This window comes from Varanus komodoensis, unplaced genomic scaffold (assembly GCF_004798865.1).
Source record: "Varanus komodoensis strain SLA01 unplaced genomic scaffold, ASM479886v1 scaffold5, whole genome shotgun sequence".
Classification (NCBI taxonomy): Eukaryota; Metazoa; Chordata; class Lepidosauria; order Squamata; family Varanidae; genus Varanus; species Varanus komodoensis.
In genome coordinates, this window is record NW_025336087.1 from 20,884,792 (window position 1) to 20,956,880 (window position 72,089).

Below are 72,089 nucleotides of genomic sequence, written 5' to 3' on the forward strand. Positions count from 1 at the left end.
GGCTTAATTCTGTTTTGTTGTTGAATCCCTCTTCACTGGGAACAGTGAACTTGGGAACAGATTACATTCCCACATGATAGTAAAACACAGTTGTAAATGTACTTGTGTCTAAATAAATAGCACTGCGCTGTCATGTTGCTTGTGGAGGTTCTTGTGCATTTTCCCCTAAAAATATCCCTCTGTATTTTTGTATGTATTTCAAAGCCCTTTGCATTGTTTAGGACACATGAGGTGGAAGTGTCATAATTTATTCCACAACAACTATTATTACTTTTTTCAGGGGCTCTATCTTTATCATGTATAAAATGTCTTTCACTATGCAAACACTTGACTATCTCAGGCACAGATCAATATTACTTCTATTTTATAAACTAAAGTAAGATATTAGCTTATTTAAGCTGAGACCCTATTATCCACACTCTGGTGATCTCCTGGTTAGATTAGTGAAATGTGTTGTATTTTGTGTTGTGTCAGCTATGATGGCTCAGAAACTAGCAGCTTCCTTTAAATACACTTAATTGGGACCGGTCAATATGATGTCACTGCTTCATCACCTGTACTAGATTTCAGTAATTTCAGAGGTCAATTCAAAGTGTTGATACTGAATTGGAATGAGATAAGATGCCCTCCAATATGTCCTTGCTCAGACCCTTAGGTCATCTTCCGGTTCCTTCCTCAACAGAGGAATGTAGACAGGTGGCTACAAGAAGAAAGGCTTTCATAGTCTTGGCACACCATTTATGGAATGACCTACACAAGAAGGCTCACCTGGCACCTACTTCTTTTCAGTGTCAGATAAAGCCTTTTCTACCAGCATTTCAGAGCATAATTTTTAGTTTTTGAGGCTTTTAAAAATATATTTTAGCTGTATGCTATGCTGCATTGGTATACTGGTATTTTATTTTTTCAATACCTTTTTTAATCTGTCCAACTTTAGTCATTGGTGAATTAAAAATGCAATCAGTCAATAGGACATATGGCATGATAGTATACTGATTTTTTTTTTCTTTTTTAGGTACCAAGGTAGTAATTCAGTATACTTGAAGTACTGGTGCCTGAACTGAGATCACAATCATTCCCTGCAAGTTTGATTTAAGGGGCCTATAGCAGGACCAGCATTGTTGGTGCTCTCCACAGGGACCAAATCAAGAGAAGAAAAATGGCTCAAATCAGAAATTCCCAGCCATTTTTTCAGCATCCCTGGTTTTTCCATCCCAACTTGGATGGGTCCCATCTAACTGCCTCTTTTCTTCAGTTTAGCCCTAAGCTTATTTATGTATATATGTATATCCCCCATTGTTGTTCTAAAGAATTCAAATCAACATGTAGAATTCGTCCTTCCCCATTTTATTCCTATAAGGTGAGTTCAGCTAAGAGAAAATGACCAGCCAAAGGACACTAGTCAGCTTCATGGCTGACTGGAGATTTGAGCCAGGGTCTTCCAGTATAATCCAGAAAGTTATTTAATAACAGCTTTTAAAATTTACTGGATATGTAGTCTATGATGTAATTTTGTGTTGTATATATTGTGAAATATATACAGCACATAACATCCATTTTGTCTTTTTGAAATTAATATTCACCTGTGAGTATTTTTGGGGCAAAAATTATGCTTCCAAAAGCAGAACCGGAAACCCCTTCCCCCATCCCTCATTTTCACAATAATTCTTTTTTACCCCACCACTCCTTCACAGGTTCAGTCTGGTGAGGCTTCAGTGCCAAGTTTTAGAGAAGATGTGGAGAACCTCAAGCCCAGAGTCCACTTAAATATGGCCCCTGAGAATTTCTCCATAATGAAATTTGGTTCACATCACAGGCTGGAAGAGGTTCAACACCCCTGTTGTTGGGTAATGATCTCATGGCAACGCACACAGCAGTTTTTATTATGTCACAGTATCAGTGGAGATCAATGAAGACAATGTCATCCCCCTGAAGGGGATGGAAGGAATACAATCCTGTTGCCAAGGCAACTGGGCTAATCCGTTCTGTTTGCCAAAGTGCAGTATGGCACTTTCATTGCTATACCACAATATTGCAAAATTCAGAGTGTTGCGGGTACAGCTAATCAGTGAGGCCTTGCACCCATACTTGGGTAAGCAGTGTAAACATCACCTTTTGCTTGCAAAATGTTATTGAAAACTAGTCACTTTTCAACTCAGCCACTGGCTCAGATGTCAAAACACAGCTCTGTTATGCACACAGTAGATTGACAGATAATGTTCCTTTTTTCTGTGTTCATTGTTTCTTTCATTGCTCATGGTAGGTGTGTCAGGTTATTGCTTTTAACTTGTAGATATCCCTATAGAAATTAAATCCCAGAAATAGGAAGCAATTGTCCTTTTAGACATGAACTGGGATATGTATTGCAACTGTGTCCTCAGATTTAAAAGTGACATGGTGATAGGGAAACATCTAAAGTCCTTGATCAATATCCTAATAAAGTCCTAGATGAATATATTTTAGTTCACCAGTTCTGGCAAGCTGGTGCTATCACCTTGTGAAAGCCACCATGAGTATGAAACAATGAGCTAAAGGTTTATTTTTAGGCACATGATAATCACACATTCCTTGTGTCCCATGAATTGATGGTTCACAGCTGATCATGTCAGAAAGGTCTTTTAATTGTTATTGTGTGCAAAATCATAAGTGGTGATGTGGAGGTTCTGCCTTCTGAGTTCATGATTGCCCCATGATATACACAGACCACATGTTGCGCAATCATTAAGCAAAGATATGTATGAACTTAACCTAATGAACAGCTCTTTGTGGGACCTAGGACAGCACTCACCTAAAGCAGCTGAGATGGAGTCTCCTGAAAGGGCAGCAACTAGTACTTATTTAATTTATCACTGTTGTATTTTAACTGCTAGGGCAGAAAAGCGACACTTGATAGATGGAATTTTCTGCCTTAGGCACAAAACAACTTGTCTGGCCTTAAGTGTTACAGACAGGAAGGCAGGGGGAGCATTCTGCATCACCTCAGGCAACAAAATATTTTAGGCCACCCTTAGGCCACCCTGCTGGAGCCACTCAAGACCCTTCACAGTATAACTAGAAAATGCTAGAGTGTAGAAGCACAGTACATCCCTTCTGCACTGAAAATGGAGTTGGGTGCAGCTCCAGGAGTCCAATATCACATCCCTTCCCAAGGTACTACTATTAATTTGTTTGTGCATTCATTAACAGCATTTATATGCTGCTTCTTAATAAAATCACCAAGCAATTCACACACACCATTAAAAATGCAATTGAAATATGATATTAAAGAAATACTGGATGCAAATTCAGTCAAAACAGCAAAGTAAATATATGTTATATATTTAAAATAACACATGTTAAAAACAACAATAACTATACAAAATCATGCAAGTAGCAATAAAGTGGAGCAGTATATTATCAACTGTAGTTATTTAGATGCCAGAGAAGGCTTCAGTGAACAAATATATTTGCAGGAGGAGTTTGAAATATACCATATTTTCTACCTCCCAAATTGCACAGGGGAGATTTTCCAGAGAGTAAGCCCCATGAATAAGAAGGCCCACCTCCGGCATATTATGTATTGAGATTCTGTTGGTCATGGAACAACCAGCAAGGCTGGTTGGTACTGTTAAATGTTACCTAAGGACAGCAATCAAGTACAAGGTCTCTAAGTCTCCAACAGTTGTCCTTACCTTACTAGGCAGTTTGCCTTCTAGATAAAAAAGGTAGGGGATTTTTTTACAGGTGGTTTATTATTTCCTTTACAGAGAAGGAAAGCAGCTGGTAAGACAAGGATTCAAGGAATTTATTTGCCACTGTGCATTTGTACCATTAAACTGTTACAATATAAATAGAGCAAGAGCTGTGCTTTATCTTTTCAAAGTGGCTGGAAAGTGGCATATCTCTTTCTTACTCATCTGAGAAATAATGTGATGAGGAGTGAACACTAGAGGGGGAGCTTAGCCATTCAGGAGAGCAAAATCTCTGGACCCTCTGGAAAAGCAGCAGAGTGACATTGTTGCTACCGACTTAAGTAAGCAAAGTTAAGGCTTGGGCAGCCTGGGTTCAGAAGTCAAGAGGTCAAGAATGGTAGAGAGCCAATTTATTGTCTTTTTCCAGGCAAATCATAAGTGGAAGCAAGAAATTTAGGGCTTTGCTCCTGACTCAGATGAGGAGTATTTTAAAAGCCTCTCTGGAGGCAGTTTAACATGAAGAGTAGGATTACAGGGATTCTTTTTTTCCCTCACAAGAACTGCCTGTCATGTAAATGTCTGAGGAGTGATGGAATGAATTATCATAAAATTTTGACAAATTTGATGGCTCAACCAAAGGGGGAAAACAGACATTCCACATATTGGGTTCTAATAAGACATGACATTTCAAATGAGTTTACATGGCAGTTAGACCTTTGCATTTTTTTCCTCTGATTCTGAAGTACTTCTATATGGAGAGCACTTATTTACATATCTGACATTTATAGAAGGTAGGAAAATATTGTCCCCATTCACCAGTTCCTTGGTTTTAATGAAATTGTGCCTATCCCATAATATGTGTACACATGAACCGTATCATCTAGTTGTCTACACACTCACAATAAGCAAATCTGTCAGTTTTGCTTTTCCATGCATTTACTTTTTAATGAGTTCTTTATCTTCCTAATATTAAGGACTTGGTGAATTATGGTAAGTTTTAATCAGAAGAAAACAACAATTAAATTTTTATTCATCTGCATTAGCCACCTTCTAAAGGTACAGTTATTCCCTGCATGGTGTGAACCTTATTCACCTGCTTGCCATATAGCTGTTAAAGATGAGGAGTCTGCCAGAAAAAGAGGTGGCCATCCTAAACAACATCAACATGTTTGATTAGGATAGCCATCAATTTTTAATATGGTTTCATTGGCTCTCCACCATTCTTGACCCATTAGCTCAAGCTACAGTTTGAAAACCCATATCTGATCATGATTTACAGCTAATAATGGTTTAGGAAAGTATAGATAAAGATCATAAATTCCTGAAAACTGAAAGGAATCTGAAAGCTGAAAGAAGCTGGTATTACTATACAAACAGGAAGAGGGAGCATTGTAGAAAGAGAAGTATTTTGTAATTATGTCAAGTCATTTAGGCAGCATTTAGCTTACACAGGAATTCAGACCCAGACTTTTAAGAACAAATCACCCAAAGCCCTGAGACTAGATTAACAAAGCTGTTAGTTTTGTTTTTTCCCACATTCAACTTGTTGAAATCCCAAGTTCTTTTTTTGTCCCAAATAGCGAGACCTTTGCAAATTTTGGTAAATTCTTATCAAAACCAAATGAAAACAAAAGGCTCACCCATCCCTAAAACGTACACACAGAGAAAGTGGGAGTCTGAAGTTCATAGTGTAAATATAATCCTGACCAAAATCCGAATCTTCCTGGTTAAGAGATCAGGACTATCCCGCACATATGTCCTTTCCCCTCTTCTTCCTACTACTTCCCTCTTTTTTCACCTCTACCCAACTAAAGTTTGAAAGATAGTTAAGATTAACATACAAAACAACAAAGGAGAGGACGGTGGAAAGGAATGAATCTTGTAACTATGGAGAGAAATTTGGGCACCATTTGGTTTACATGCTTAATTCAAAAGTTTGATCAAAAGTTTAATTCAAAGTTCTGCACATAGTGCAGAAATTTAGATACATATTTACAGTATAATCATCTTCTGTTGTTCAGTTTAACCTGTACATACAAACCACACTATATCAATTTTTATTTTGTTTGTACAGGAAACAGCTTCAGCAAACAGCTTCTTTGCAACATGTGTTACTTATCAAAATGCTCAAATGCTGCAGGAAATTATAACCTTCTGGTATTAGAATATTCTGTTTGTCAAATGGCATGAAAACAGGAGTTTAGAGCCAACAGTTTCCTGCTCATTTAACCACCTGCCCCACTCTAATACATATATAAAATTACATGAGCAGAATGATGACAGTGGGCCTAACTGTAGGTCCACAGTAGATCACCTAACACAAAGTTCTGGGCAGAAACAATAGCAATCCTCTAGTAGATACTGTTATTTGAACAGCTCAGATATGTCTGAGAAATGCCCCACCCTTTTCCATTGAATGTACCATATACAGCAATCATTAAGCTTGGGATGAAAACCATTGTTATCAGCAGGTTTTAAAGGTGCTTAGACTAAGCAACCTCAATGGGTCTCTCCCGCAATGAGCCAGCCTTCTCAATGTCAGTGTTATGAACTCCTATTTCTCTTCTTCCTTTTCTATCACTGCTAGCACTTGCTTGCTGCATAAACAAAGACAGCCAGTAAACAACTAGCCATGACATCTTCTCCTCACCAGCATGGTTGTCTGGCCCAAAATGAGAAGCAAGGGGGCCAGCAGCTTGCAATGCTATCAAGAGAACCAGATTAGTGTGGTGGTTAGACTGTTGCTCTGGAACAGCAGAGATCCACCTTCAAGTCCCCACTTGGCTTAAGATCTCACGAGGAGCCTTTGGGCTAATCATTTATGTACAGGGTGTTGTGAAAGGAGGAACAGAACTCTGCTAGACAACTTGGATTTCTTTCCAGAGGGGGGAAAAATGGGATGATGTAAGGATCAGGCATACTTCTCCCAAAATATAACATTCCAAACTATTAAGCTCAGCCTCTGAATGTGAGCTAGACAAAGAAGAGGAGCAGTTGGAATGCATTACTAAAATACCAATGTTAGCGACTAAGATTAGCAAAGCAGCTGGTGAGAACCAAACTGCCTCTGGGTCAGGGGGATACATGGTAGAACAAGGATGGACAGAGGGAGAGGACCAAAAGCTTCATCAACCCAGTCATTCATCATCAAGCCAGACAAGCAGACCAATGTTCAGCATTCCTGCCATGAGGCCCACAAGTAGCACAACCCTCCCTGAGGGTGAAGACATACACTTTGGGGGGACGTGAGGAGGGGACACTATTTGGAAACAATTCCTGACATGCTCAAAAGCCGATTCCACCAATCAGACAGGACACTGCTTTGACAGAAGCTACTTGGTCATTGCTTTATTATTATTCTGCATTGCAAAGCCAGCCTAGCTCAATAAAGGACTGGTTTTAGAACCCTTTCACACTGATCTGAAAAGGTAAGCAGGTGGGATTTTTATTCTACTTATTTATTGTAAGCTGTCCTGAGATGTTCTGTATTAATTTTAATTAATTAATTAATGTGCTCACAACAGATATGAAACTGATCATCATCAAAAGGAGGAACAATTGGTGAGGGGGGTCTTTTCCAAGGACCCCTGTGAGTGGCAGGGTGACCAACCAGGCAGCTCTGATGAAAACTTGCTTGAGGCATATCAATTACTTTAATAAACAGTAATTGAGCAGTTTCTGTACTTCCCATGCCCACGTTTATGAGAAAATATATTAATGGGAGAAGGCTGCTAAGTCAGTCATACATTAGCTATGAAGTTTGCAGAATGCATTACAATGGAAGAACCATGTTTTTGCAGGACTCAAGCAGGCTGGGACTTGGTATTTTTTTATGGTTTCATTAGAATCCTACCTCAAAGAAGCTAAGCATTATACATCAGGTGTTCATTTTATTCTACACCTGCAGTATAAATTGTTTAGATTAAAAGATAGTAACATTTGCAAAACCATTCCCCAGTCTCTCTGCTTTTGTTCCCTTTTCCAGCCATTTTTTGCTTTTGCTTAAGATCTCTTTTTCCTCCATTTCTTGGGTTCCACTCTTTTCTTTACATTCTCAATATAAAGAATGTACATTGATTCCCTAACTTCTGTGTCTTCCTTCTAGCCACCAGAAACTTTCTCTGACCACCAAGTGTACTAAATGTGCGTGCGTGCGTGTGTGCATTTACATTCAAAGGGGCTTTTCACATCCTTAAAGAACTTGCACCCCATGCTAAAATGTAGCTGCTGGCACTTTCCCCCTCTGCTGCTTGAATGGCCCAGATGGTTCAGAAAGGCCACTTGTGAATAAGGCAGGATCCCTCATAAAGGAGTAACCAAAGCCAATCAATTCATTTTCTAGATTAGTTCTGTCCCCAGGGTTGGAGGGAGACAGGACTAATCTAGGATGCAGGGGTTGGAGGGAATATTAATCTGCAAAATATTTTACTCCTCTCCTTCCCTTACTCTTCTTGCACTTTGTTTTCATGGTACCTTTCCCCCATGGCACACGGTTCATCTGTGGTGAGTCTCCTAGTCCTGCTTTAATATCTCCCACACTTTGTCCCATGTAACTTCCACAGTGTGTGGCATTTCCATACCAGCAAAAAACCTCCAGGAATATGGCAGCTGCTGCCTGAATGATATATTCACAACGTGAAACTCACTTGTGCTTCACTTTAGACATTATGGAAAACTAAACATGCATTTTGCTTCCCAGAGATTGTCTCCATGTAAGAAAGCAAATAACGTCAAGTGGCCTTATGTGAGAGCTTTTTACAGGTACCTTTGAAGTGTCTAGTATAATACTCCATTGCCCTGGTTTCATATTTTTCTGTGTCTATCCAGAACTAGAGCATAGTATTATGCATGACAGAAACACATAGGACGTAATTCACAGATCACAAAAAGTTATGCTTATATGATTATTTTTTTCCTAGTAAACCCCATCACTAGCTGACTGTTCTGGATGTTCTTGAAAAAGAAAATAGAAAAGGAAAGTGAAAGCATTTACTCCATGCTACACATAACACAGAAAGCATGTAGGACCATAAGCATATGTTCTATCTTTGTCACATATTTTGAAGGGGTCATCAAACATAGGATATAGCCTTACATTGCCTTCTGGAATTAGATTCTGGATGTTTGCATATTTCATAACAGAGAGAAATAGTCTCCATTATTTCAAGTTCTGCTGTTCAGTTTAAAGAAATGTAAGGAACTGTACAATTGCAGAAGGGCTAATCTAAGGCATTTTAGTGTTTGAAGGCTTCAAATATAAGATGAGGCCCACACCTCAACATTAGCTCTTTGCATCCTTAAATAACTTATTTGGGTTGTTGACAGACTACTTTGTCATTTGGATGCCTTTCGTAACTGCCAAGGTTACCAAAGGCGCCCCCCTCCACTGAAAATAATAGTTGTTGTTGTTGTTGTTGTTGTTGTTGTTGTTGTTGATGATGATGATGATGATACAGTTCCTTACCAGCAGCTGGGATTGTTGTGAAGGTTTGGCTTTTCTGTCAGTGCTAAAAAATAGCTTCAAAGGATATCATGGAACTCAGGCTGCACCTCTCTGCCTTTGCCTCAGTCTTTGTCTTGTCTTTTGCCATGCCTCTCATAGCAGTCATGTTGTTGTGGTATGGGGCAGTTTCCACAATTGCCTAATGCATCCAGGGCCACAAAGGTTGCTTGTGCCCGAACTAGATGATCCTTTGAGTCCCCCTGTTGCAAGCCTCACCTTTGCAAATCTGCCACTTTCCTATAAGGTATGAGCTTTTCACTTTTTTGACTCAGTTCTGTCAATATGAAATGCATTTTCCTGTGGAAAGGGAACCCACATTTAGTGAGCCTGCTTTATTAGATGAAAATGGCATCAAAAATGAAATGGGAAAACAGCATAGCAAAAGGCTTAAGCATCATTGGTTAAAACGGATGGTTTATAATGTGTAAAATGTGTTTATTTGCAAATCCAAAGTTCAGATTTCCTCATACATTTTCATACTGATGGAGATAAAATGCTAAAGTCTTAAATCCCTCTATGCCATGCTGAGTTGCTAAGGGCTGTTGAGTTTTTGTTATTTCTCCTCTTGAGTTGGCTCTGATTAAGCCTGCTGAGTGAAAAATTTGTATTTGCCGACAGAAATAGGAACTGCACCACGTGTGTTTGCAGCCAGCAAATGCTCCGATACATCACAAAGATTTGCTCAACCCACCTTCAGAGGGCAAATCGAGCATGTTATTTTCTGTTTAGATCTGATGTTGAAGCCTATCAGTCCTGAGTGTTACCCAATCTTTGATTAAAGGAAGGCCTACAAAGCTGCAGAGTGTTCACGTGCTGCCTCATTAGAGGGCTGGATAGAGTGACCCAGGCATTCTTGCACACAACTGTGAGTGAACTTCAAATAGGAGAGTGCATCTATCAAATCTGAGAGAGGCTTTTATGTCATTTTTCCTACTTTGCCTCTAAAGTCCTTTAGAATGCCCTTTCCCAGAGTTATGTGGAGGACCAGCAAAGAGAAAGAAAAAACAACAGCAACAACCACTAGGCAAATGTGTGGAAAACTGCATCAAAATGACTAATTGCCCCACTCCCTTTTCTTGAAATAAAAAAATAGGATGCTTTATGTGTCAACTGTATATGAAATGCCATGGACGTGCCTGTCATTGGATAGCAGGTTAGTACAGAGACAGGCTTTTTATATTGCAGCTACCCCTGGAGTTGGCTACTTCTGGAGGGTTGGACCACCTTGCATCAACTGAGGATAGCTGGTTTGCCCTCATACCCATCATAGCAGTAAATGGAAATCAAGAAAGTAATTAACTGCACATAGGACATTATTGAGTTGAATGTCTCAGCCACTAAGGAACATACCTGTTCCCATCTTTGTAGCTTCATTATAGGTTGTCTACAACAGGTCCAGACAGGTTCTTAGTGGGCCTGGGATTAGAGAATGGGACCAGTGCAAGTTCTTTGGTTCTTCCAATGCCACTATATTCTCAAGTGGGTCACTGATCCTGGTGGTAATCTCAGAAGGGCTAGTAACACTTGCAATCTGCCCCTGAACCTCACAAGCACCATGAACAGTGACAAGGTCTTCCTATAAGGTTTCAAGATTGTTCTGTCAGGTAGTTTGCAGGATATGACCCCCACCCCCAATACACCACACTTAAATGCAAGTGTGGCTGAAAAAAATGAACTTTTTGGGGTGAGTACTGCTGAAATTGATATACACAGGGGAAGACAGCTAGCTAAGTTTCCTGGACCTGGCTTGTTTAGAGCTTTGAATGTCAGTAACAAAATATTGAACCTTGTTTAGTCATTAAATGGTAGAATCACTTAAGTGTGGTAATAGAGGTCCTATGATGGGATCATGCAAAACTCACTCCACAAATTGCCCCATCTGTGTGCTGATTTTCAAGCCAATATCAATGGCTGCCATTGCATTCTCATGATGATATTGATTTACAGCAGCCGTGTAGAGCTTCAGTCATGAAGAACACATTCCAGGACCTGTCACGTGACTCTATGATTTTAACTGGCTCTCAGATGTCCTGAATATTCAATATGCTGCACCAGAGGTGCAGAACTTCAGGCCCGGGGGCCAAATCCAATCTGTCTGGGAGCCCATTCTGGCCCTATCATGGCCCCTTTGCTTTCCCATTCACTACAATGTTTTCCCATTCAATCTGAATATTTCTGCAGATGCATAATTATTTGCACTGTTTGCAGTTTTTTCCCCATTCTAAAAGGTTGAAATGCCTCTCCTAAACGTGAGTTACTACTCAGAAGTGGTTAAGGCTAAAATATCTAGACATTTTTGGTATTTTGGCCCATCTTCATTGACTTTTCCCCTCATCAGTTTTTCCTTTAGCCCTGACCACAAATGTGATGTGGTCCTGTGAGTTTCTCTGAAACAGATGTTGGCCCTTAGGTTCAAACAGGTTCAACAACCCTGTGCTATATAAAGCCATGCTAACCTTGCCGTGATAGATGCTTGAGTAGTCTCTGCAGCCCAAAGAGGAATTATGGGATAGGTAGTAAAGTCCATGTGGGAGAAAGATGCACATAGTACCATATACCATGATATCATTAAGGCTAGTAATTATCATCATCATCCAGTGCTGGCTTCAGTTGTGACACACAAAGCCATCCCCACCACTAGAGAAGTACATTCTGGTGGGGCTATTCCTACATCAGGAAGGCCCTACATCCACGTTGTAATTTGTGCCTAGTAGTTGTGGTCAACTTGCCATTTCAACTACCCACAATGTCTATGGCATGCCTTCTTTCTGGAGCATTGAAGAAAAGTAAAAATGAAAGGGACCTCAAATCTGGTCACTCAGCACTGAGGAAAGCCAGGGATAAACATCAATGATGGACCCTTCTAGGGTGCTAGCACTGTGGCCTCCATCTAAGAATACTGAGAGCTGAATCTAACCCTATTAGTCCTGATGTGCATTCACAGATTGATTTTAATGCTTCTGCAGATGCTAGAATTAATCCCATGTTGAGAGAATTGGATAAATATATAATAGTCTAATGGGCTCGTAGAAAGCCAAAAGCCAAGAAGCTAGCTCCTCTACAGTTTACGGTCTGCAAGATTTGTGTATTCACTAGGCTGAGCACAAAAATGATACCCACGTCTATCAAAATATCATGTCTTACTAAGCAGCATTACTTGGGCTGCAGTAGAATAAACAGCTTCAGAATAAACTGGAAAGCAGAGTTATGAGTGAGAACTTATTTCACAATTTTAGGTATTTTACCAAAATAACTTATTAAAGGAAAGACCAGTGCTTGCTTGAATAACACCAGCTGTGTTTTCTTTTGCTTCTCTCTCTTTATATATTTTTATTTTCATGCAAACAACTTTACTAAGGCTAGTAGAGATATTTAGTTAGCTTCTGACACTGATGGCACCATATTTGGCATTAATTCTGTTGAATGTCAAACTGGAAGAACCCCCTGAATACTAGGATGTTTCCCCTCATTAAATCAAGTTTATTTTTAGAGAGGGAGTTGTTTATGCTTGACTCAGGCTGGAAGGATATCTACTGAAGCCCTGTGATTCTGTCTTGGTGCACAGTATTTGACAGTTTGATCAGCTAAATCAAACAAGTGACCAGGGCTATGCTGTAATTACAGTTGTCAGCTCTTAACTAAGACATTTATTTTGGCTTTTGCTTTATACTGCAAAAATAGGGTACATAAGGTGTTGTCCATGGCTGTGGGTAGCTTACCTTCACATCTCTTCTCAACTCATAATGATCACTGTGATGGTGCTGAAGCCTGTAATTACTCAGTTCATAATTCTTGGCTGCATGGAGAATCAAGCACCATTTCACTCACAAAATCTTTTTAGCTAGGAATGATCAACAAGGTTCTGTGTATAGTCAATGTTTATAAAATCAGACTACCAAAAGTCAGTTGCATTGTAATGTCATCTTTCCTAATTTTGCTCTTTTGAACCACTGTGAGAATCGAAACACAAGCTTTCATTCAAAATTTGTAGTGAGATTTGCCTATTTAAAAAGACAAGTATAGGTATGCATTAGGGGAACTGATGTTAAACATGGATTATAATAGGAAAAATGCTTGCAAAAAGTGCATATATGACAAAATGCATGCAAATATATATGTGCTATGAAAAATGTGTGCAAAGTGCGTATAAATATTCAGGCAAATTGTAAACAAATCAGAAATTCTAGATGACCCAAATTTAACTAAAATTGCAGAGATTTTCCAACTATGAGATAAGCCAAAATTAAGGCTGAAAAAATAAAAACTGGAAAACTGAAATGTGCAAATCCATGTATCTTTACTGCAGAGTATCTTTAATTTTGATTATTAACTATGTATTCTCAGGCAAATTATTGTTGATTCTTGTGAGGTAATAAAGTCAGATGGTTTGTAATACCATGATGCACATAAGGGTTTTTTTTAACTTGAATTGCTATGAATGACATGAGCATATTTCCTGAGCAAAGAGCCGCTTTTTGAATTGGGAGAGTATCTCCTGTATTCAGGTTAATTATCTTGATTGCTTTCTTCAGACCTAAACGGGGGCCTCTGGCAGCAGGCCTAGCTGCCTCAGTCCCTGAATGATCGGAACAGTTCAAAAAGGGAGTTACTAGCCTTGTGTTTGCTGAGAGAGTGTACTCTGCAAACACAGAGGGGCAGAGAGTGTACCGTGTACTGCACCACATTGGCTTAGCTAGACCCTGTGACTTAAAAAAAAAACAGTTGAGACTGTCTGGTCCTATATAAGTAGTATTCCATATCTATCTTCTATTTGAATCTAAATTCCCCTCTTCCCTTCCAGGTTTGTTTGGTGGCTTTCTGTGGCAGAGATGCAGGAGAGAGTAGAGACATGTAAATTTCTAACTCATGTGCTATGAGGTTCATGCAGGGCAGGTGAATCCAGACTACAACTGTCTACTTAAATATTTACGTAGCAAAGAACCTACCATAGAACTGTATACAATCACTCAATTTCTTCTTATATGGAGTAGGAAAATCAAGTGGGACCTACAAAAATAAGTGTTGTGTGGGTGTTTTTTAATCATTCAGGATTCCAGCATCTCCATTCCATTCACTTCCTCTTTAATCTTCTGTTTTCCCCTCCATACAGACACTTACCATTCTGTGGCCATCGTTTACACTCAGTCCTTATTAGGTTCTTTGGTGGGGATTCCCTCCTACATAGATTTTTTTTTACATATAGAATCAACAATTCTGGGAGCCATATATAGCTATGGAATGGTTAAAAGAGATAGACAGACAGACAGATGGACAATAGAATCATTGCATTTGCTGAATCATAGTACTGAAAGGGGCCAGAAGGCCATCGGGTCCAACCCCCTGCTCAGTGCAGGACACCAAGTTAAATGATCCCTCTCACATACTTGTCCAGTTGCATCATGAATGCCTCTTAATGTGGGAGAGCCCACAACCTCCCTAGGTAATTGGTTCCATGGTTCTACTGCTCTAACAGTCAGGAAACTTGAGCCTGTTATTCCATGTCCTGCTGGGATGATTGCAAAGAGTTCCTGTCTTTCCCCTTTGAGACAGTCTTTTAAGTGTCTGTGGAGTGCTATCATATCTTCCCACAGTTTTCTCTTCTCAAGGCTAAATATGCTCAGTTCTTTCCATCTCTCTTCATAGGGCTTTGTTTCAAGTCCCTGGATCATCCCTGTTGCCCTTCTCTGACCCCTTCCAGCTTGTCTGCATCGCTCTTCAATCCAGTGCCCAGAACTGGATGTAGTACTCCAGATAAGGCCTAACCAGTGCTGAGTAAAGGGAAATTAGTACTTCATATGATTTGGAAGTGATACTTCTATTAATATAGCCTAAAATAGCATTGCCCGTTTTGCATTCACATTGCATTGTTGTCTCATAGTCCACTTGTGATCTCCAACAGTTCCACAATCCTTATCACTAGTGATATTGTTCAGCCAAGTATTCTCCTTGTATCTCTGCAAGGTGGTACCTGCCCTTTTTTTTTTTTTTTTTTGGATGGTACCATTTTAGCTTCATAAGCAATGGCACTCCCAGCTTGGACACTGGTAGTGATGCCTCACTTTACATATGAAAACATTGCCTTTGAAGAAGAGCAGTGAAGGCTGATGGATCCAATGTCAGCAAGTGTTCCTTATCCTCTCTGGATTGTACTCCAAACTTTAAAGGAGTTATCCATGCTTCTAAATCCTCCATATTTTGGGATTCAGAAGCATTGCTAGCTTCATTAAAATTACAAGTAAAATCTGGAGTGAATAAGAAGCCCTTACTGGCCTAGCAGCCACTAGCCCCACTGATAGCTCATCTTTGTTTCTGCCTTGCCCAGTCATCTGTTGCTTGCAGGATGTATTTTGTTTCTACTTTTTGAGAAGGCTGGGAATTAATGAGACTGAAATCTGTCAGATAGCAAAGTAATTAGGTAGAATGTGCTCCTGGAGGTAGCAAACAGACTGTCAATCTCTCTTTCTCCTCCCCCCGCAGCAAAAGGCTAGAGACAGGCTAATAACAATGAGAAGAATTTCCCTGAAGATGTCAAGAACTGTTGTATTTGGTTGTCGTCTTATTTGTTGATGTGAATGCTCCTGCAGACAGCTTTTTGCCAGGATGGGAAATGCCTTGATAGATGGCAAGGTTGCATTTGGGATAAAAGTAATTAAGGAAGCACTCCTGTGCATGGTTAGACCAAAGGAAATCTGCAGCTCCCAGCATTCCCCATGCACAGGAGTGTGCATCCACAGCCTTGGCAAACATGTGCTGAGTAATGTTCTGCTGGCTGAACACAATCACAAAAATAATCCTCTGAGATTCCTGCAAAGCTGCCTAACATTGGGGAAGGATATCTGCATGATGTGTAGGTGATAAAGAAAAGCAAAGCTCCAGTATAAAAAAATCAGCGACCATCACACTCTGCTCATGTTTGTGCTTGTTAAGCTACAGCAACAAAATGTTGGTAAGAAGAAATAGAATGAAACATTTTCTTGCTGTCAGTCAAAATGTGAGCATATTAGTTATATCTCATATTCAGTGGGCCAGTTAGAGTCTTTCTGAGCAAAACTAGAGGTGAGCCAGGGCATTTACACAGAAGAATGCAGCTGTCTGTGTTGATTCCACTTTTGCCTTGCTGGCCACTTTGGAATGACTCGCATGAGCCCATAGATGTAGAAAATGTTATGCTGAGCTTGGCTATCATCACCATGGATTCTTCAGGAAGAATCCCTGGATACAACAAGAGCTTATTCCTGTAGGTCCAGCACACATACCATATAATGGTCCTTATCTGGCTCTCCAACTGCTCCTGCTTTCTCTTAGCCAAAAAACTCTTTAATACAGTTATTTCAATTGGGGAACAGAGAAGACAACAAGGGAATACATCAGGCCTTGACATCAGTGGTACAGCCACATAATTTAAGATCCTGGGCTTCATGCTTCTGTGGGGGCCCTTTGGATGGTCTTGTGAATAACTTCCGTTGTGAAGCACATGCAAAATTTTTCTCCCTGCCTGCACTCCACCACCATTCCAAGCTTTGCTTTAAAACATCATCCAAATTCCTGATGTGTTGGCAGAACACAAACCTGTTTGCAAGCATTGATTTTATAAACTCAGAGCATGTGCAGTTTTGGATGTGAAATGTCACTTAAACTATAGCATGACTACCAGAATAAAATGGAATTTGCTTCAGCTGCCTAGATGCCCTTGCTAGTCTCTGGTGGTTATTCCCACAGTACCCCCAGGCTCTAGGGCCCCAGCCTTCATCCCAAGAGCCAATTCTAGCTTCACCACTGCTCAGCAATGTTGCAAGAGGATTCCCATGCCTAACCCTATGAATGGCTAGGCTCTTTCAGCAGCTCAGAGAAACCGATCATCCCATAATTGTTGGGATCCTTCCCTTTTTCTAGAATCAATAAAAGAGGTGTTTTAGCCACTCATAGCTACAAAGATTGGACATTTACTCCACAATTAGTACATTTGATCTGTGTACCTACACTAGAAAAAGAATGTTCTGTGTATCTAACATGAGAAGGACTCACTGTTTGCATCACCTTTTTGCTATGCAAGATGCAAGGGGGCATGCACGAAAGCAAGTAAAAGGACTTTAAGATTATCCTAGGACACTCTGAGTTGTCTCAGGCACTTGGAGCATCTGAAGCTACTTAGGGAGCTGCATCTACTAAGTCAGAGCATTGGTCCACCTAGCCCACTATTGCCAATGATGGCTTGCAGTGGCTCTCCTCAGGCTAGTTCCTTACCTGGACTTGCCAGGGATTGAACCTGGGGCCTCCTGCATTCAAAGCGAGTGCTCTGCCACAGAAAAATGGGCCCTCTGCATTACAGCAGCTCCACCATGGTTGCTCCAAGTAGGACATGCACAATGATGACCTCTCAATCTCTCCAGGCATCCCTGGAGTGAACGTCTACTTCAGAGTTTTAGCTCTGTTGGAATGGCTGTGTTTTGCTACCTGTCAAAACATTGGAGAAAGAAACCACAGGGTTCCACTCAAATTTTCAGCCAGAGGATTGACAATTGCCATTGCCATGCTTCACAATTCCAGGCAGGCAGAAATATAGGAGCTTTATCAAGTCTGAGTAGCATCTACACAGAGCCAGAGGGCTCTGTTGAACTTGGATAATCTCTAGTCGTTCATGCCTGGTGTAAGAAATAAAAAGAGCTGTAAGAAGTGATCTCAACAGGAAGGTGGCAGACTCCGTTATTGATTTCTTAACCTCAGAGAAGAATTTAACTCTTGCCATCTAATCCTGTGCAGATTTATTCAAAAGCAGGGATAGGTGAAAATTTTGTCATTCATTTTTATTTCTTCATAAATTGAGTGGAAAGAACTTGGGATTTTTTAAAAATACCTGAATATGGGAGAAACCAAACCCACAGATCCATCCATCTGAGCGCAGGACTTTCAGACCTTGCAGTCTGTGTATTCTTTGTGTGTGTGTTGAATCATGTTTGTGGTGAAGAATAAGGATTACCATTTCTTTTTTCTCACAGGCTTCTAACCTTTAACAGCCAACTGTCCGATAGGGACAACCTACCCAAACTAACTGTGCATACTGAATTTGTCTGCTCTGGAGTCAGAGATGAAATCTCATTTCAGCTTGTTTTTGATAAGCATTTACCCAAATCTAATATTTCTTCATATATGAAACAGTAAGAACTTGTGATATTAAAATTTGAATGTAGGAGAAAGCAAAATTGACATTTTTTCAATTTCTACTAAGAAGGAAGTCCCAGTGTGTTGTAGTATGTACAGAATAACCTCAGCTGCATATAGGACTGAGGTATGAATGATAATAAAAATTGGGAGAAAATTCAGATTAGGTAGGGAAAGAATTTAACTTAACATATGACTGCAGTAAACTCTAATGCTACCTGTAACCTGGGAATTGCAGAAGTATTCGTGTTTATTTTTCAGATGCTCATTAAATAAAGTGAGCTGTAGATTATGACAAATCTTGTGTTGCCCTTCAGAGATACATCATCTACTGCTTGAGGCCAAGAAATGAGTAGTTTCCATAATTAGTAAGGGAAATTGAATAATTGGGCTGTGGTTTATGAGGGTTCTTACACTAAGAAGAGAAGTTCCCAGTCAAGTGGGTTAACTTGATTTATTTCTTAGCACACAATTAACTACTTCCATTTAGCATAAATTGTAACTTGCATATTTATTTTGTACTTTTTTTCTTTTGCCAGCAAAACCTCAGGATGAACATTTTCTATACACGTTTTCTGAATGAAGATGTGCCCACACAGTACTTAACAAGATTTCTGGCAGGCATTATACTGTAATGTAGTTTTCCCATAGACAGTAACAAAAAAAAATAAGTAGCTTTCCTTCAATAATAGTTGTATTTCAGTGAAAACCCCACCTATTGGAAGCAATTTAATGCATTTATTTGGATTATGCTGAAGAAATGCTACAGCTGGAATAAAGCTGCTGCAATCCTAAACTTACTTATTGTAATATAAGCTTCATTAAGGTCAGTTGGAGCAACATCCAAGAATGCATTTTTAGAATGGCCTTTGAAAAAATACCACCACCACCTATCCCTGCCAAGGTGAATTTAGCTATATCCTAACAAATTTACTGTGGGTGAGAGAGACTGGCTATATTTACATGGCTTTCCCTAGCATTATTTATTAACTTTTTACAATAAACGTTAATATATTTAGTATTAAACAATAAAGCCATCAAGGCAGTGTACAACAATTTGAAACAATTGACTTTGATAATTACAAACAATTGTATTAAAAACAGAAAAACATTAAAACAACTACACTATTTTGAAGGCTAAATTGAAAAAAATGCAGGAAAGTGAGGGCTGCACCTCAGCAATTAATAGGGTCCTTAAGAAAACCTCACCTACAGATCTTGATAACTGGGCTGGTCCAAAGCAGACCAGGCATTCCCTATGCTTGCCCACCACTTTCAGGTCTGAAGCTAATATGCCCAAGCTAATATGACTCAGAGTATTATTCTCAGGCTTGCTCTCAGACTATCCACGTCAACTGCAGCTTTTATACACATAAACCTGCAGAGGTTTATATATTAACGTACAGTGGGCTGCCTTAAAACTATGAATGCTTGGTGGTCTGTGTGCATTGAGTCTCACCTCAGGATGATCTTGAACTAAAGATATCTGCAAATGGGATATGCAGGATTAATCAAATGTCTTCATACTTCTTTTCTTCCCACTTTTAATAGAAATTAATCAGGGGACTTTGTGATCACACACACCAGTCTTGCATACTATTATGTGAAAACTCACAAAGAGAAAACTCTCATTAGACTCAATGAAGGGAAAAAACCTCTTAAGAATAAAGGCTATATGCTTAGAGTGTGTTTTATTGAAGTTGAAATGTGTAAATGTCTCACCTACCTTTATACTATTCCTCTTCTGTATGGAAAGCTACTGGCATTTTTTAAATGCCATGCTTGTATTGCACAGAAAATATATACTTTTATTATTTTGCAGGTAAACTTTCTGATTGGCTGTAACATAGCAATTGCTCTTAATTACTTGAAATAGTCAACAGCAATGGCCAGTTCAATCTTTTTAAAGTGTTTTTATTTCAGAAAATAAGATTGTATTATCACATAAATAACAGTCAACTTACACAGTCTAAATCAAGCAGAAAGCTAACATTTAATGATAAAACAAAACAAAATGGAGAGAGAAACCTTAAAAATTGATTGTATTCTTTTAATTAGAAATAAGATCTATTCAGATATGCACAGAAGGAGAGAACAGAATTCTGCATTACAAATAGACTGCCCTAAGTATGACCGGTGGGCATGTGCTTTTATCCAGGTGCCACATGCATCACCTTTATCATGTAATTTGCTTTTATATTATGAAGGAGGTTGCCGGTCCAAATCCCACTGAAGTAAATGCTAAATCACCCATTGCTTTTAATGTCTGAGCAGTGATTATGCATGAATAAGTCACAGGTTGTACACCTGGTACCTTCTTTACAATATTTCGGCATGTGTACTACAGGATATGCAATATTCCTAAAACAACAATCTGGCTTTTACAAACAGATGCTCCAGTAACTATTTTGTTAGAAAAGAAAACTATATATCTGTATTCACCATTCTCTCCATAGCTTAACTGAAGTGTTGTTCATGAGAGTCTCTCTCTCACACACAGAAGGCAAAGAATGAAGCAGGAAGGGACGGGGGAAATTATGCCGCCTAGCTACAAGCTGCAGAGGGAAATTAATATTCAAAAGGTTAAGGTGTCTGTGAAATGTATGTAATGAGTAACACTCATAGTTTGTTACTATAGGTTCATTGCCTCTAATGTTGAGGACGGCACATGGATAATTTACGATTCCCATTGTCCCCTCTGCAGGGATTAATTCTGAATTATTTATGTACCTATATACGCACAGAACTGAAACATTTTAGTTAAAGTCAGCCACTCACTCATAGTCTTGAAATTATGCAGCCCTTGTTGCTAAAAATGATGTTAGCCTCTTGTGATTTAAGTCATAACATTTTATTTTCAGTCCCACTGAGAGAGAAAGCATACAGAGGGTGGGAAAGATATATTTTCCTCAAGAAATCACTGAATGCATTTTAAAAAAAAGATGTAAAGAGATAATGGTAATTTTGTGGAGTCAGATTATCATTGTAACATGCATGTAAATAAAACTTTCTTTTATTCATGATTTCACTATGAGCTTATGGGAAGGTTTTTTCAGATGGCTATCTTAAATACAATACTGTGCAGCACAATAAAACGGATCCCATCTACTTATATTTAATTTTAATATAGGGATGTTCATTTTAAGAAATTGACCTTAGTGTTTAAGAATTTTCACCAAAATGGGATATTGTGGTATCCAAGAAACTCTAAATTTGCAACTTCCCTTTTTACCACCAATATCTCACTGCAAGTTCTTAACTGTGATACTTTTGTCCATATCAACAAATTTTGATCCTGGGAAACCCACAGAACTAAATATTTCTTAGTAAAATATTATATGCTAGCAAATCAGCACAACTTATTTAGGGATAGCTATAGAACTCTGTCTTGAACATGTACATTTCAAACCATTAGAAGAGATGTAATTTAGCATATTGAACATGTTTTAACAATTCTTTCTCTTTTCCTCAGCAAAATTTTTTCTTCATGACTGGAACTGCAAGCGGGTTGAGACCTAGCCTAATTCCTGTAATGAGGCAAAAGAAAGAGGAAAAAAAAAACCCACAATGAGAATGAGGCTAATTAACACGAGAGAGAAAAGAACTAAAGCCTTCACTAGACCAAACCCAAGCCTTTGGGGTTTCAGACAAACTGGCCTGTTCGCCTTTCAAGAATTATGCCCCTAATAATTATGATGTACTGCAAGCAGACAGCTTCGTACACGATTGGGGTATTTAGTATACAACAGATAAAGATTTAGAAGTGTCTGATGTGTAAAAGAAAAAAAAATGTATAAAAGATCAATCCGTCCTCTTTTTTCCCTCTCTCTCCTCTCTGTACAACTCAACAATTGCTAATAAATTAGAAGGAGGGGCATATTGATGTACTGCTTGACTGTAACACAAAGAAGTGTAGTTAGCAAAAAGCTGCGGTGGGGAATGAACAGTATTTTAACTCGGCAGTTTAACCTCAGAGTCTGTCAGCTGTGACCTTTTACCAACCCCAATGAGAGCCTGATTTCTCACTTTGGCTACTCACTGTTGGATGAGTGAATGTAGAATTTGACAGCAAGAGGTTTTACATGAAAAGGGAAGGTACTTAAAAAGCATGTTTTGTGATGATAGGCTACATTTATTCACTGTTCATTATTACGCTTGGTGCCGCAACAGCTTTTGGGTGGATTGATTGGGTGTGAGCAGCTTGTCTTCTGTGGAAGTGAAGAGGCATTATTGACCTGCTTGGGAGCTGCAGTGACCTCTAGATGACCCCCCTTTCACCTGAAATTGACCTTGAAAACAACCTAGGCTTCACCTCCATTTTGAATTTAAAAATAAAAACTGTCTTAGAAGCATGTGGATTATTAGAGTTGACACATTACACATTTTGCCTTTATTCCAACTTTTATAGAAGCCCACAAGCGTGGGGGTGAGGGAGAGAATTGCTTTCTAAATATCCTGGCCCTGCAGCTGCGTGGCTCGGTATTGGTACAGATTTATGGACGGAGGGCAAGTAGACGTTCTACTGCTTGATGGCAAATTTTGCTATTCATCATTATTGATTAGAGCCTATGCTGTATGACAGAGCCCAAACCCTACGATGACAATTGCTGTTTCAGTTGTTATGGGCCATAATGGGCCATAGGGATGATTTAAAAGAACACAATAGCTATCTGTAATTACACATGAATAATCCATGAATGCTCTACTACTGTGCTCCTAATCAGACCCCCACAATCGAGGCCAAGACATGCGTACTTGTTTCTGCCTTTGCCGAGTAGTCCTGAAGAGATCCCGGCATAAAATGTAATCCACCACAGTGGGCAAGTAACAGTTCTAGCTCTTCACTGGATCTCACTGGTTCAAATGAATCACTTAATAGGGGACAAATGGAGTTTCATATGATCGGTGACGGTACAGACACCCAATGAACTTGACTTCTTTGGGTAAAAGGTGGCCATGGCTGTGTTAGCACTTGCCGTTGAAGCAGCAGAGTTTGTCCATGATTAATTTTTGTGTGTCCTGTTTTTAACCCTAATGGCATCTGCCACTTTGGTCATTTCTCTTTGCAGTTTACAGCAAAAGAATAGTGGGAGACCCTTCTAAAAGAAACCGTGTTGTAATTTGTTTCATGGCTTAATCAATACCTGGTGTTATCAGAATCATTGCCTGACAGAACTGTCTCCCCAGATAGGAGGAATCAATACTCACTGTCCCCACCATCTCATAGTCTGAAGCAATCATGTCTGTGCCTGGATGGGGAACAGTGGCAACCAAGCCAGCAGACGGTGGCCTTGGTGGACCACATTTACCTCTGCCAGGCATGCCTTTGTCCCTCCTGTTCCATTTGTTGCTAATGCTAGCTGGCAAGGCAGACAACAGGAGGGGGAAAATCACACACAGTTGTGCTACAGCATCCTCACAGGAGGAACCTACTAATCTGATTTTTTGCCCAGCTTGTGACCTGCTTACACCTGTGATTGTTCCAGTGCGCCACAGTGCCCCAACTTAAGTGAAGCATGTTATCTGTTACAATTCATCTATCTCCTATGTCTTTACACTGATGAATAACTACAAGGGTCCTCAGCAGGTTTCAGGACCTGCAAATTACAATCATTCTAATTTAGCATTATATTTTGTGTGTGTGTGTGTGTGTGTGTGTGTTTTCCTTTTGGTTCTTTGTGGTAGCAGAGGCTGGGACGATGGGGGCTGTCATATTTTTCTCCTCTTCAGATATTGTTAGTACAGTATGGGGGTTTAAACATTCTGCTATGTGGGCCTTAAATCTTTAAAAAGTATCTATTGTTGAATGAAGGCTGTGCAATTTTATTCCAACTGTGTTGGGCAAATGATTTTTTCAAATATTATTTCTTTCTCTCTGCTGACATTTATCTGTATGTCAAGTAAACACAAAGCGGCAATGTGCTTTCTTTAACAGCTAAGTCTCTACAGAAGGGGGGATTTGTAATTGGTATGACATTAGAAACCTATGTAGTAGCTCAGTCAGCTTCTATCTCATCTTTGTTTCTACCTCTCTATAAAGGAAAAGGCAGTTTTGCCCAGAGGAAGAAAATAAAAGGAATTCATCGTTAAAAGGTACATTAACACAAAAAAGAGAGGGAGAGGAAGCCAAGCTTTATTGGGGATATGTGGAGAAAGGATGTTTGAGTAGTCAATGATCAGTTACTTTTGAGGTATATTAAAAAGGTTTAATCTTACCGATCATGAGTTAAACTGGATGTTTTAATCAGTTAGCGAGTGCCAGAAATAATTATGCAGGAGTGCTTCGTCTGCAGAATGTCTGTATAAAGCATATAAATCCTTCTGTTCCCTAAGGATATCACCAAATAACACACAACAAAAAGACAAAAGCAATATCAAACTCATATAAATTAAAATCGCAAATGATGTGAAAAATACAATAAATAACATGACCCTTTTGCTCTGGGTATACTATACAGGGAAGAGTGTCCAACACAAACACGTTCATTAATCTTCTATATCCTCTCTCTCAACTTTTTCAGGAAACTTTCCTTATATTTACTTTCTATAGTTCAATCAAAGGTCATCCCATGCATTTAGAAAGTGGGGCTGATTACAAAGTAAAAAAATATGCCTGTTTGCCCACTTTAAAACAACAACAACAACAACAATATATTATGTGATATCTTATTTCTTAAACAAGCTACACATTTGCCAGGATTCAGAATCCACTTTAAAATAAAGCAAAAGTAATCAAGAGCATCACTAAATCCAGTCTTCTCTCTCTTTCTTCACATGTAGTTATAAAATTTCATTTGTACAGGAACTTGGTTCATTCAGTGACAAATTCTGGATTGCATTTGCATATATTTTTTGGTAATTACAGGTGATGGGATGCAAATTATAACTGGATGGAAGCTGTGTAGGTGAAATGATCTTTAATCCTTACAGCTTTTGCAAAATGGGTTTGGAGCTGAATTATTTGTATAATCCTTTTACTCAGAAAATGGAAGTGGAACATGCCCCCTCTTACCGCACTGTTTGGGAATGCTTAACAGCCAACATTTTAGCTACCAATCGTTTTCATGGGACTGTAAGTTTTCACTCACTTTAATTTCTGCTATACTTCTTCTGGTGGAAGTTCAGTGGAATTATTTCCCCACTGCTCCGCCTGAGATGTCTTAGTCTTCCTGTGGCAATTTCACTGAATGAGCTGAAGAGCTGATTAATTTATCCTGAGTCTCCCCCTTCCCTCAAATGGGACAGCATGCAAGCCCCTCCACTCCCATTTCACTTTCTCAGCAACCCCAGACAGTAAACAGTAAACAGATAGTAACTTGACAAAGGTTATCTAGTAGATCTAGCTAAGGCAGGATTTGAATCTGAGACTCCACTTAGCATAACCACAATGCCATACCATCCTTGAATCAATTTAAAATAGGTAGGACTTGTAACAAAATGTTGTTGTGTACATCCCCTACTAAAACTAGTGTACATGCCTGATATCCTCTCCAATCAGGATATTCTCATGTCCATCTATCCCGCTGCCACCTTTGTTCCATTCCTCTGTTCAAAGTATTACTCAACATTCATTAAAAGTACTACAGAGTAATTCAAAGAACTACGGAGCAGACACAGTCCTCATTGGAAGTGTTATTTGTTGTCTTTAGCCTTGTAGGCTTTTTTCTAAAAAATATTTCATTCAGTAATATCATGGTAAATATTGTAGTGCAAGTACTCATCATGGCAGTTCCCTTAGTCACACCAACAAAGGAAAGTTCAAAAAGGCAGGCATCTGTGTTGGCCAATGGAAATGAGGTTCAGCTCTCCCACTGCATTCTGTCCTCTCCTTGATCTTCTGGAGATACTTGGAACATTACCTAGTCCTCAATGTCTCTGCAAGTCTTCCCTATCTGCAGCAGCATCTCTCTTTAAGCAGTGAGCCCTAAGGCTCTCATAAAGATGCAATAGAGCTATTAATGTCATGGATGACATCAGTTTCACGTAAGGATTTACAGACCTTGTTCAGTCCATTCTATTTGCATTTTGCAGATTGTGAGGTGCCTTTCATCCTACTGTCTGCTCATTGATGGAGCAGATTTTGTACATATGCATCTATATACCTTTGCACAAATTCACATTTCCCAAAATGTACACATTCCCCCAAATATAAATCACCCCCCAAATGTGCATTTTCATGTGCATTTATGGAAACACACATTTCCAGTGTTTTCCCCATGACTAAATTTGCGTAACATTACAGAAAGTTTTTAAAAATCTGCATGCCCATGGAATTTGTGTGCCTCAGGAAAAGCTGTGGAATCTATGGGTCAGATTCATACAGCATAGAAATCCAAAATTATTTGAGTGTACTCTGAATTTCTCTGAAACCCCTAGTCTCATGGCCATTCTCAAACAGAAAGTCTGGCTGTGGCAAGTTCTGAATTGGCGACATTGTTGCATACTTAATTGTTCCTGTGTGTGTCTTATCAAGCATGAGGAAAAGAACTGTTTCCCTGCGCTATAGTAGCATGGAACCTGCCATGCCATCTCTGACCACTGCATAATCAAAGAGGCAAGATTCAAAGTGTTGGCACAATAGTGACAGTAGGAAACACAGGCTACTACATCCTCGCATTGTGCCGTTTTAGGAACTCAGCATGGCGCCTCAAAGTTCCTGCTTCTGTGCCCAGTCATGTTCACAATAGCTTATATGAAGCAGCACCACAGAAACACCCAGATCCCAAAGTGGTTGCAGCCCCGTCTCCAGGAGGTCTGTTACATAAAGCCATTTTTGATGACTTCTGAAAGGGAACAAGAAGAACACACAGACTCAACAAATCTTTTGTACTGATTACAAAAGATTTTGTACTGAGCAGTGATTAAAATATGCTTGCTTTATGTTGAAATCAAAGAAATAATTTGTTGTACTTTAAAGGCTGAACATTTTGCAGGGATGTTTAAAATCAAGCATGGGGAAGCTGCACCCCTCCAGATATTGGACAGCAGCTGTCATCATCCTTGACCATTAGACATGATAGCTAGGGGCAAAACTTGGAGAAGAATGCATTTCAAAAGATAGCTAAGGTTTGGTTCACTGTAGGTAAGTACATGGGAACAAGAGGGCTTCAAATCTCCAGATGTGTTGCCAGTACAGATAGGGAGACTACAAATAATGACCCATAGACCATGGTGGTATCGGATTTAATACAGAGTTAGGTAGAAGACTGCTAAAGATTCCAAAAGAGGAAACTTCTCCAAAATGAGGAAACTGGCAAAGAAGCTGAAGAGAGAACCAAGAAGTTTAAATTGCTTCAAAGCACTTGGAGATTAATCAAAAACATGATAATAGGGGTACAGATACCCACTCAAGAACTCACTTAAAAGGACATTGGGATATTTGCCACCAGTCTAAAATTGTCAAGTTCTTCAGGGTCCAGGAGGGTTTCTTCAGGAGCAGTCTTGCCACCATTTGTTTCTTCTAAAGAAGCAATAATCACCTCCTTGGCCCAGCTGGCTGCCCCCTCTCTACTGGCTTTTATTAGCCACAAGAGGCAAGGATCCAGTACACATATGGTTGCATGAACCTGTCTAAGAACCTTGTCAACATCCCCACTGGAACTCATCCAACTAGATCAGACTGTGCTCTGGACATCTCACCTGATTCCACTGCTTTAACATTGGAGTCCAATTCCTGGTGGATACAAAAGATTTTGTTCTGAAAATGCCTACCAAACATTACAGCAGGTCTCGGAGAGCTCCAAGATCCCTTTGGGACCAAGATCTAATAAGTCCAGGACAATCTTAGAGACTTCTACTGGCTGGCAAATTGAAGATTAAATGGAGGTAGTCAGGTATTGCTTCTTTGCCACTCTCACTGCCTCCAAATATATTCAGTTATAAGCACATACCAGGACTCTACTGTATTCACTAGGAATTTTCCTCCATCTACACTCAAGTGGTCTCCTGATTTGTTTTATTACTCTCATCTCCAGGGTATAGCACAAAGTCATATGAGCTCTACTACCGAGAGGGCACTCAGGAGCAATCATGTCAACATCTCAGGTAATCTCTCTATTCCAGAGATCAATCAGGGATTCAACAGGACCACTAGCAATATGAGCCAAAAAATCACCAGAGCCCTCTGGAAACCATCCAGTTCCATCAGCCTCTGGGGGCGGACAATCTCAATGGGTCCACCACCCCTGCAAATGGGAAAAGTCACCATTAGTCTGAAATTCAGCCAGCAGTGATTTGACCATGACAAGGGGACTGATTCAAATCTCCCACCATCAGATCACTATTTTCTGCACAGTTGAAAAAAACAAATCCAGAGTGTGCCCTGCTCTATGTGTTGGGCCAATAACATGCTGGAACAGCTCCATTGTTGTTACGGAGTCCAAGAAGTCTTAAACTGCCCCAGAAAGTACATCCTTACAATGGATACAGACATCCCCTGGGACCAACACCAAGGGGGAACCTTAACATCACAGTCGAGACAACCTCAGTCAGCTCACATTGGGAGTTGATACACTAACAGAATCCCTCGTCTGTCCCACTCATCCAGCACAAGATGCAAACACTCTAGATTAGAAGTCAGACGGGAGCCTGGAGGAAGAGAAAACTCCTCATACCTTGGCAATCCCCACCCCCATCCCTCCAGTCTATTTTGATGCTGTACCAAGTACCCAGGGAGGCAGAGCTGGGAAAGACTAACCCGTCCCCCTTTGCCCGCCCAGATCTTGGTTATGCATGCCAAATTGGCAGCCTCATCCACTGTTAAATCATGGATGAGGAGGTCTTATTGTGCACTGATCTTGCATTTAAAAGCAACATCCAGAGACCAGAGAGCAGGCTGGTTGGGGTCAATGAGCAGGTCTCATTGCAGGACTGGGGCCACTGGAGCTTCTCTTAGCAGTGCCTCACTCCACCAGCCCCAGTGTCAGCCAGGAGAGGACAAAAGGACTGGGGAAGAGGCTCAGCCAGGTGGGAGGACAGGCTGGCAAGATGGCAAAACCAGCACTTCTGTCCTTGCTGAGAAAGTCCAGAGGTGCTGGTCAAGGCGTAGTCTCCAGAGCATATATCTGTTCCTGAGTTTCTGTATTCTGGAAGGGAGTCTAAGGAATTAGGGCAGAAATAGTGATGACAAAAGAAGAAATTCTCAAACTTACTGACAAACTGAAAGTCAGCAAATCACCTGGTCCAAATGATTTTTGGATATCCCTCCTAGAGCTCTCAAAGAACTCAAACATGAAATTGCTGACCTTCTTACCAAAATATTTACTATGACCATAAAACCAGGCTTTGTACCAGAGGACTGGAGAATGGCCAATGTAATACCCATTTTTAAAAGGGGATCCAAGGGGAATCTGAGAAATTACAAGCCAGTTAGCTTAACGTCTGCTCTGGGTAAAGTGCTTGAAAGCATTATTAAAGAGAGAATCAGTAAGCACATAAAGGGACAAGGCTTGCTGAAAAAGAATCAGCATGGCTTCCGCAAGGGGAAGTCTTGTCTCACTAACCTATTCGAGTTCTTTGAGAGTGTTGATAAGCTGCAGCAGTCATGTAGACATTATTTACTTGGACTCCCAAAAGGCTTTTGACAAAGTTCCTTACCAAAGGCTCCTGAACAAGGTAAACAGCCATGGAATAAAGAGGGCAGGCGGGGGGTGGGGAGGGAGATCCTCTTATGGATCACTAACTGGTTAAAGAACAGAAGACAGAGGGTGGGATAAATGACAAACTCTCCCAAAGGAGAAATGTAACCAGTGGAGTCCCACAGGGTTCTGTCTTATAACCAATGCTTTTCAACCCATTCATAAATTATATGAAATTAGTAGTAAAGTGGGCAAGTTTGCTGTTGACACCAACCTATTTAGGATGATTAAAACCAAAAGGGATTGTGAGGAACTCCAAAGGGATCTTTCCAAGCTGGGAGAGTGGGTATCAAAATTGCAAATGTAGTTCAATGTGAGCAAGTGTAAAGTAATTCACACTTAGGCAAAAAATAATTAAAAAAAATAAAAATCCCAACTTCAAGTACAGGCTGATGGGATCTGAGCTGGCAGTGACAAAGCAAGAAAGGGATTATGGGATAATAATGGACAGCTCAATGAAAATATCAGCTGAGCAGCTGCCATGAAAAAACCAAACTGTATACTAGGCATAATTAGGAAAGGAACAGAAAATAGAACTGCCAAGACCTTACTCCCCTTATACAAATCTTTGGGATGACCACATTTAGAATATAAGTTTCAGTTCCAGTTGCCTAACTTGAAAAAGGACACTGAGTTGTAAAAAGTACAGAGAAGGGCAGTGAAAATGATCATAGGGCTGGAGCAATTCCCTTATGAGGAGCAGCTACAACCACTGGCTCTGTTTAGCTTAGAAAAGAGGAAAGGGGAGACATAATAGAGGTGTTTCAAATAATGCATGGTGTGGAGAAAGAATCCTTTTTCTCCCTATCCCATAACACCCAAACTCAGGGTCATCCCATGAAGCTGATTGGTGGGAGGTTTCAGACAGTTACAAGAAAGTACTTCATCACACAACAGATAGTTAAACTGTAGAATTTGCTGCCATGGAAGATGGTGATGGCCTCCAAATTGAATGACTTCAAAAGGGGATTCGACCAATTTATGAGGGGGGAGGCTAACAGTTCCTGGTCCCTGACTCCAGGCTGAGCACATCAGAGGAAGCTGCCCCAACTGGTTTAAGGAGTCTGGGATGGAAGCAGCCAAGCTGCTAGAGAGCAAACAATCAGAGTGAGCAACAGGTGTTTGGCAGCAGAGTTGTAGTTGAAGAGGAGACAAAGACTGAAGCTTAATCTAGCTAAAGAAGCTCCTTCCTGATCAGTCAAAAAATAGAGCAAGGTATAGGGGTTCAACCTGAGCTGGATGATACTACACTCTCCTTGAAGACTCAGGCTTGCACCTTGGGTGTCTTCATGAATTTGGCCCTTAACCTGGACACCCAGGTCTCAAGGCCCAGGAGTGAATTTGCACAGCTTAGACTAGTGCTCCAACTCCACCCATTCTTAAAGATGTCTGATCTAGCCATGGTCATGCCTTAGTTCTACATGGAGCTGCCTTTGAAAACCTTTCAGAAACTTTAACTGGTCCAAATCCTGTGACCAGACCGTTGACTAGGCCAGAGGACATCACTCCTTGTTCTAACAGCTTCCAACATGTCTCCAGCCTGAATTTAAAGCACTGGTTCTGAAGGATAAAGTGCTATATGGCTTGGGGCCAGGCTATCCGAAAGACCACCTTCTCCCTTACAATCCTGCATGGCCCTTAAGATCTTCTGGAGAGCCCTTTCTTTCAAGACTAGCACCATCAACACTGCATCAAGTGGGGGCTTTTTGGTAGCCACTCCCACTTTTGTTGGGGCTCCCTCCCAAGGGAGGCTAGGTTCATTTTTTCCTCCTGCCCGTCTGCTAGCAGGCAAAGAGTGCTCTATGCAAGAAAGCACTAGGCCTGGAAGTGGGACTGCTGGTTGGATGCTGTTTTTATTCTGCAATTGTTACATAGTTATTGCTTTTAGATGTGTTATATTGTTTTAATATATTTTAATTGTTTTTGTAAGCCTCTTTGGGTGTCATTTTTGGTAGAAATGCAGGGTATGAATCAAGTAAATAAACACACAAAGAAAATCACCTGTCATTCATGGTAACCACCATTATTGAAGAAGATGGCAATGATGAAAGGATCACCCACATACCTTCCATACCACAACTAAACCTATACCTTACAGAACCTATCTCTAAAATAAATTAAACAATTTCTCTACACTTATCTATCCTTAAATATCTTTATATGCCTATACTTATCTATTATACAGAACTGCACTTATCATTGTAGCCCTATGATTTATCCTTTTCTATCTGATGCTACATGCTGTGATTTACTACCATTGTACTTACCGTATTCTATACTTATCTAACCGTTGTGTGATAGAGATCAGCAAATGAGAAGATTGTTTGGTGGACCATAAAAACTTTTGAACAAATTGACAGAGTCCGCTCAGCTTCAAGACAAGTGCAAAGATTTCAGATGCAGACAGTTGAGGCTCGTAGCTCCACTGTCTGTGAGACAGTGTATCCACTCAGGGTTTTAGACTGAACTATACAAAATACCAAATCTACTTTGGGAATATGGTTCAGAACTGTGGGTAGCTCCTTAAAAATTCTGTGTGAAACTTGAAGTAGATGCACTGCCCTACTGATTCTGGAGCCACCAGCCTTCACTGCACACCGGGCTTAATTTTGTTGGTCAAAGCAGGATGGGAAAAATTGGCCAACAGCAAAACAAAACGAAGCTATTCCAGGCAAGCACTAGTTATATGATACCACATGAAGTGCTACTGCAGAGTTCCAGAAGTGCTTTCTAGTGCAGAAAACAAGATTCCTCCAGATGGTGCATTATTTTATTTGATTTCATTTTCCCACCAAAACAAAGCTATTTGCAACACAAATTCTTCTGGTTATAGAAATGGGCTGTTCTATAAAGGGGCTTCTATCCCCTTTGTAGAAGAGTTGTGGCAAAGTGCATTTTGTCTCAAAGTGCAGGAGGGAAAGAGCTCCTGTATGAGCAGGATCTCTACACCATTTAGAATGCTACAGCCCCTCTGCAAGTATGGTGGCAGTGGCACAGTGGCAAAGTCCACAGTCAGTCGCCATCATTTCCAGGTAGGGCTGGAAAAACTCCTGCCTGAAGCCCTGGAGAGCCACTGCCAATCAGTGTCAACAGTCTAGGATAAGATGGGCCAAGGGTCTGACTCAGTATGGGGCAACTTCCTATATTCCTGCATTGATTAGATTCAGTTATAGCATGCCTGAATAGGACTCCTGAAATTCGACAATGAGAACAGGCATTGGGGTCTCCAGATTCTGGAGATGGTGGAGAAGGAAGAGTCTGCCATTGGATGGAAAGTGTCCACTTTAAGTTGTTTTTTACTTGTTTCACAAGTTCTTGCCATTATATACACAGTAAACTCTCTCTGTGTGAGTGCATGCACCAATGCCTTGTTCATATTCCAAAAATGTGTTTTTCCTATTTTCAAAGTCTTTTTCCTATTAAAATCAAAACAACTATGACAAAAATAATATAACGTAATATAGATGCATAATATATAACATAAGAACAACATAAGAGAGATGCTTTCAAGCTTTTGAGTGTATAGATTTATGTTATTCATTCACAGTTTGCAGCCAAGCAACATGCTAAAAACAAACAGGGTCCATGTTATTTCTTCTTTAATAAGTTAGGCAGAGTTGTGAGTAATCTATTTTAATGCATCACCTGATTATGCAAGTCTCTTCTAATATCTTAGATTTGCCAATCCCATATGCAAAATCCCATGTCAGTTCCTGGCAGCCAAAGTAATATCTGTTTCCAAGGAGACGGAACTCTTTCTTTTCTCTGGGAACTTCTCTAAGGAATGAGATTCTAAGAGAAGGTATGAAGTAGTACTTTCCCTGCATTAAATGAAGCACAACATGCAAATACAACCATGGCATGAGTGTAAGGTTTGGACCAAACAATACAGCATTCTGTAGGTTATTTATCTCTAACTATGGTACAGAGTACTATGAATAAAAACATATCCACTAAAAGAAGAATGGGAATATTTTATCTGTGGGCCTATTCATAAGTTTTTCTTAGAAATGAGGTTTGGGCTTTACCCTGCCATGCTCAAACAGGATGCTGAAATTCCTTGCACTTCCTGCTCCTCTGTAATGCTACAACTGAAATACATTCCTTACTTAACAGAGTCTCTTAGGTAGGTCAAGTCTGTTCTGTGAGGACGTAAAGGCAGGTGTTTGCTCAGTGCTGATCCACAGCTGTGCAACTCCCTTCCCTCTGAGACATGCCAAGTCACAGCAGGAACATTTTCCAGCAGACATTTTTATCTGGGTTGGCTTTTAATATCTGGGTTAAGTCTCTATGGGGTAATTTTAATTCTGGTGTTTATCTTAGTGTTTCAATTGGTATTTTGTTTATGGGTCTTGTTGAATTTTTATGTGAGGTTAGTTTTCCACCCTCATCCCTTAGGATGGCACAAACCTAATGTCTAACTAATGCAATATATTTATATCTTTGTTTATTTATTTTAAATTTATGAACTGTTTTTCCACTGATGTATTCAGCATAATGTTCAAAATTTTAAAAGTCACATTTCAAAAGTCACATTTCAAAACAGCACCAAAATGATTAAACTACAAGTAAATCACACAAAGCAACAATATATAGGTAAACAGGAAAACCCGCCAAAACAGAGCCAAGGAAGTGCATCTCTCAAAGCTAATCTCCCCTCAAAAAAAAACAAAAAACAAAAAAACAAAACAAAAAAACCTGTTGCCATAAAAAAAGGCTTGAAGTGGTCACAAGAACCTTTATGAGAAAGGAGTTCTACATTTTTGCAGCTGACAGTGTAAAGTCCTATATCATTGCTGACAAGGACTCAACCATGCATGGGGAAGGAAAGAGAGGAGCACAAGAACCCCAAAGACAATTAGACAAGCCCCTCAAGATCTCCCAAGGTTTTCTTTGCCCAACTTCAGTGATAAACACTTTCAGATTCACTAAGTCTGTCTACAGCTTCTCAAAGAGCTGGTCTCTTACCGGACTGACAGGTCTTAATTCTCATAGATTCTTAAATTCAGTCAGTGAGTCTATGATGGAAGGAAAAATGTCCGACAATCTGTGAAACACAGATGAAGGTAACTAACAAAATTTACACTTCTTTAGAGAGGAGATTCCTTTATCCAGGAACGCTCTGTTGTGATGAACATCACAAGCACCTTAAAATACTTTGCATTACAACAAACATAGCTCACAACATCATCATGTTGATTTTGAGGTATGTTGAATTTTGTTAGACCTTTCTGTCTGTGTTCCATGAATCATCAGGTATCTCTCCCTTCATAATCCACTCATAGATGGAATTGGATTTTTATGGAATGTGTGGAATATTTTGTTCCTCTTTCATTAGAGAACATTAGTGCAAGTGCAAAGTGGTACACCCCAATTTTTAAAAAGTCTTCAAGTTCAAGAAAAGTCCTAAGTTTCATAATCAGGAAAAAAAGTGGCCCAGTGCAAAATTTGTAGGTTGGATTCATAGAAACCTGAACTCATATGTGGATATAAGATGGAGGAGGAGAATGATGTAAGCTGCCTTGAGTCCTTTGTAGGAAAAAGGCAGGATATAAATCGAAAAATTAAATTAAATTAAATCTTAGAAAAAGAGAAAAAGAATGAGAAGAAATCACTCCCTCTTTGCTTTCTCAGATACAAGAATGGGGTGAGGTGCTTATTTACATCTCCATCAGAGTACACTGAATTACACTGTTAGACTGTGATTGGATACTCACTTCCCTGGGAGTGTGCACCATTGAATTTAAAAAAAAATCAAGAGATTTGCTGTTAAGTAAACTTGGATAGAATGGCGCTGCTAATTGCATGGATGCGCTGAAAACAGAGCACTGGACAATAACCATCAATGGTAGCCATTGATAAAAAAATGTAGACACATTATTCAAAATGTTGGAATTTAATTTTTATTTGGATTTTTTTCTTATCCCCCACAGAAATTTGTTATAGAGCTGGTATGCAGATGTTGGTAAATAAAACAAACTAATTAAATAGCATATTTTATTGGATTCATAATACTCTGAATCACTGTTCACATTTCTGCCCACAAAAGCATTTCATTTATGTATAAAATTTTTTTTAAGTGATTGTGGGGTAGAAGATGGGGATAACAAGCATGGGTGTTGTGTCTAGGAAACACAAGCAAGCAAAACAATCTAATCACCACTTGTTTTTCAAGTATTAAATATCTACTTTTCCCTCTCTCTCAGCAGGATGCTGCAAAAGTATATTATTTTTTCCAGTTGATTTCCTCCTTTTGAAGTCATCCTTTGATTGTTTGACAGCTTTATCAGAGCTGTCATAGAAATAGCAGACATTGATGTGTAATATATTGGACAGTGGGTGTGTGTTTTGGGAATGATGAATTAAGATCTAATTTTTATGTTAAAAGACTCTAATGGGCAATTTTATGCAACTGCACTCCTAGGTATTATGGGTAATACGTTCATGACAGTCAAGTTGGTGTATTAAAATACCAATAGATGGCAGTTAGGGTCTTTCCTACTTTGTTTACTGAAACTAAATGACTAGACTGAACTTGAGATGCCTATGCAGCTGCTAATCAGTATGATCACAGAGAGATGGTAATGAAGCCATGGACATCAAACCACATGTATGGGCAAATGTTAAATACAGGTTGACAAATGTGTGTGTGTGTGTGGTTCATCCACACTTCATTTTGAAGCAGATTTTTATTACAATGTTTTCATTTGTTTTCGTGGATGTGGCCTCGTCTATTTGTACAATGGCCCAATAAACACCCCTCTGCAGTATAGTTGGTGCTGCAGTTATTCCCCCATGGTCAGCTCCCACTTTGCATCCTTTCCACAGACTGTAGTGGAAAGGAAAGGAAAGGAAAGGAAAGGAAAGGAAAGGAAAGGAAAGGCTTTTTCTCCTGTTAAAAAATGATGAGCATGCCTCCTATCATGGAAACCAGGCAGGATAGGGACAGAAAAAACTAAACTATTATGCTTGAATTACATTTTTAGAAGTGTGTTGGACTTAACTCAGACCTCATTACACATTCAAGAATTAAACCTCCAAATTCTACTTATGAATGGAATAATTCTGAATTTCGCCTACACTGCTATTAGGAATTAGAAATCTCAGATGAATGCACAAATTTGGGATTGTGTTCATAGGCATGCCAACCCCATTTCATATCAGTGAGCTATGTGAGGACATATGAGGAATTCATTTCAGTTTGTTTTTGACCAAGATGTATTAAGTTTGCATCTTCCAGAACTAAACATGGACCTGAATGCGATTTATGGAAGTCCATACATTTCCAAGTTTGCAATGCAAATTGCAGAATGATAAGAAAATGTGTTTAAAATGTGAAGATTTAGCAAATGCACATGAAATATCAGCATTTCTTTGATAAATGAGTGCATAAACATATAATGAGAAAATATGTACATTTCACAAATTTATTTATTAAAAGCTTTTGTATGCCATCCTATTATACAAAATCTCACAATATTTACAATATTTACAATATTTAAAGGAACAATTAAAACAACAATTTCTAATAAATAATAGAAACAGAACAAAACAATAAATCACCAAGCAAACAGAGCAACTGAAGGTTAAAAGTTGTTAAATTTTAAAATACTGTTTAAATAAAAAGGTTTTATTATATGCATACAATTGGTGCATAACTTTGGAAAAATGCTCATGAAAATATGATTTTGTGTGAAACGAATCAACAAAGTTCACAATCTCAGACAATCACAAGAGAGAACAAGCTTCAAAATAAAATTTGGAGAACCTCAATGATTTTCTGATTTGCCCATCCCTGGAACGAGTCCTGGCAATGGTACCAAGCACTCCTGTCTTATACCTCTTTTGCTTTTCCTCAGAACACTCGTTCGGGATATAACAAGCAAATAGTTACCCAAGGAGAACAGTAGCTGCCAAATGACACAGCAAGTATGATGCACCTGGAATCTGAACATGTGCCAAAATCCACTCGATGTGTTTTCATGAAATATTTAGCACACATTTTGGCAAAACTGTATCCAGATGAGTTTGTTAAAAATCTTATTCAGATGTGACCTAAATGGCCAGTCTTCAACTAAATGTAGCTGCAGTATACCTCTGTAACTACTAGCTACACAAGCCATAATGACTGGATTTCAACAGGTAAGAAACATCTTTGGCCCCTAAGCGGCTAGTGTGCACACTGATTGTCTTGTGTAGGGTGAGGGTTATACTCTACATGTTCTGCTTCAACTAACTGAGCAACAACTGACGGTGGGAGGTGCATTTGTACAAATGCATATTCTGTCAGAGAGCAGATGATGGAACAAAAGGTGTCTGGAAATCCATACAACATAGATGAGGATTTAAAATTTGTAGCAGGATTGGTTAAGTTTGGCCAAACGTCAAGCTTCTTGGATGGGCTTGCTGTTCAGAAGTTAGTTATGATATGTCCAAGTCACCCCATACTCATACACACAAGCATGTTTATTTTCCATCTGTCTACATTTGTTCAGCAAAGTTGTTGCATACATACTGTGGTCTTGAGGAAGGTAGAAGACTTCCCCAGACCTCTGTGTGAATGGATGAAACCAGGCAGTTCTTCTGGAAATTTCAGAAGAAATTAAAACAAAATTATGCCATTTTAATGAAGGAATAAAAACTCTGGAAGGACAGCTTCTTGAGACTAAGTAAGGGATTATGAGCATGTGATGGGTAGGGAACTTCAAGCTGAGAACCTTAAATGCAGCCCTTTTGGGATCCAAGTCTGACCTTCCAGGGTTTTCTCAGATGGCTATGTCCCCTTTCTCTGGCCCATCCTTTCTCCCCCAACCATAAAGTATTTGGTGTTGTCCGGATTTTCACCATGTTTCTCCCTTCCTAAAAAGTCATTGTGCCTCAGTTACTGGCAGCAAGAGAATATACTGGTGTTTTTTGAATTTTGTTTCCATCCATATTGCCTTTGGTGCTGCCCCTCTTTGCTTTCAGCCTCACCCAACAGTGGAATGTGATTTGAAAGACCTTCTCAAAAATTCAATTGGATCCTCAGACTAAGAGGGATTTCCCTTCTCCTGGTGTACACCAATAGCTACAGCCAGCCCAGTCCTATGGATATCTGCCTTCAGATGCAAAAGCCAAGCAAACTTTTTCATAGTGAACTGTGAGTATTTACTTAGGGAAGTACTTAGGGAAGGAGACACCCACTTAGGGAATGAGACACCCACTGCAAGGAATAAACATTGTGAAAAGGCAAAGCTCGTGTTATGAACATCTTGTTTGAGGTCCTCTGATATCCATGCAACAGGAGGAGCCAGAATATGGGTGTCACTGTCATATAGACAGGAAAATACACTCCCTTCATCCACAAAGGTTTTGACAACTTTATTTTAAAAACCCTTCTCTAGTTATTTCAGTTTTTTCTTCATTGGCTAGAAAACCTTTTCTGTCCATCTTGCTTGGCTAAGTTGTCAAAGCCAGAAAGGGGTTGCAGAAGATTCAGATGGAGTCCTCACGGCAGATGATTGCTGTTCTTACAAAAAGCAGGTAGCTTTTTACTACTAAAAATAAATTTACTTATTTATTATTGAAAATATTACTTAGATGCCTCTCACGGCAGGATCTCTGTCAAGGTGGCATACAATAATAAAAACTAATGCAGTCTGAAAAGAGCCCAGTAAAAACAATGAAAGCAGCAAGCAAATGTAAAAAAATAAATGTCAGCATAGAATAAAACTAACAATTGCAGCTACAACTCTTCTCAATAACATATGAAGTACTATGTTTCTAAAATACCTTCAGTGGTAGAGCCTAGTTAACTCCTGTTAGCAACTTGAGTACTGTGGGGTCACTACAGAAAAGGCTCTATTTTGTATGGTGACACACTTAACTACAATCATGGGTGGGCAAAATAGAAGGTTACTTACCTAGATGTAACATACTGTTGCTTGGGGCAATTCAGAAACCCAGGTAACATTGAGCTAACTGCATTCTAAAATGGCATGAAGAAAAGAATCATAGAATCATAGAATAGTAGAGTTGAAAGGGGCCATAAAGACTATCAGGTCCAACCCTCTGTTGTTACAGGACCTCAGTTTACACCATCCCACTCTGATGGCTGTCCAGTTTCTTTTTTAGTGTCTCTAATGTGGGAAAGCCCACCACCTCTCTAGGCATCTGGTTCCATTGTCATATAGGTCTGACAGTGAGGAAACATTTCCTGATAGCCTGAATCTGGGTTGTTGAAATTGGACTTGATTATTCCGTGTTCTGCATTCTGGTATCAGCGAGAAGAGATCTTGACCTTCCTCTTTGTGACAGTCTTCAAGGTATGTATAGAGGGATAACATGTCCCCACTCAGTCTTCTCTTCTCAAGGTTGAACATGCCCAGTTCTCTCAGTCTCTCTTCATAGGGCAGCATTATCAAACCCTGCATCATTTTTGTTGCCCTCCTTTGGACACTTTCTAATCTTAAAAATGTGCACTGTTACTGAAATCCTTCCAGCCACAACATCCAGGGAAGTTCAGAAAGACTTCTTATATTTTAATTCTTGCAAATACTTTTTGCCATTTTTAGATTTTTTCTTCTTCTTTGTATTTGTAAATGCCATGTAAATTCTGATTTCCTTAAAATAACTTCACCACCCTGTACTTTGGGAGTTTCATCACTGCCCACACCTAATTGCTCTGGTGCACCTGTAGCAGTCTTAATTAATACTTCAGTTCACACAAAGCACATCAGAGTCATAATTTGGTTGCGAAATTGCCCTACCTTTAAACAAACGGTGTGATTTGTCTAATGGTGGAAAAAATTATATCAATGGGATCCCCTCAAATCCTTTACCTGAAATGTGTCTGTTCCTTGGAAGCAACAGAACTATCCTATATTTTTGTACTAGCTTTGGCTGTAGGATGTTATGGGGTTAAGTCATTGTATATTTGTGCATGCACACACAAGTGTGCTACTCATTTTTGGCCAAAAGGCTAATCGTTTAGAGGTGAAAAGTTAATTAGAACTTAGAAGTCAAGAAGTTGTGCTTAGAGGGGAAGGAGATTACAAAGTTCAACATAAGATCAGGGGTAGAGAGAGAACTGTCTTAACTCAGGGGACAGAAACTTAGGCCAGTACCACCATGTCTGTGTGCCAGTTGGAACCAATACAAGTGCTACAGCGAAATCATGGTTGTTAAAGTAGAAATGCATTAAGGTAAGTCAGCAGAGCTTCCTGTCCTGATCTAGAAATAAGAATTTCTGCTTCTTTCTGTAGTTCCTTTAAGTTCCTGTTGGGCTGACAGTGGGAATTGGATACTACCATTGGATACTGCCCTTGGTCTGCAGAAATGACCAGTAACTCCTAATGGAAAGAAAACAGTACTGCTAGAAGATATAAGTAAACACAAAAGGACAGAGAAAGAAGAAGAAAGAAATGAAGCCCAGAGTTTAGAGCAGAGAAATTATGTGAGCTGCTGGAACTGGAGAACCGGTTGAGAAAGCTGGACCAGTTACTGTAATACAATAAGATATTGCTTGGCTAAGGACTTGAACAAAACAGGGATACAGACTAGTTAGATTAGATGGATGGTTTTCCCATCCAAAACTGGTGTGGACAAAACTTCATGGAATAAGCACAGAGAGTAAGTGTAACATTTTCAACAGTGTGGTTAGTCAATTACAGTTGTATGTAGCTTACAGCAAAAAAGCAATATTTATTAGCGCTTGAAGCCACCCACCTAGAAGCAAGCTGTGTGGGGGTAATCCACAGGAGTGTAGTGTTCAGTTCCCCTTTCCAGAAACACTTTCTTCTCTTTAAACAGAAATCCAAACTCTACTGTACTGGGTCAGATTCACATTAAGAGAGTTATGTTCTGCTGTTTCTCCTGAACATATTAAATTAATTGATCAAACTGAATAAATGCCATGCTTAGGTTCTGTATTAGCTACCAGGATGCACAGACCAGGAAAGCTTCAGCCTTCTTCACTATGGAGTACTGGACCAGTGCAATCAGTTGGTGAGACACAACATCATATTTCCTCTTGTCCAACTGAATTTTCCCTTCCCTTGGGCAGCCATGAGCTGATTCTGGGGCATGTGGTTATCTGCAGGGAAAGATAGAATCCATTCAGTTAATGTCAGAATGACATGATTGGATGCAACCCAACAAGTGTGAAAAAGAGATAGAATGGAGCTGAATGAGAATGTAGGGGGTGTGCTGATGAAGCTTTGCTTTTCCTTTGTCATCTGTGTGTCTGAATTTGTCCTTTTCCCCGACTATTTTATTTCATATGTTTCATTTCAAACCTTAAGCTGTGGAACTAGAACTGTGGGGAGCATAGAAATCTTAAGCATGTTATGAAAAATGACTGTTGTCATTATATTTCAACATTTTCAGTTCGAGATTAAATTGAAACCTTTTCAGTATGAGATTATATTTAAACATTTTCAATAAATGATTTTGAAGTCATTCCTCTAAGTATGTTTATGACTGTGTTCTGAGCAAACTTTTTCATAAGACTACATTTTACTGAAAGGGACTGCAGCTCTCAAACAAAGCCGTGCATAGAGATATAACTTTCTGAAATATTTTTAGACATAAGAAAAATGTGTCACCATTTCTCTTTCAAAGGAAACTATTTCAGACAATGTGGCAGTTTGGAAAGCACGGTACTGTGTAAGACAAGACATATGGAATTCCTCCCTGGTGTAAGAATGCCATTAATAGCAAAAGGATTATTAGCAGAGGAAGTCAGAACTTTTGTCCACTTCTATGCTGTGTTTCTTGCCATCCCATAATATTTCAGGTGAGTGAACTTTAAAAGCTTTAAAGTAACTTTAAAAGAATTCCAGGTTATAGGGAATTGTATATGTTTGAGTACTTTGCACATGAACTGTAATCTATGTTTTTCCTCAGAGGTTATTTTTTCCAGGAAATCTTACAGCACAATCATTATCAAGATTTAGTCTAAGAGAATTTTCCCTCCTTTTTGTCAGTTAAACTGTTTCACACATATCTGAAAGCTTGGTGGAATTATTTTCATCCATTGAAAAATTTCTGTAGATATGCCTTGTCTTTAATCAGTGCAGTTGTTCTTTTACAATCATTGATTTTCTTTTTAAAGCCTATTTACTATGTGGTGAGCATGAAGCTTTAAAAAGATTCTTTTTAGTTTGCTTCGTTTGTGATGATTTGTTAGTTCTTGACTGCAGAAAAAACTTTGTTGTTTACATTAATCTATTGTGGCAGTATTAACTTCAAATCATACATAAATATAATTATTGATCATTAGCAGTTGTAATTCAGTGTTAGAATTACAGATTTGCATAATTGTGCTATTATGTGTAAACTTGAACTTCATATATGGGGGTCACAAATAACTGGAGGCAGTAGGAAGCAGAAATCTCTGATAATATATGTCATTCATATTTTAACACGCTGTTGCAATTTTGAACTGTGGTAATGTAAATATTTCTATGTTCCACAGAGCAATGAGATGTTAATGGCTAGAAATTACGACCATATTGATCTAGCTAATAAAACAGAATGCATTAGTACAAGATAATATTTATTATCTGCTTCAAAAATTACTGTACATCATCCACTTGAAATACTTTTCTTCAAGCATAGGAAAGCAATGCTTGCTGGATGTGGTAGATGTTCCTCCCACAGGCAAGCCCTTGACTGCTAAAGATTCACACTAGAAAAATCAAAGACAAGGTGCTTGGTTAACTAGAGAAAGGGTCCACTGCACTCTGCCTCCAGTGAGCCAGAATTGGCATCTCTAGCTTTTTGCTGAGTCTTTGCTGAAGGACTCTCTCTGAAGTTCTGGGTGGTTCTCTAAGTTAGTTTGCCAGCTAGCATTTACAGGTGCTCAACACTGTATTGCAGAGGGCCTTTTTAAAAAGTTTCAAGAAGGAGATATGACCACTTGGCTCCTAAAGTTATAAGTGAAAGTGTTGTGAGGATTGACTCATTCACTCAGAGCCAACTGGGACACTTACAGTAAGTTTGCTGAATGAAGGGTTCTGTAGGGCACTGCATTGTACAGGGCCACGTGATTCGTCATGATTTGGGACCTATCAGCCCTGTGAACTCAAGCATCTCCTCCTACCAGCGCACCCTGCCCTATATTGAGTCAGTCCATTACTCCATCTAGCTCAGTATTGTCAACACTGACTGGCAACAGCTTTATTTAGGCAGGATTTTTCTCTAGTGCTACCTGGAGAGGCCAGCACTTGAACTTAGAGCCCTTTGCAAGCAGACTTTATGTTCGGCCTCTCCGCTATGGTCTGTCCCCATATAATGCCTCAGCAGAAGTCCTACTGTCAAATCCCTGGAAGCTGTAGCCCTGCTTTCCTTGGTAATGCTCCCAGTTCACTTGGTCTCTGTTTAAGCGAGCAGCAACAGGGACAAGACGGAATAAGCAGCCTCTTCCTTCCTCCTTCTAGAACCTAAGCAGTTCCTTCAAAGTATACAATAACTATACTTTTTTTCCTTTTGTAACTCTAAAGTAGGCACAATGACTCAGCCCAGAATGGGAAACTAGAAATCACTAACCCTTTCTCATGTTGTGGTACAGTTGAAAGTGGAGGCCCTACAATTGTAATTTGTATTGCTCAGGAAGGGATCCATTAACAAATTTTGCAGAATGACCAGATGAATCAAGAGCAACTGGTTCTGTTCTGACTTTAATACTTGTGAATGAGAACAGCAAGGCAGACTTTAGTTTCCACAGAATATTCATCCAGGCTGAGAGATTCCCTCTTCAGAACAAGCACAATCATGATTTAATTTATAGCCCTAATTTTATATAAGTGTATTTCCTGGTATCCTGGAGTATTTCTAGTTCATACCTAATCTTGCTTTCATGTCAAATCATTCCAGTGGTTGATTAATGACATTTACAGTACACTTTTTAATTTCTGATGTTCCATAAGACAACTGTTGCTGCTCCTGAATAAACTTTATTATTCCCCGCTGTCCGTTCTTGCAATCATAAACCACATAAATGTGTTCCTTTTGAAAAGCAAGATGGGATGATTTATGGCAATCAGACTACATATTCATGTGCAGTGTCCATAACAACTAAGTCAACCTCTTTAATTAGGCTGAATGACCTTGGGCAGAATAGAAACTGTCCACACAATTTCTTACAAATGGATGAGCAAATCAAGATGCTTGCCTTCCATTAGGGCACATAAAATTATGCTCCAAAAGCTGTTTGCCCTTTGGAGTACAGATACGTAAGTATATTTTCTACCATGGTATTACCTCTAGCAATCCTGATTTGTGCTGAGCTCTATAGACATGTGCAGATGATTGGGGGGGGGGGGCAATGAAGACCTTGAAGGTTGCTTTCACACTTCATTCTTTGCTTTATTAGTTATTTCTGCTATATTTATTGGTATTTACTTCTGTTATAATAAAATATGGGTACTTCAGTCAAGGATCCAGCCTACTGGGCCCTGAACTCAGGAAGCTCACAAAGCATTATAAATACATCACAGAAAGATGCTTGCTGAATAAAACCATGAAATAATTATTACTTCATCAGGTTACGATCAATCTTAGCCTGTAAGCAGACTCTTTTAGGCTGCATTCAGATGATAACATTTTAGAGACTTGGAGGTGATTCAGGTTTTGCAGTTTTTCTGAAACCTATTTGACTAGAGATGATAATAGAACAGAAAAAGATGAAATGTGTCTGCCTGGGGGCAATGATTTCATTTTGTCAACGTGTCCTTAAATCTATTTCTCCAGGAGTGGGTGGAGGGATATGTTTTCTAGAAGGGCAAGTATTCATATTGCATGTGCTTCTTATGGACGGATTTTGGGTTTATCTGAGAGCTCACTTCTGTGCTTATGTTTTATCATAACATCTCAAGCTAGCCAAGGTATTCTTAATACCATCCGATGAGTCAATTTCTTCTCTGCTCAAATGCAAACTTAGATATCCTTCACTCTGGAGATAGTGTTGCTTAACATCACCTTTTCTACATTCTTTGCAGATTATTTGTCTCATGAAGAGATGAGCTGGGACCAAGGAACCACTCTGTCACATTTGCCATTTCTGCATTCTGGGTTTCCACATGCTTTAAACATGCATCTAAGCTAGGACCACACAGATCAGACAGAATACAGAGCCTTCTGTGAAGCTTTTGGAGTTGGCATGAAACGTAATCACTTCATCCACTTGACCAATATGACCCCTACTGCTGTAGCATTAGAACCCTGACCACATGGAAACAAGCACCACAGCACAGTGGCTTTTATGTATCAGTCCATGTAAAGTTCAATTGGTGTGGGTGGAATCATAAAATAAAAATGAAATAAAAATACTAATTAGCTCATATAGACATAAAAGCAACTTTGCCACCAAGGACCTAATAAACCAAATTATTTCCAATACAGCATTCAAATTCTGGTGATTTTCTAGCCCAAATCTGCAACGTACAGTTAATTATAATTTTGTTTTCATGTCCCTTCCTTATTTTATATTCACATTCTTTCATATGAACAGGATAATTTTAGCCCAGTTGAATTAGTAACATTACCAACCTGACAAGAATGCCTTAGGATCAAAATGTCTTGGATGGGATGAGCTATATAATAGTGCCTATAAATAACTTTTCCATCTGCCGTTCACAGATGGGTATAACAAGTTCTCATAGTATATGACCTCTCCACATTTATACACACTGGAGGTGACAAAATCATGCGATAATGTAATCTGAGCCACTTGGGAGGCTGTAGCAATAGGCCAGTTGGAAAGCAGAGTTAATGCAAAATATGGCTGTTCATCTAACAACAGAAAACTTTATAAAATGATCAAATAATGTTAACAATTGAGAGACCAGCATCAGTAAAGATCAAATGAGAGAAGGCACCTGACTAAAAATAGAGCAAATGCAGTAAGTAACTCTGCTTTAGAGATGCATGTGCACCAGATCTATTCATGTATAACAATCCATTCTACCACATACCCCATTTGGGCCCACAGACTCTGCTAGTAAATAGGCAACCTACTGAGAAAAGGAGCAGTCAAAATAAAATGAAAAATGTCCAGCATCATGGTATTACCTCGTGATAATTTGGGTGTATATTCCTAATGCGTTTTAATGTTGCTCCAAGCATTTGTCAATAATGCTTTGAATGTCAAGGAAAAAATACAATTTTTAAAATGTCTAATGCCTAGATATATTCAATCAGAAGATCACCTACACCTATTATATTCTATAGCCACCAGCACAGAAGATTTAAAAGGGGAATTATACATATTGACAGAGGATGATATGAAACCGCCAAGCCCCCATCCACATCTTCATCCCCACCTGTCTTCAGTTTTACCTAAAGTAGTAAACTATTTGAGCCCCAGAGGCACAGAGAGAGGAAGGAAGGAACTAACTTACCCACTTCCCTCCTCAGAAACTACATTTCCCAGGGGCTACTTGCAGCTCCCATCCTTCCTTATCCCCAAATGTGCTGTCACTGAAGTATTTCCAGATGGGCTGGAGAAATAGAAGGAGAAGCTAGGTTGGGTGGATTAGGTCAGGGAGGGAGGGAGGGAAGGGTTGTGGGGCTGAACAGATGAGAGAATTGAAGCAGAATTAAAAACTAGGCCAGAGAAGAATTCAGGTGTTACAATATATTTCAGATGATGATGATGATTGAAAACTCGCTGCAACATATAGGACGGAGCCCTGAAGTACACATTTAGAGGCTTCTCTGCTATTCTCTCACTTAACAGGAATATAATGACCAATGTTATAACATTTAGAGGTCTGTACTGGACTATTTCACTGAGAAATACCATATGCAATCTGAATTTTTAAAAAATCCTCTTCCGCTGCAGTTGTGCCAGAAGAAAGAGCTCTTACCCTGATTTGGAACCTGTGGAAAATTGTAAAGTTAAAAACTGTATGTTGGAGATCACACTTGATCCACATTTCAGGAGGAAAACATGAAAACTGTCCTCCCCAGGGTGCCAACAGATAATACAAAAGATGTTCACACAAGCAAAATGCTGCAGGTCTGTCTTCTTGTTCGCTCTATCTACGGAATGAATTTTTAAAAATCTAGAACTATGTGTATGCCTAAAAGTTGCCCATCAAGCTAAACTGAAAGCCAACACCCAAGCTTCTGCAGATAGATGAAGATATATTGGTTTACTTTAGTCATGCATCCAAGTCACAATTTTAAAACCTTGTGAAATATTTCAAATTATCACAACTCAAAAACAAAAATCCTGCACATGAAACATAGTTGTACATGTTGACCAAATGACTGGTGTCAGTGCTATTGCACTCAGTGCAATATACTGTTCATCATGGAGGTCAGATAATACATATAAGAAATGACCAAGTTATATGTGTTGTCTTCCATGTGAGATGAGTACAGAATGTGCATAATGAATTGCCACAAGGATCCCAAGGTTATGCACATCAGTGCTTCTATTACATATCTACACTTACTGGATACACCAGGCCTAGCCTTTGTTTGTTTGTTTTTATTAATGATGGAATAAGGAAAGAGAACAATGAAGAACAGATTCACACAGTCAGCCATGTGTTGGCTGTTTAGAATCCAAGCTGCATGAAGGCTGCTAAACATGAAGAGTTGTTAATGTAAACCTGCATGAGTCAAGAGAAAGTCCAGCACTCGCATATGGATTTCACCATGCCCCCACACAAACTGCCAAAAGCAATAATTTGCAGTTGGCAGATTCTTGTGACGATCGGCTGCATTGGAAGAGCTCACATTGTGGAGCATTCTCCATATAGTATGGATTTAGCCTAAATCAGAAGATCTTTTAAAATGATGCACCAAGACTACTGTGGTGGTCCATGTTCCATTTTTCAGGTGTGAACTGAAGTTCAAACCACTTTATGAACTCTAACTACTTATTTTTGCCAGAATGAAATCAATAGGTACAAAATGCAGCAATGTACATAAGACACTTAGCAAACTACATAGAATGGTATTTTTGTATTTTGTACAGAAAAAACCCTTTACAATTTAGACAAATAATCAGCATGTCCCAAACATAATAACACTTTGAAAATGTGAGTGCAAATCACATGTTAACCCCCAGCAGATTCAAACTGTCTTTTCCCCCCTTTTTGCTATTCTTTCTACTCTTTCCCCTCTTTATTCATTTTTAATTTACTGAATGCTATGAATATTACATCTAATAAACATTTCACTGCATATGAACTGCTGTTATCTCATGATATCATTCCAAGCCCTTGCATATGTTGGGAGAAATTAATGGAATGCCCTGATCCCTTATGCTTAACAATAACATTATAAATTAATCCTGCTGTGAGGATAATTCCTTCTCCCCATCTTCCTCATTTTTTGTTCTTATTCTTTTTTTTCTTCCTCTTTTACAACATGCATGTGCATTTATGAGGGTCCACTAGCCACCAATGGTTTATTTATGTCCGTGTGTGCTAAAAATGACACTCATGCATCCTAAGTGTGTTCCTCCCCCTCCCTGCCTGGCCTTTGGCTATTTGGTCTTGCTCATCTAATTTTTGCGCAAATGCCAGACCTCATGCCTTATGGATGCAATGCACAACTATTGTGGCACCTGAGAATTTTCTGCCATACATAACATAGCTGCTGTTATTAAGCTTCTGGAACATGCTAAAAGAGCAGCACTGTAAAGAGGGAGCAACCAGAAATCAGCTGGTGCAGAAGACAAGTGTATTCATCCAAGTGGTATAAATTATAAATCCCATTGCATTTTGAGCAATAAGCTCTTCATCAGAGGTCTGTCTTGAAATACATAAGAAATTATGGTCAACAATAAGAGTAGTGATATTTTTCCTTCTAGCAGATACACATAAAATGAAGATTTCATGCAATAAAATGTGCAATAAATACCAATAATCTTACACAGGAACCATAGCGTATTCCATGCAAAACTGGAGCAGGGATAGGGAGTAAGAGATTGAATTATACATCCAACAAAGCAAATGAAAGGAACAAAAGGTTATGGCCAGTTTCTTTCAGAATAAGAAAGGACCATCTTTCCTGCCTGTAGAATTAAGCATCTGAACCTAAGAGTTGGAACAAGGCAGAGAAAAGAGAGAGAGAGAAGAAAGCAGCAACAGAACCTAAATTTTGAGGAAGAAAAAGAGCTGAACTCAAAGAAGGCATAACCTGTGAAATTTTGATGAGAGAAGAAGATTCTAGTAGCAGTTTGTAATAGAAATTTCAGGCAAAATTGTCAACTGAAGACTGCTGGCCTCAGGAAGTATTGGCACTTTGGAAGAAGGCATCTAAATTCTCCTTTTTGTCATTGCCATGAAATCCCTGAAGGGAGAGAAAGCTTCAGGTGAAGACAAAGCCCAAATGATACTGGTAAATTTCTGACAAGAGTGGGACATTTCAGTTTTAAACCCCAAAGATATTCTAGGAGGGCTTGATGGCGGTAGAAGCCAGTAGTTCGACTTGCTTTGCAAGGGTTGTGATTTAATCCATAAGGGATTTTTAGTTCACCTGGTCATAAGTGATTCCGATGGCCACTTTTTGCTTTCATTATGCAATATATGAATTGCTTCAGGAATATTGTAACAAATTGGATATTTCTTGTTTGATTTTTGTGGGGCTTTCTTTTGGGGCTTTTAATGAAGTTTTAGTTTATTTGCTGGATAGGAATACATTTGCTTCTAAGTAGCAAAGAATTTACACCCCTGGCATACTCAGTTGGTTTTTAGTTGGTATATAACATTTTCCAGCTTCTTGATTCAATTATTATTGGTTTTATAATTATATTTTTGAATCAGGCTCTCTTTTATCATCACTAAATGATACTTGGTGAATCATGATGATTCTTGGGCCTGACAAGGATCATACCTACTCTATCAAACTCTTTTCATAATTAATATTGATCTTAAAATATCAACTGCAGTTGACTGCCAGATTGCAACAAGTTATTGCAACACTAGCTCAACCAGATCAGGTGAGGTTTATTAAAAACAGAAAGGTGGACAGATGAGCTTAGATTATAGCTATTGATTAGATTGCTTTGGAACAGGCATAGTTGCCTTTCTTTTCTTTTTTTTTTTTTTTTCCTTTCTTTAGATGCTGAAAAGTTCTTTTACAATATTCACTGGAAATTCATCTTTGTTACAGTGAGAAATTTTAGCTTTCCTATAGGTTTGCTGAATAGGACAAAATGTTTCAATCCCAAGAGCTAGAGTTATAACCAGTAATTTTTTACAAGAGGTACTAGGCAGGGATATCCATTTTCTCTATTGATACTTGATTTATGTTTGGAATCATACTTATACTAATAATAAATACCCTTTATTTATACTAATAGAAAGAATAGTGGCATACATGGATTTAAATACATGGATTTATACAGATTTTAAAATTATTCCTTTATGCTTATGATCTTCCACTGTTTATTGCAAAACCCTAGTCATTTCTTCCATTTCTAATAAACGTCATTAAGACTTTTGGTGATGTGCCTGACTATTCAGTTAACTTATAAAAGTCTGAATTGATCCCAATTGGAGATACTAAATCATACATTATATTTAATCAGAAATGTTAATGGTGCCCATACTGAGTTAACTTATTTGGGAATATTTATTCCTACAGACATATCTCAAATAATCAAGATAATACCCTTGAGATTAACATTATATCTACAATATTTATTATATTTTGCATGGGATTCCCCTATTTAACTTAACAAGTATTTCCAAAAGTTTAATTCTCTTTTCCACAAATTCTCTTTTCCATGAATTTTTGTAAAAAAAAAAAGATGCCATTTCTAATTTAAAAGGACAATTTTGGCTTCCCAGAACTTACTTTATGTCCCTGGGCTTATTTCTTGACTAGTTCTACATTTTGGTCTTCTCTGCTTACATTAGATTTTCCATCTTGACTAATTTTGGAAATTTTATGCCTGGATCCTCTCTCCAAATGGATGGCAAATGTTTGGCATTAGGTTTTTGGCACACTTAAATTGATGTGGTTTCTCTTACAGTTACAACAGTCACAGGAGTGTGATATATGATGTGTAAATTTCAAATTGATCAATTTTCTGATGCTAACTTGACTCTGTAAGAAAACCCAGCCTTAAATTTGAAAGTTAATGTTCATGTGGCAAACCTGGGCAGATAAGTTGATTTTTACATTGGATCAATTAATGGGTACCGATGATGAGTTGTTGTCATTCTCAGCTTTGCATATCAAATATCATTTTCCCACTATGGTAACCTTCCCTTGTCCCCTTTCCCTCACCTGCTGCACAAGACAATAGCTAGCTGGGAGGGACTGCGCCCATATGGGACCACTATCTTTTGCCAGAGATGTCTCTGTGAGATAGGCCAGGTCAACCCCATCATCTCTAACCAGATCATAAATGATCATAATTTTATTATCAACCAACCTGACATTACAAAAGGGCAGCGAAAGGGACTGTGGGTAGCTCAGACTGCTCTCTAACCCTGGTTGGCAGGACAACTGGAAGATGACATTGTCTTATAACTATGTACTCTCCTTCTCCTGCAACAATATTTTGCCCTGCCAACGCCATATTACCTAGTACCTTGCAGTACCTGAATGGTTGTCCCTCTAAACCTAATTCACAAACTGAAATTCTTAAACAGCGACTGTTGGAGAGCCAAGCCATGTGCTTCCCCTCTCCACCAATGATCTCCTGGCTAGGCAGCAGAGGCAGCTGGAATGGGGGTGGGGGGAATCAGTTGGCCACACAGTGCCCAAGCCCCCCACCAGCCCTGGGTGAAGGGTGCCTGGAAGCACCTCCACCCTGTCCAGCAGCAGGCCTGTCTGGAAGCCCAGGTGAGGTTGCTGGAGAAGCAGGCCAGGTGCTTCCTCTCTGCACCTGCCTTTGAATGATAGAAAAATGGTGGGAAAGTGTCCCAGCAGCTGAACAAAGGTTTCAACAGAGAATAATTAAGGAGGCAATGTTTACTGATGAATTGAAACCTGATCTCAGTGTAAAAGATGAGTTAAAAAAGCCATGGTGTTTCTTAATGCAGCTTGATTGGCTGTGGAATACAGGTGCTGATTTTTATTCCATGGGAAGGCTTGGCCTTGTTCCTGACCAGTCCTGGTTCAGCTCTTAAGTGTGACTGCAACAAAGCTGGCATTTTGTAGCAAAATATTTCTTAAATATGTTGCAATATATTAAAATTATACTGTATTTTAAAGAATGTTGATTGAATTTATTGTCTAAAATATGTAATAATTATAAACTGAATATACCAATGGAAGTCATTTTGTTTGTTTTTGGCTAAAACATGGACCAAAACATTTAAAATGCAGTGAGATAAAATACCAGATACACTAAATGTATTCATACAGTTACATGAAATAAAATGTATACAGTTACATCTGAGAAAATGCATTAAAATGCATTATGGATGAATTGTATGTATTTTTACAAAAATAGCAACATACATATTAATTTAGGAATAGAATGGGCATATAGTGAACACATGTGAAATAAAATGATCCAAACATCCCTTTTGCAGAACAGAGGTAAAGACCACCCATTCAAATACTTCCCTATTGAAAAACCTCTCAAGAAATAGAAAATACAGGCTTGGGAGGTTTTAGCTAGTCTAGAATTTTCTCCCTGATCTGCAATCTTTTTTTTCCCCTGAAGAAACATTCACCACCTGCTGCTCTCAATGTTATCCCCACAACAACCCTGTGAGGTAGGTTGGGCTGAGAGACTGTGACTGATCCAATGTCACCCAGTTGGCTCCATGGTTCAGTGGGGATAAGAACCTGAGCACTAGACCCGCACTCTTAAGCTCCTACACCACACTGGCTCTCAGATGTTTAAAAATATCAAGGAATATTTCTAAAATGTTACTTACAACCATCCTACCCCTATACATACACACAAGTGCAATTTAAAGTATTTCTAGTCCATCCCACTGTCTCAAGGTACCACTAATTTTGCTCCATATATAAACCAAGCTTTTATTTATTTTATTATGTATTTTATTATGTATTTATTTATTAAAAGCTTTTATAGGCCATCCACTACAAGTGTTTTGGGACGCTTTTAGACATTGCAAAGAGGGTCCAGTGGTAACTCTGGAGTCTAAACCTTCTGTTCACTTACTGTGGCAGAGTATCTCAAAAATGTTTTATTTCTTTGAAAAGAGAAGGGTGCATACATTTCATTGCCACACAGATTTCTATGAATGACAAACTTCAAGCACACGGAATATGACTCTGAGCAAGTATGGGAACTATTCTCACATGTGGAGCTTTGAAGGTATCCGTGTCTATTACACACATAACACCAATTGATTTTTCAGTGGCGTTAGTCATGTAGCAGCCATTTGTGCTTCCCAGTCAATCTCTTTTTAATTGGTTTTTAATTTGTCACATTTTTAACATCTGCAGGTAGCTTCACCCTACCCCATCCTCCCCAAATGCTTATAGTATAAAATTGAGTAGCACAGTTCACATGAAACAGAATATTTTCAGTTGAGACTGAAAGGCAAGCTGTGCATATGGTGCCTAGTGGATAATCTGTTCTTTTTCAACATAGCCCTTATATTTGAAGTATCACTTCTCAAACTGATGCAACTGTCACAGATAACTTAAAACCAAACCCAAAAAATGTTCTTAACCATCATTGATGTGACACTGTGAACAATATGTACTTTTGCACCGAGTCCTGTCGCATTGCCTGTCACTATGCTATGCAGCAATGCATGCCACATGCAAGCTGACACTCCACAACTACCTGCATTTCAGAGTGCCATTCTCTTACAAGTAAATATTATCAATTATACATAACTGGTACATATCTGAGGATAATTAAATGCCTTCTTGTCTGTGTAGAATGAAAATAAATAAAGTGGGCCTAACAGGTGTGAACTGCAGAAATGCACACATACATCTGCTCCATTTATATGAAGGCACTTTTGCTTGTAAAATATACATGTATTTATGTTTGATATTCCTTTTTCAATTACTTGATGCATCAAAAGCAAACAGAAGACTATAGTAATACACTCGGCAGACTTGCAGGACTGGATCCTGAGGTGTTCTTCCACTTCCTAAAGGTATCTTTTATTCATGGAAGAGTGATTTCATTCCTTGCACTAGGGGGTCCATGAGAAAAATGAATCATATCCAACAAATCTGAAAAAACTTCACACCTTTTGCTAAACCCTTCTAAGAAATGAATGGAAATGAAATGGTTGTCCATCCGCTGCAGCCAAATTCAGTAGGTACAGTTTTTCCCAGCATGGAAAGAATAATGAAGGTACCTTCCTGCAATATAGCTATTAATGCTGATAAACCTGTCAGAAAAAGAGGTGCTAACTCTCATTAAACACTAAAATGCTTGAATACACATGGATTCAAATCCAGACTTTTATGAGTAAAGCTCTCAAAGCCCTTGGCCTGAATGGATGAATTATCTACCAGTTTCAGTTTCTCCTACATTCAGATATTTATTTATAATCCGCTACGCAGTTCAGATAGACCCTCTAGGCAGCATACAACAACAAAATCACAACTAGACAATTAAAACCATCATTAAAATATAAACAACAAACTGATGATAACAACAACAACAACATAACCAAGATAATGCAAAAACATGTCCAGGTGAGACAGACAACTGGTGGCTTACTTGCTCGGAGATGGTTTTGGACTCGCTGGGAGATCTCCGAGCAAGCGACCCACCGCCGTGCGTGCCCGATGCCGCCTCACGCACGCCCGACGGCACCCCCACCTCACTGGCCCGCGACAGTCACCACAGACTTTCAAGTGGCCCCCTATTCAAAACCCCTGATGTACATTAAGCACACACAAGGGAAAACTGCACTGAAGGGACACACAGAGAAAGGGTATCGTGCATAAATATAGTATACATAGGAACTTAAGCACCTTGCTAGCACTTCTGTTCCTAGACTGGTACCTTGCCTTGGGACTCCAAACTCAAGCACAAAACAACAGCATCCCATTCCAGTCCCATAACTGGGATGCAAGTGTGAGCACCTGTACAGGTAAAGCAGGCATCAGTGCATACTATATCTTGCCTATGCAGTATTATTGTAACAATTTTGCCCCTATGTGGTCAGGCATATTGACCACATATGAGATTCACTTACAGCAATTCCTTGATCGTGTTCCCAAGTTCCCAACTTGTTTTAGAGGCATAGAGCCTTTGGTATATAGCCATTGTGACTTGCACTCATTTCTAGCTTTATCCTCTGTGACTTTGTCTCTTTCCTTTCAAAGTCATCCAAGTTGGCAACCATCACTACATCTTGTGGTAGCAAGTCACTCCCTGTAACTATGCACTGTGAGAAGAAGTGCTTCCTTTTGTCCAACTTGTATCTTCCACCATTTAGCTTTAGTGGGTAATCGTGGGTTCTAGCATTATGAGAGAGGAAGAAATGGCTCCTTATTTCCGCACATTGCATAATTTTGTATACCTCTGACATGGACACCCTAACTTGCCTTCTTCCTAAGTTAAAAAGCCCCTGATGTTGTAACCTTTGCTCCAGCCCCAAATAATGTTTGTTACTTTTTTCTGTACTTTTTCTAGCTTTACAGAATACTTTTTGAGCTTCAGTGACCAGAGATGTAGTACACAGCATTCCAAGTGTAGTCACACTATAGATTTGAATCGATAGTATGGCTGTATAAACAATAGTATAAGTCATTATAGTACTACAACTCTACATTTAGTTCCTTTCCTAATACTCCCCATGGCTGGAATTTACAACCACAAACTTACTGGTTTGCATGTTACAATTCCAGGGTAAATTATTAAGGCCCAACAGTGAACAAGTGTGTTGCCTCCCACAAAGTTATTTCCACTTTCAGTCATCAGCTCAGTAATACCCTGCTTCTTGGTTGCTATCATGATCATCTACATCCAAACCCTGGGTTGTTTAGGGTTTAAACAACCCAGAAAATTTCATGATGTGCAAAATGGCTGGATGTTTCCAGCAAGCTCTCCACCATAATTCTAAGCTCTAATTCAAATTTTCTTCCTGGTGAACATTGCCTCATCACATGAGCATACAAACTATTGGAATTTTGGATCTAATTTACAGCATATCACTTTATACTTCATTGGCTTTTGCCTGTTCCTGAAGTATGGGGTGATCCTACATCACAAGGGTCAGTGTATAGATCCACCCTAAACAATTTGGTGCTGGTGTCATCAGCAAACATGGCTACCAAACAGTTCACTCCTAAGTCCAGATAATTTATAAATAAAGCATGCAGATTCTTGGGCATTCCCTCCAGTTTTACATTTCTCAGTGTGTGAAATGTCCCTGTTCTTGATTCTTTTCTTTCTGTTCTTTAACTAGTTACTGACCTATAAGGGGACATCTTATTTTATAGCATAAATCCATTCAGGAGTCTTCAGTGAAGAACACTGACAAAAGCTTTTTGAAAGATCCAAATAAAGCAATCTCATATATCCATTTCTATGCCTATATTCAACAGCTATACTACATTATAAAACAGAGTCAAGAGCTTCTCAGTATTTGTGACTTTCTCTCTTGAAGCTTTCTACCACCACCACTATGATCACTATGCAATCAACCACCCTAAAATACAAATGGATTGTTTCCATAGATTTTCCAATCACCTTTCTATAAAGCTGATAAAATTCATTTATTTATGCTCTTGCATGGACATGCAAGGCTACGGAGGGAACCAGAATGACATCGTTACCACTCACATGGTCTAGATTGATGATATATAGAGTCTCTGCCTAAGCTTTACTTCATACAGGCTTGGAGCTTTTTGCAGTTTGGTCAGACAAGCATATCCGACCAGCTCCTTTGTTCTCAAGAGATGAGAGCTTCCCTGAGCTATTCCCTGTGGAGAAGTTGAAAGCACACTCAAAAACAGAAGTCTGTCTTCTTGATGTTTGTACTAAGGAAAGCAGTAGTACTACATTTCAGACAGACAGTAATTTAATCCTCACTGTAACCCAGTGCAGGAGATCCATCCAAGATAGCATACATGGCCAGAGATGCACACGTGAGCTTCATAACTGAGTGGGGACCTGAGCATACGTCTCCCCAGTTCAGGTCCAATGCTGCAGCCACTACTCAGCAAGGACTGTGGCATCCCTAAATGGAACACTGAAAAACAGCACTTCCCCATTTCACTTAAAGATGCATTGAGACCTATCTGGAAGTAATTATTCATTGAGCTAGCAAAGGTATTAGAGTTAATCTCTGCAGTGTTCCTTTAACCTGCCATTTGTACATGACATCCAGTTCTAGGATTACATTTTTGTTTTGACACACACAATAATATCTAACTGCTGGATGGAATGAGATTATCACCTCAAATTCTTCCACAGGAAAATATTCCTGTATCTCAAAAATACTAAAATCTATATTTCATTAATACTCTTAAGGAGTCATACAGAAACATTACTCAAAAGCGTAATATAAACTTCCCATAATCACAATCACTTGAAGTGCATGCTTTTAAATTTATATAGATGCTCATTTATCAATTCCACCTTGTTATTCCGACTAGCATCTGTTAGGGATATTGTGAAGGATGACAAAGGAAATTCTACTTATACAACCTAATAAAAGCAAGCAATGTGTAACCTTCATTCAATGTGAAAGTCTATTTCTTCAGTTTTAATATGGTTGCCAAAGTTTTTCCAAAGGAAAAGGAAGAAAAACAATGGTATGCATGCATTTTGTATTGTTGGATACATTGTCACAGAATGGTGACAAGGAGCCCCCATTTATGTATATACTTCCTTTATAATAATGTTGTAATGTTGGCCTTCCTGATGGAAACCATACAGTGCTCAAATCCCTTGCTTCATTCATATCGCCTGAGTCAAAAATGGTCATGGAAAAAGGCTATAAAACTATTTATTCATTTATTTTTTTCTTATGGCACCAAAAACATTTTAATAAATCACCCAAATGTATCTCCAATGGGTGTTGGTAGGATACAAATGTTTGAAGGTTCATTTTCACAGTGGAAAAAATAGGTCCCTTTCATCAAAGAAGGCAGATGAAGTACATGTGCCTTTTGGAAGGAATGTTCATTGGCCTGGGTCACAAAAAACATTAACCCATGGTATGATTTGTTGAATTACAAGTTGATCGGGAGTGTATGCATGGCCACACTAACAAACCATAGTTTATTGACTATGAGAAGTCCAGAAAGGGAATGCATGGTTTGCTGTTGAGTTGTGAACTTTAGTTTCTTTAAACCACGGGTTGCCATTGCGTGCAAATACAGGACCCTGTGTGGTACATGGGTTGTTTTGTCCGGTAAAAGAGGAGAAAATGAAAAATCCTGGGACTGAGTAAACCAACTGCAGGTTTTTGATTGTCTAGGTAGGACAACAAACCATGGGTTAACTTAATCATGTTTTAATGTTATGCATGAACCAGGGCATTAACATCATATCCTGTATAACCTTCCCAATTTCCATATCTTGATGAATGCCTTAAAAAACAATATAATAGATTTGTAAATCAATTAATAAAACTATATTGTGTATTTACAATTCAGATAGAGGCTTGTTAGTAACACAAGGTTTATTCTTGGTTGGAATAATCGCCAGTTATAGATAAGATGATAAATATTTTTATGACTTCACAAAATCTTAAGAAATAAAGTTCTCATGGCTCTGGTAAGCAGATATTTTAAAATGTTAGGATACACATTGCCCAAAGCATACAATGCCATCCTGAGATTTCCTTGGTAGTCTCTTTTAATCCAATTCAATGAAAAATCCTTTTGAAGTAATATTGATGATTTTCTTTATTTTTTGCTAACTCTCTTCTACAGGTGCTGTCACTCTTTTGACATGCTTTACTGCAATATGTGTGTGAGATAGTTTGTGTACTAATTTAAACCAAGGAAGACAAATGTATTTTTAAAAATTGCCCCACTCTGACAGGCAGAATGATCGTGCTGTGTTATGCCTTTTGCAAGTGAAGAAGAAAAATCATGGTATAGCATTTGGAGGTTTTTTTAGAAAAGAAAGAAACCTGCATTAAGCATTCAGCATTAAAGTTTCTGGAATTTAAAAATAAATCATAAAACTTGCTTCCAAAATTGTTGCTGTCAGTTATGGCATTTTCTCTTTCAAATAACAGGATACTGTAAAAAAGAATTTTCAATGGAGCCATTTAATGTGAGGGAGGGGAGTATAATATTATGGACTATGAGACATAGCAAGTAACATGAAGCTGCAATCTGATGCATGCTTACACAGGAATGTGTTCCTAGTAAGAGTGCAGTTGTATGCCTTTTTAGACAGAAAAAGTCCTATTAATTCCCAGCATTCCCAGGAATCTCTGCTAAGCAGTATTGCACCCTCAATGAACCCATCAGAACATACTTCTGATTAGGTATACCATAAGTTCGGGTTGCAGGTATCAAACAAGTAGTTGACCTCATTAAGCTCAAGCCACCATGTGCAGAAGAAGAGAGATAAAGAAGCATTGATTAATAGATGGATCTACTGATTGATTGACTGAATGACTGGAATATTTCTATCCTGATTTTCTATCTTTTATCTTCAGTCTTTTCCCAAACTGAGGCCCTCCAGCTGTGCTGGACTACAACTCCTAACCAAGGCAAATACCCATTGTATACAGAGTATATTTACTCAGTCTATCAATACATAGACTTATACATTAATACAAAAATGAAATATACATTATAATACACTACATCAGAATACAGGTGAAAATACAATATAGAGGCTCATGTTGTATTGACATATGTTTTTATGTATTCAGTGAAGGAAGTAAATGTGCAAATGTGTTGATGTGTGTAGATTAGGGCCTGGTTACATCAATTTTAAGCAAACCAATACTGTATTTTGGAACTTAATTACAACTCCCACCCTACAGCCAGCATGACCCCAGATGGATGCAATAGGCCAATGCATTGGGAAGACAACATGCTAGGAAAGAGTGCACTAATCCATTCCTCAACTTAACAGTGATGATCAAAATAAAATATAAAAACAGCAGCACTGCAGATAAAACAGAATAATGGACGTAAGCCTGAAGGATACAGAGAGGGAGGGAGGGAGGATGAGATGCAGTTATTCCCCATAGCTAAAGCCCTTCCTGGAATAGAGAGTTCCATCACCTCTGTGCTGTATCTCATGTACTCACTAGCACACACTTCTGATGCTGGAGAGAAATAAAATCCAGCAACTGGATAGGATCATATGGAAGGAGACACTCCTTTAGATATCCTGTCCACACACTGTTTAATGCTTTAATTTATGATTACAGCCATGTTACAAAGTCACTTTCGTTTGAATGAGCAAAGCCTACTCCATTTTGATAATAAGCCAAGTATGTTCACCCTCAGCTTCAGTGGAGGAGAGGGTACAGAGATTGGTTAAGAGTGCTCACATAAGAGCAGATTGAGCAGTTCTGTTTCTAATTGACTTCCTAAAGTGCATGTCCCAGAGGCAAAGAGGGGGATGAAAACTAAGTGAAACATGAATGTGCTGAATACCAAGAGTCATATTTGATAAGATACCTGACCAAGGACCTGCAAGATGTTGCATTCCTTTTTCTACCTGTCATTAGCATGAAAGGTCATCTTTTGTTAATAGCATGGAGATGGCAGGAAGCACCTGAAGAAGTACTGGCTTCCTGCAAGAACAACCATTGTCCCCAAGCACTCTCCCTTGTCACGTAGGATAAAGATCCAGCTTGGTCTTTAACTCATAGCAAGCATAACCATCTCTGGTGGAAATAAAATTTTGCAACCACAGGTATGCAGATGATACCACTCTAATGGCAGAAAGTGAAGAAGAACTAAAGAGCCTCTTGATGCGGGTGAAGGAGGAGAGTGCAAAAGTTGACTTGAAACTCAACATGAAGAAAACTAAGATCATGGCATCCGGTCCTCTCACTTCCTGGCAAATAGATGGGGAAGAAATGGAGGTAGTGACAAATTTTATTTTCCTGGGCTCCAAGATCACTGCAGACGGGGACTGCAGCCAAGAAATTAAAAGACGCTTGCTCCTGGGCAGGAAAGCTATGGCAAATCTAGACAGCATACTAAAAAGCAGAGACATCACCCTGCCAACAAAAGTGCATATAGTCAAGGCTATGGTTTTCCCAGTTGCAATGTATGGCTGTGAAAGCTGGACCATAAGGGAGGCTGAGCGCCAAAGGATTGAGGCCTTTGAATTGTGGTGCTGGAGGAGACTCCTGCGAGTCCCTTGGACCGCAAGGCAATCCAACCGGTCAGTCCTAGAGGAGATCAACCCTGACTGCTCTTTAGAAGGCCAGATACTGAAAATGAAACTCAAATATTTTGGCCACCTAATGAGAAGGAAGGACTCCCTGGAGAAGAGCCTAATGCTGGGAACAATAGATGGCAAAAGAAGAAGGGGACGGCAGAGGGTGAGGTGGCTAGATGGAGTCACTGAAGCAGTTGGCTTGAGCTTAAGTGGACTCCGGGGGATGGTGGAGGACAGGAAGGCCTGGAGGAATGTTGTCCATGGGGTCGCGATGGGTTGGACATGACTTCGCGACTAACAACAACTACAACAAGCTTGGTCAGTCCATTTGTGATGGTACAATTTTTGTCTGACCAGTATAAAAATGTTCTGGTTTGGAAAATCAGAGTTCTTCCGCACCCCACTCCCCAAGAGAGATGGGTCCATGCTTTGAGGAGCACTTGGTGCCTCACCTCCCAAAGATACAGTGCCAAGCTGCAGCTGAAATTGCTTTGAGTTTCCTTGTCTACAGGAAATTGCCCTTGCTGAAATCACGGCTGCCTCCTTCACCCTGAATCACTGGTCATCCTGCTTGCCAGGGCAAAGCCCATCAGTGGGCACCATGTCTGCCACAGACCAAGCATCTTGCACCTGAAGTCACTAGTGGGGCCAGTTGGTTACCCTTGGTCTTCTGCTGTTCAGCTGAGCAGGAGTGAAATACATTGGAGGCTCTCACTCTCTGACATTACTGAGCTTGGCAGAGGCTGCCCACTCCCCTGAACAGTGTAGGGCCACTCTCCTGGGAGCCCCACGAACTCAGCACCCCTCTGCTCTTGGACAAGCTCAGCTCAAGAGCCCAAGCCCAGTAGTGATGCTGCAGTTTTGCCTCACTCTGCCCCACTCCCGAGCACTTGCTAGCTAGTAGTTTGGCCAGAGATGGTCCCAACACAAACATAAGTCTCATTTCCCTTCCTTTTCACCTGAGACCAGGAGTTGCAACAGTCCCCAGTGTAGGAAGGGGCTTCAGAGCTCAGGGAAAAGTATATTGCTCTTAGAAGGTCTGAGTACCCACTACAGTCTCCGCCCCCTCTTTTTTCCCTGTCTATGTGGGGGTGGGTGTTTTCTTCAGCCTCACGGAGACTCTTCTGCAGTTTGGAAGACTGCCTTGTGTGTCAGAATAGCTGGAGGAGCATTTCCCCTCCCAGAGAGAGTCATACTCCTTTTGCCCAGCCCCACATTCCTTTCTTCAGCTCTGTGCTCACCTCCCTTCTTGCTGGGAACTCTTATTTACCCAGACTCCTCCTCATTTATCTATTTTCACAAGACACTCACACATATCAGTGGCTTCCCTCATACACTTTGAGTCCAGCTTTGCAAAGAAGACAGATCATTTCTTAGGGTGTAACTCTGAAGGAAGGCTGGAAAGTCAGCTGTTGGTGTGATGGTTTCACAGATGTTTTGCTCAGCTAATTCCTTAACATCACTTAGTGCATTTTAATTTCTGGAAATGCCAATAAATGAGCCCTTGTGGCATCACCTCTTCTGAGTGTGGATCTTTGGGAATTGCCTTCTTAGCCATAGGTGCTGTATTTGTCAATAAAGATTCCTTAAAAGCAGGTGGATGAGTCCATTGGAATATCCACGAGTTCATACCTGCTTCTGATGAGAACACATTGCATAACAAAAAGCATTTTGAACTCAGCTCAGAAACAGGCAGGAAGCCAATGCAGAAGATGCAGCATCAGAGCAACATGATACTCCCCCACTGCCCATAGATCTGAATTTGAACTCAGGATGCAGCATTCTGCAGCAGCTGGATTTTCCAAACATCCAGCGATCCCGTATATATTGCATCAGAATGTGGGTATGACTAAAACAGGTGTGCCAATAATCAGTTCTGCCTTGTCCAAGAAAATGTGCAGGTCATCCCTGACGTTTTGCTGTGGGAAATCATTCCAGACTACAGCTGGAATGCCAATTGCAGGAGGAATTTCAGGCAGCTGACCTGGTCCTTCAGGGGGAGCATGAAAGCCTGTGCATGTTTCTTTCTTGCCTATGTTTAACCTCACTGTACCTGTCCACATTCAGTCCAACACTGATCTCAGGCTCCTGTTTAGGACACAGCTATTGCTGGCAGGGAAGACTAAGGGGAGGGGAGGATTGCGTAAGCTGCCTTGAGTTCCTTAAAGGAAGAAAGCAGGATATAAATTAGAGAGGGAGGGTGGGTGAGGATGCAGTCCCATACAACCACAGAGCAACAGATTGGTAGAAAATTCTGTAATCCCCTGAAGCTGAATGGTGGGACTCTTGGGCCACACAAAAGATGGTTCTTTACACAGAGCCCTATGGAATTTGCCTCCTACAAGACTAAAGGACGCCACCAACTTGAACAACTTTAAAAGGGTTCAGATAGATCCATGTAGGAAAAAGTGAGTAATGGGTTATGGTCTTGATGCCTCTATCTCACCCCTAGTAGCAGGGACAGGATGCCTTTTGATACCAGTTGCCAGGAAGCATCAGCAGGAGATGGCTATTGCATTCATGTCCTGCTTGTGGGCTTCCATACGCATTTGATTGGACCCCATGGGAATAGAAGACTGGATTAGATAGGCCTCTGGTCTGATCCAGCAAAGTTCTTCTTATGTTCTTATGGTTATCTTAGGCTGAATTCCACCCAAAGTTTTCCATGGTAACCTCTCTGCATCTTAATGGCAATTGATCTATTCTGGTTGTAGTTTAAAACAGTAACAAAAAATTGCCCATTTTTGGCAGAGAAGTGGAATTAGGCCTAAACTGATGAAAAAGTTTGGTTTCCCATGGCATCATAATGCTGCTGCCAGAGCCCCTCTATTTGTTTTTCTCTTTAGCTAATGACATGATTAAATATTTATCTTCATAATTGTCCTCAGATGTTGGATACTTGTAGGGAATGAAATGCACACAGTAAGGTGATTTAGCAAGCCTGGCTTGTAATTCTTTTTTTTTCTTTTAAAAACCTTGATAAGACAGGTTTAAACAATACATTTATTAAAGCTTCTGCTGATCCTACAACATATTCAGTGCATGAAGTTACTCAGCAAATTTATTTGATGAGTTAAGTGAGAATATACCTTCTAATTTGTTCTCATCCTTAATTATCCATTTATTCTTTTGATTCATATACAGTAATTTCATACCGTTGATTCCCTCTTGACCTTCTGCTTGTAACTGAATCCTGAGATCTGGCTTGTGGCCCAGGAATATGTAGAAAATTGTTTATATTAGCAGCAAGCTGCCTTGAGCTGTAGCACTTTGATTTAATGTTATAACTATACTAAAAGTAGCATAGCTTTCCCATGTATTCTCTATTCTGCTCAAATCCCTTGTCATTATAACAGATGTTTGGATTATTGTTCTGTAAACTATGTCAGAATTTCAATCTCTAGTATCTGTTTATTATTCTCCAAGGGTGATATTACAAATGTTCTCATGCACAGTTAATACTCATAATACAGCCTGTCTCTTTCCCATAAAAACTCTTAAGCAGAAAGTTTCTGTTAATCAGGGTAAATAGAACTAATTTTAGAAATAGAGATTTTGGCAGCAAGTGCAGGAGAGAAAGCCTCTGTAATGGAAAGTGCACAAATACAGTTTCCAAATATGGCGGCGGGGTGATGGTGTCTTTTGGGAATAATCCCTCTAGAAACTGGATAATCCCAATGAAAATCTTAGCTACAGTATAAATAAAGGAAATATAATTATTTTACCATTGTGTCCTGAAGCTGTAAGAACCAGCTTTCATTCTGCTTTAGTCACACCCTATTTCTAATCATTTCAGTGCATCCCCGCTCAGTGCTTCTTTATTTCTGACAATGATAGCTATTTGCTGAGAAGTGGTGCTGAGTTAACCTTCTGTTTTAACCAGGAGTAGCCAGATAAATTGGGAATTGCCTACAATACAGTAATAATTCTACCAATGAATGAAGAAGTTACACAATTAAACTGTTTCTCTAAATCCAAGACAGTAATGTGGCCTGGTCAACCTTTATGTCCGTGCCATAATTTTTCTGTGCTTTTCAATATTTGTTGCACTGCTGTAGAATGTCTCATTTTGAGAAGGAAGTGGTCTTCAAGGGCTCATTGAATTTCACTTTCTATACAAAAGGAAGTAGAATAACAGTATTTGGACTGGATGATCTTCATTGCTTCCTTCCAGCTCTATGATTCTGTAGTTGTGAGTCTAGACCCTCACATGAGATGGTTAATGGTATCACTAGGGCCATCAAAAAGTATCTTAATGTGCTTAAAAACCATCTCCTTTGTTACAGAAGTCGCAAGTAAATATCCTACAATGACTACCCAGAGTTTGTTCTAGAAAAAGACACCCATCTTGGAGAAGGGAGAATATTTCCCTCTCTACAAGATTGATTCAATCAGAGAGAGAGAGAGAGAGAGAGAGAGAGAGAGAGATAAAAGCATAGGAGTCTACAAGTAGACTGACGGGATCAGAGTGCTGGAATGGCCGCAACAGCATTTTAGGACATGGGCTGCTCCCCTAGAAAATCTGATATGGGAGCAAGCAGGTTTTGGCATGTCTGTTGGTATCTGTGCCTTTTGTCCTGTGTTCAAACTGTATTTGTAAACACATGCAATTAAAAAACACCAGTAGAACTCGAATGACATAATTCAAAAAGAAACCACATCAGGTAAGTGCTGCTGGATATTTTTGCCACTTGGAGAACTGGGCACTCTTCACAATATAACCTGTTTCTTAACGAAGGAACAGGACAGAGATAAAGAGGATCTTTAATTAAAGGGGTTTAAAACATTTAGAAGCAAGCAGTACTGTTGTCTGAAAGAAATGAACTTTGATACAAATCATCTTTAGCTGCAAAAAAAAAAAAATCTGTTACTAAGATATATTTCTGACCTAAGGTTTTTTAAAACCTGAAATGTTAATTTCAGTACTTGCTATATCTTCTCTTTAAACACCCCAAGAACTCTAGAATATTATTTTCCAAGGTCATCTGATCCAATCTGAGGTCATCTGGGGCTAACTCATCTAAACCATGTTCAGTTCTCACACATACGTGTAAGACCACAGCTCATAAAAGTGTTATCATATATCTATGGAGTCTAGATAGTTTCCATGCCAGAGAACAATGCAGAATACTAGTCATGTTTTAAGGGGAAACAATCTACCCAGCTCCATAATTAGTTTGTGACATGGATGAAACTGAACCAGCACCACAGTAGGAGGGTTTCTCAGAACAGCATTTTCTCAGTAGCTACCCCAGCTTTTATTTATTGATGGATTTCATTTGTCTACTGCCCCATATTTCATGGGGCTTTTTAGGCGGTTTACACATAAAAAACATATAACAGGAATAAAATCACTACAAACAATGGAATGAATTAAAATCAAATACAAACAATTTGACATCATCTGTAGATTAAACTGATACATGGCATAAAACAGTCCATATAAAAGCAATATTAAAATCAATCTCTCTCTTAAAACATCTGGTAAATAGAAACATCTTCACCTGGCATCGGAAGGAAAACAGTGACTGCTCCAGGCAGATCTCCTTGGGGAGCATGTTTCAGAGATGGGGTACAAACACAGAGAAGGCTCTTCTCATTATTATCACCCCCCTTACTTCCTTAGGGAGTGTTCCTCAAAGAAAGACCTCCGTAGATCTTAAGGACTGGATAGGAACACATGGAGACAGGAGTTCTTTCAAATACCCTTCAGTTTTGTCATTTGTATTTGCCTATCTCCATGCCACTGTGGCATAATTTGACTATGCTACATTTTCCAGAACCAAAATTAAAACCAGTAGACAATGAGCATTTCTATGTAGTTATATATGAATGTTGTCTGCACACTTTATTTTCAGAATAATCCTGTGAGGTACAGTGGCTAAGAGAGCATGACTGGCCTAAGATCACCAAGTGAGCCTTGTGACATAACATAAATTTGAACTCAGTTTCCCTAGTCCAACAGTATGACCAGTACATAGTACTAATGTTCTGCGTTCCTACAGAAGTTAAAAAAATGTGAATACGTTGTTACTAAACCACACCAAATGTCCACTAATTCCTCAATTCCCCCAAATTAGCATTTAATGCTGTTTAATTACTGAAAAACTTACCTTGGAAAATACTCCTGTCATTTTGGTGATATTCTCCCTTGTTCCTATGGCTGCTTTGCTGATCTTGCCAAGATTTTTCCTACCCTCCTTCCTCACTGCTCTTTAATTGGATTTGTTTGTAAACCCGGAAGGTTTTTGGTGCCACTGACAAAATGCTGGAACAGCATTGAAACAAACAATATATTTGCAACAAATTTAGAAATAATGGCTAAAAAGGGGAGCCTTTTCAACACTCACAAAAAATACCACAAAATTAGGCAAGTAGGTTCAGTTCAGCTTTTTTCACTCTGAACCTCCAGCTGTACATTTGTTCTGTTCTGGGAGCTGTACATTTTCACTAAATTAATGTAGGAAGCTAGGATTTAAGTTGGAAATGAACATTTAAAGTAGGAAAAAATACACATCCGCTTTTGTTAAATATCAGTTTTAGTTTAATACATGCATTTTAGCCAAGGGCCAAACTACCTATGATGCTAAATGCATCATTAGATAACATGCCAAGGTTATTTGTTTATTTAATTTTGTTTGGAGGAAAGACCCCCAATTTCCACTGCACTGAGAGTATAGGGGAATGTTTAATCCTCCCCAGCCCTTAGGAGAAAAGCTCCCATTGTCACCTTTCCTTACATACTGCAGCCCTGATGAAAAACTGGAGTGTGGAGCCTATTATTAAACAAACAAAGCTGCAATAGGCTTTTAAATGATGTTTTTATTATGGCATGGAATTTAGCCCTAAATCTTTTTCATATTTGGGGGCTTGAATCCCATCATCCTTTTCTGTTCAGAATTCCAACTCAACCTATTTATGGGCAGAGAGGAAAATGTCAACAACCCCTTTCTCCAATCAAAATTAAAACAGTTTTACTATCATAAAAGATAGGCATTTGTTAGGAAACTGAGAATTAAAAAAGAAGCACTGGCACAGTATGGGAAGGGATACAAGAGTTATTATATGGATTTAATTCACCCCATTAGCAAGGTGTTGAAGCTACTCTTCATTGCACTGTTCCTTTAAAAGAAAGCATTACTCCAGCCCACTTCAAAGTTCTGCTGGAATTCCTACATGTATTATGTTTGCATTTGGGATGGGGGAGAGAAAAAAACAAGGTCAGCTTTGGAAATGATGAATGCCTTTTTGCTGAAAGCTGTACTGAATGTCCTTGAGTTTAATCAAAACTATTTGTTTTTAGTCAGCTTTGCTGTTGTCTCTTTTACTCTTGTCCACTGATAGCTTGACATTAATGACATCATAAATCATGTGAAGTGGCGGCTTGGGTTTGGTAGCATTTCAAGTGTTTGTTGAGATGTCCTGGACAAGCTAAGGAGCTGGTGTAAGGATGGAAATCAGCTGGGTCTAAACCTTCAGTCTATGGCATTATTCTGTTCTGAAATCCATGCGGTATCTTGAAATGATGGGCTTTTATTACAAGGTGGCTGCATATTCCTTTTCCCAATGTAATATTTGTTACAAAATTAGGACATGTTTGTCCTTTTGACTTTCCTCTAACGTATAATGCTTCTGAAACCCTGTTAAAAACCTGTGCCTATAATGTGCACACGCACACACATGTCCTCTCAGTGCCAATTCCCCATGGTCACTGCTGTTTGTCAGAAGGCCACAGAGTACTTACATGAGTAATGAAATACACTGTGTTGCAAACTGCGAAATGTATACGAATTGAAAAAAATCTGTGGTAGTGTAAAAATTTGGTTAAACACAAAATCTCTTCACCTTGAAAATGTTTCATTCGAAAAATGCTTGGCCTTTATCAGTTATTTGTTTGGGAAAGATTTCACCCAATCCTTGTATGCTTTATGATTTGTTATCTGCATGACTGTAGCCTTAGAACATGCTTTCCATTATCAATGTACCATACCATCTGGGGGAATGGAACACTCATCGTTTAGCTGCTATTTATTCAGCTGTGCTCTGTTATATTTCAGCTTATTATATTTTGCAAACCAAAACACAGAGTGTTTCTCAGCCCTACACCTTCCTATACTGATTTCCTGAAAAGGCTCTTGTTTAATTGTATGATGGACTTCCTAGATAAGGTCTCATTTACTAGATACCAGGACTGGCCAAGAACATTTTGCTGCCTAAGGTAGACAATTTTGTGCTCATCCATCATGCATACAGAAGCTATGGGAATCTTACAGCAAGCCTAGCAAAGGGACTACTCGCTTAACTACACCTGAGGCAGCTGTTAGCTTAGAAGATGTCAGGTGAACCATATGACATACACAACTCTGTCCTCCAGTACATTGCCACCACCTCCCATTCCACAGAATCTGCTGCCTGAGGCACTACTTTACTCCTATTTTTATTTATTAAAAGCTTTTGTATGCCATCCTATTGTACAAGATGTCTCCTAATGACAAGCCACCTCTGATATCTGTTCTGCCTTATCTTAAGTTGAGCTTTAATTTCATTTCTGTACTGCCCAATAGCCAAATCTCTCTGGGCAATTAACAATAGTGCATACAGTACAATAAAATATACAAATATCCAAGTATAACATTCCAAAAATAAAGTATTTTAAACAATCTGAGCAACTACAACAAGTTCAGGCATTTCTTCTCTGAAGCTGTTTTTCCAACCCAGAGCTCCTGCCATGCTTATAAGGTTCCTGGCCCAGGGGCAGGTGGAACAGCTCACCCTTGATGGAAAGCCTCTCCTCTCCAAAGCAGCACATGACTTCTGTTGTGGCTTTCACAGGCAGCTGGGGAGAAGCACCAATTTCTACCCAAGCATTAAAGGCTGTGTCTTGATTCCGCTACTTCACAGTAAAGCTCAGAACTCCCAAGATGGAATGGACCCTTTCTCCCCCCCACCCTGTTTTTTTTTTTTTTTTTTTACAGGTCCAGGCTTTGGTTGAAACACAGAAGAAGCAGCCAATCAATGCTGAGGGAGACTCTAGTAGCAAAATGCTACAACCACAAGACAGTCATATCTTAGCAGCGGTTATTCCAAGTAAGTGGAGCAAGGCAAAGCCTAAAACTATTGTAAGCTGCCCCAAGACACCTGTAGAGGATGGGATAGAAAAGCTTTTAGACAGACAAGATAAGCTTGGGCAGGATAATATAAGGGCTGTGTGCTGAGATAGTTTCTTATCAAATGAATGGGGAGTAGTTGCAACTGAGGGCTTCAGCAGAGCAGAAGCGCCACCCCTGCTGGCTGCAGCCTTAAAGGGCCTGAGCTCTTTCCAATAGACTTAAGCTCCAAGAAACAGAGAGCCTATCAGAGGGTCACTGTTGGAGGTTGAGATGGTTGTTAAAGCAGGGCCCTGGGATGTGTCAGAGTTCCTACTGGTCACCCCTGGGCAAACACCAAACCTCCAGACCTGGAGTCACATTTTGTGTGTGTGTGCTTTGCATGAGGGAATTTTCTACCATATAAGACCTTTCTATAGTCCGAAGTACTAGGTTGAAATTTTTTTTTTTTTTAGGTTGAAATTTTTTATTTAAATAAAAACATACTACAACGGTACAAAAAGGCCCAAAAATTGCAACATTACAAAAATAGAAAGTACCCCATCCGTTATTTACATCCTTTCAAAATGCCAAATGTACACACATTTACAAGATCCCAGGCTTTACACATCAAATGTACAAAAAGAACTTTGTATAGACTTCTCCTGATAGGTTCATGCCATGTGTCTGGGCAACATGTATGAGTGATTCACGGACATTACGTTATCGGGGCATGAGCCCCACTCAACCACGGCCATAATTTCCTCCATCGACTGGGCGGCATCCTCCCTTTTTCCTCGCGGCTCA

General features: G+C 39.4%; 2 long non-coding RNA genes across 2 annotated transcripts; both read left to right on the plus strand.

Annotated features, from left to right (window-relative positions):
* The first annotated feature begins 6,817 nt into the window (after window positions 1-6,817).
* Window positions 6,818-40,024, plus strand: LOC123031516. Its single transcript, XR_006416313.1, has 3 exons — window positions 6,818-7,099; window positions 37,829-38,111; window positions 38,937-40,024. It is a non-coding gene; the product is annotated as an uncharacterized LOC123031516 (long non-coding RNA).
* A 125-nt stretch (window positions 40,025-40,149) lies between these two features.
* On the plus strand, window positions 40,150-46,347 carry LOC123031512. The gene is made up of 2 exons (XR_006416312.1): window positions 40,150-42,744; window positions 45,950-46,347. It is a non-coding gene; the product is annotated as an uncharacterized LOC123031512 (long non-coding RNA).
* Window positions 46,348-72,089: the final 25,742 nt, after the last annotated feature.